The following is a 70729-nucleotide window of genomic DNA, read 5'->3' as shown; positions in this document are numbered from 1 at the left end:
GAAACATATTAAATAATTTCTATGGTGTTCTCGTATAAAAGTAACATTATTTTGTTACACGCTGTTTGCCCCCGCCCCCACCTTTTGCTACCCTTTTGCTCGCACCTGTTTCGCTTGTGGAAAAAACGGATATTACGCGGTGCAAGTCAAATCTTTATGCGTCCGTAGTTAAAATCCGTTAATAATTAATTTAAGCCTATAAGTGTGCCTGTGTATGTGTGTCTCATACATCCATTTTTGTGTGTCTCTCTGTGTTTAAATGCTGAGGCGCTGGTTTTCATTGCTTATGTTGTCGTATAGTGCAGCAGTAGCATATGCAGGTAATGAAATAAAGGACACAAAACAAAGGCTCGTCAACATCTGTTGTTGTTAAGCACCAGTACGTCTGTCAGTGCAACTTTAGAGGCTCCTTCGCCTTTTGGGGTTGAAACCAAAATCATAATGATAGTGTCATGTGCTGAAAGATTGTTGGGTTGGAAGACAAACCTAATAACGTTGAGTAAGTTGTGGCGGTTTTGTCCTTAGTTGAGAGGGGGGGGGGGGGGGGTAGAGTGTAATAAACCAGTACTCGATAAGTTGGACTTTACTAATTAATAAGAGTGGTAAATTCTACTTCTAATGCAATTAGTTGTTAAACAGATTCTTACTAATTTTTTACCCAAAGGAACATTTTTCAAGATTTGGTCATGTGCCTGTTTGAGTCATTCTTAGTAGTCAGTGTTATTTAATTCCCCCTGACTGCTGAGTTTACAACCAGTAGTTTTAGTGCAGAATCTGTTTTTTGTTCTCTCTCTCTCTCTCTCTCTCTCTCTCTCTCTCTCTCTCTCTCCACCCCTCCCCCACAACCCCCCTCAAAACACACCATCTGCAATGTCACACCCTATGTTTCTAGTTTAGCTGGTGGGTTTGATGCAAAATGTTACCTTTTTCTAAGAAATCTTCCCTTCAGTGATAAACTTTCAAGACGAATATTGTTGTAAATGCAGTACTGAAGTCTTTTTTTGTGGTGAGAAATTGTCTTCATGCAACTTTGCTCTTTTGTATTGCTGAACTAATTTGCATATTCTCATTATCTTTATGGGCATATGTTGAATGGAAGTTTAATTCCAGTTATGATTTCAGTAAATTTAGACTATAAATAATTGTATTTATATATTAATATGAGACTTTTTAGAATCTTTTATTCAAAGGTGAATCATCCACAGAGTTACCCGTCTGCAATATTGCGCCATTTTATTGTCCCATTATAAAAGAAAGCAAATAAAGTGCAACAAAGGGCTGTTTACTTTGTTTAGAGGTCCTCTGTCCATTCATACATTTATTAATATGCTTCCCTCAGTGAAAGTACTACTGTGGAAATACTATTGTCATCTTCTAGCTTGTGTTCCTCTCTTCTTTACTGCAGAAGTACCTCTTTTTCATTGTGGCCTTCATAGAAACCAGTTTATCTGTCATCAGGCAAGACAAGGGAGCAATTGTCTAGTCAAAAGAGAGGAGACCCATTGTTTTACAACAGGATAGGCGTGTGTGTGCTTAACAGTGGCACTCTTGACTTGCAGAAATGCGTCCATTGAGATGCATGAAGTCCCCCATGGTTCTCTGTTACCTCCAGTGCACTTTCTTGGATCTACCCTGCATTTCGGGACAAAAAGTCAGGTTGTTTCACTCTTGTTATTCGGCTTCGCCAAGACCTCCTTCGAACCCCTGCTGACTATATTGTTTGGCAGGTTTTTTGCCAAACTAATACGTGTACGATTGTGACATCTCCCATAGACTCTTCTCCATTTGTAATTAAATTCAACTGTATACTCCCCACCGAGAAGCCGTTATCTCACCCAGCTCCTTTACATGCACTTCTTTTGAAAAAGACATTGGGTTACCATATGAATTACTGCAGTGCATACTTCTGTTCTCTTCATGCATTTCAAAAGCACAACTGAGACTGAAGTATTAAATTGTATGTATTAGATGTGTGTTAAAGGGGTAGTTCACCCAAAAAGGAAAATCGTCATCATTTACTCACCCTCAAGTTTTTCCAAACCTTTATGAGTTTCTTTCTTCCGCTGGACACAAAAGAAGATATTTTAAGTAATGTTGGTAACCAGACAGTTGATGGCACTCATTGACTTTTTTTTTTCCTACTATGGAAGCCAATGAACACCCATCAACTGTTTGACAACCAACATTCTTTAAAATATCTTAATTTATGTTCAGCAGAAGAAAGAAACTCATACATGTTTGGTTTGGAACAACATGAGGGTGAGTAAACGATGACAATTTTCATTTTTGGGAGAACTATCCCTTTAACCCTATTGAGGTCGAGGCTCGAGGCAAATGTATTTGGTTTATTTGGTTTGCAAATACTCGTGTCTGTCTTTAACCTGAATGCTTCTAATATTTTTGACTTCAGGTAATTTTGTAAGATAACTTTTTTGTGCAGTGTTTTCACAGTAGAATCTGAGAGGAAGAATCTGTACTTTATATGTTCAATTGAGAGCTCTTAATCCTGCACTGTTTGCACTGGGATTCAGGAAATGAAACCACCATTACAATAAAGCCGCCTTCCCCGCCTTCTCCCCCCTCTGTCTCTCTCTTTATCTCGGGTAAGGTGAAGCCAGAAGCAGAATTCAAAATAAATTTTACTCCTGTCCTGCCCCTTCACTTCTGTTTCCTCATGCATCAGTTTCCTTCTTAAGAACCCCCTTTAGGCATAACCTGACAGAATATTTCAGTCGTTTTAAAATGTTTACTTTTATTTGCATACTGCAGAAGAGCTGTCATAATCTCATTGGTATCCACCACATGATCTGTCTTTTTGTGGTTGCATTTCTCACCAGTGCTGTCAGGGTTAAATAAATGCAATGATTGATATAGTTTGATTGATACTACTGTAGATAGCTTAAATGGAAAAATATGGCCAATAATCAGTTAATCCTGCAGTAGTTTTTAAAAACAATACTATGATTAAAAACTTTGCCCTTAATGAACCTAACATTGACTTAACAATGAGAATGCTTTGTATTTATTAAATATATGCTACTGACACGTGGATTATTTTAGTGTTGTATGAAATGTATAAATAATTTGCAGTGAAAAGAGAGGGAAAAACGAGACAATCACAAATATTGCTAATATTCTGAAGCTCAGGTAGCATTTTTTTTTGGGGGGGGGGGCTATGTTTGGTTAACTGATCTGAAACACAGCTAGCTGTGCTGGTTAATCTTTAAAGGTGTGGTCACATTTACCATTGTTTGGTCCATTTTCGAAGGCAAAATCCAATAATTTCCATGCAATCAGGAATTTTGCGTGCAGGGGAAAGGTTTTCCCTCTTAGATTTTGCAACTCGTTCAAGTTTGTCTCACCAATTAACCTTGTTGACCAATAGAAAGCTGCTTGCCTGTGTGATTCCTGTGTTAGCTGTGCTTAATATTGCTATGCTTTTGATATTGGACCTGTTTTCTTATTAAAATTCACTGAAATTTTGCTAATGTGACCACGCCTTAACTTGTATCAGTCGACTTATTGTGACTTATTGTGGTCAGATCAAGTTTGCTAGTTGCTACTATGTTAAAATCACAGAAATCTTAGCAGGAGCCCTGAGAAGATCCTACCTCAATAAAAAAGGGGGTAAACACAGGTTTTTAGAGCTGCTTTAAACGACATTGGTCTTTGTTTTGCAGCAGTAGAATGTTGGCTTAGTATATTAAACCATGATCAGCTAGCCTAGTGATGTCATAGATGCATGTTTTAATGGTTACTGGTTAGCCAAAGTGTGGGTCTTGTTTTAGCTTCCTTAGCTGAATGTTTTGATGGTTGGTGGTCTTCAATAATGAACCTTACCCCAGCTCATTTACCTCGCGTATAAAAATACTATGATTTTTTAATATACTTTAGGTTAGCTGTCTCCTGATGAATAGTCTAACACCAGAATTTGACATCCTGTATAAAAACCGACATATGTCAAGTATTTACAAGGTTTATGTTTACATTCACAAATGTGATGTTGAGTTCTTCTAGAAAACAGAGTAGGACAACTCTATTTAGCATGTTGTTGCATAGAAAGTTTCTGTTTGTCAAATTCAGTGATCGCCTGCCCTTAACATTTATGGCCCTTCTCATCTGTGCGATTGGCCTGTTTCTTATCAAGCTGGCAATTTGAATACTGATACAGTCAGAGAGTCATTACAGGGTGGGATGATGATGATTTTTAAAACATTGTTTTACATTCCCGCCTAAGCTGCTTTAATGATTCATGATTCCAGTAAATGATTCACTGGTCCATGTTATTCCAAATATTAAGACTGTTTGTCTTATCTTTAAATAAAATGTAACTAACTTGCTCTTCCACTGAAACGACTTTGCATTTCTGCTGATGTCACAGATTTTGTGGCCTGTTGAAAATATTCATCCGATTAAGATTCTGGTTCCTGAATCTCAGCACTTTCTGATTCCTGAATCTGAGCAGAATCCGGATCATCATTTATCAATTTATCATCATGGATCTAAACCGATTTGATCAATCATATTACGGAAGTAAAGCTGGTTGCAGAAAGCAATCACATTGAATTTAAAAACAAACATCTTTCAGTTCAGAAGTCGCCATTTAATGATGACCCACTATAATGTGGTGAGGATTAGTGCATACTGAGGCAGACGCTTCAATTGTTTCTTTGGAAATGTTTCCTTCAGCACTTTTGGCCTCTTTCCAATAATCCTTTGAAATTATAACTTTGAAGTTTTTTTTTCTTTCAGAAAAGAATAAACATTTCTTTAGTTTTCTTTCTTTAGTACTAGGAACTTTGATGTTGTCTGCTTTAGAGCGGGCATGTCTGCACAGGTAGTGAACAACAGCCGCACCTGTCCCAGATGTCTGTGCTCTCTGTCATGAGAGCTATAGCTGGTGGCCTTCCGAAATGGCACAGATTTCTAGTGTCCTCAACACAATTCATATGTAAGATTTTAGTGGCTTCAAAGAGTTTACATTCGCTCTAAAAAATTGTTGTATCCAATAGCAAGGCGTTGTAATGAGGTTGTGACCGCTCCCTTAAAGGGTTAGTTCACCCAAAAATGAAAATTATGTCATTAATGACTCACCCTCATGTTTAAGATATTTTAGATTTAGTCCGAGAGCTTTCTGTCCCTCCATTGAAAATGTATGTACGGTATATACTGTCCCTATCCAGAAAGGAAATAAAGACATCATCAAAGTAGTTCATGTGACCCTTGTGGGTTAGTTAGAATATTTTGAAGCATCGAAAATGCATTTTGGTCCAAAAATAACACAATTTCGATTTCGAAAAAAAAAAAAAATGATTTCACGTAGTGAAACTATGCAAAGGTTCTATGTTGCACGTAGGCTCACTATTGGCCGACGCTGGTCATGTGTTTGATGCGTGTGACGTACAACTTAGAACCTTTGTGCAGTTTCACTATGTGAAACCTCGCGGCCCATAGAGAAGGAAATGAATAGTTGAAAAAAAAGTTATTTTTGTTTGGGTTTTTTGCACACAAAATGTATTCTCGTTGCTTGATAAACTTAAGATTGAGCCACTGTAGTCACTCTGACTATTTTAACGATGTCTTTCATAACTTTTGGGCCAGCCAGTTTTAAACCCTTAAGAAGCCCATGGAGAAGTGGTCCAGCTCTCAGATTTAATCAAAAATATCTTAATTTGTGTTCTGAAGATGAACAAAAGTCTTACGGGGTTTGGAACAACATGAACATCATTACTAACAGAATTTACATTTTTGGGCGAACTATCCCTTTAAAGTGATTGGAACAGGAGGTACTTAAAGAGGTGGGAATAGATTGAAACGTCTTTTACAACGTGAGACTTTTACGATTTTTGTATTCCCTTTTTGCATATTGTGACTGGAAATTGTGTGGGAGTTTGTTGGTTATATCCACTTCCACTTGTGGTGTACACTTCCTGGACATGTGAGTCAGTCTACTTGTGGGTCAGAAGCTATACATTTACGTTGATAATGATTTGCATTCTAAAAAAGCTATTTTCTTTTTTAGCTGCTATAGGGATCATGTTTTCTATAATATATGTAGAGAGAAAAGGTCTCTTCTCTGGTAGTTTATCAATAAATACCAATTTTCAATCCAAGTTGGGGTTTAAAAATATTTTTTTTATAAAGTTCCTTCAAAGTCTTCAGTGTATACTGCATTTAAGCTGTTTTCTAGGTAGCTTTCTGCAGATGTAGACCCTTAAGCTATAGGAATGAAGTTGGAGACAGTTAAGGACCTTCGTGACCTTCTTTACAAACCTGGCCAGTCCCTGAACTACACAGGAATGTGAAAAACATTTGATTTGTTGTATCACAGCATCATAGTGGAGGAAAAAAAGAGAGAACAGTCTCATTAGTAGTGACATACTATCACGTCAGAAACTTTTAAACCTAACATAATTCCTGAGAGGTAATCTCTCAGACAGAAAAGGCCTTGAGCTAGTACTCCCTAAGTTCCGCTGTCTATTTTTTGTTGTTTCACTCCCTGCTGAGGGGGGTTCACAGTTGCACAGCACACACCCACCAGCCATGCTTTCTGAAATCAATGTTTGCTCTGCTTTTGTTTAAACGGGTATAAAGGTGGTCTATATATAGAGCCAGTGCTTGAAGTGGGGAACAAAAGTGCCGGTACTCCCGAGGGGGTTGGGTTGTTGGTGAGGTCGTTCTCCCTCTGTCCCCACCCCTAGTTGCAAGGGCATAGTTTTGGTTTGAACATTGGGGGGAATGAAGTGTGAACAGTTTAACAGTGTCCCATGTGTGGGCATGCTCCTTCGTTTTTGCAAAATGGTCTTTTGTGATATCATCCACACACATTCAAAGTTGGTTGATAACATTGCTGCAAAAAAGTAACAATCAGTTGCTTACAAAGTGCCATGTAACGTCAAACTTTTATAATCTTTACTTAAAATTTTCTTATACTGAAAATGTTCATTTCCTGTCATCTCTTGGTACATTTGAAAGCCAGGGTTTTCCTAATATCTGTCATTGTTAGCAGAATACTTTTTACATAACTGTTTAGTCAATAATTCAAGAAGGTCCAGACTTTAAAGCTCATGATTCTAACTTGTATTTGGCCTTGTAAAAAAGTAACATAGTTCTTGTAATTGTTTAACTATAGCATTTGTTACAATAATGATATCATTACAGGTAAGGCCATTGATGGCTCCTCATCAAGCAAGCTTCCCATGCTTAGGCCAATGTTAACTTTGTTATTTTTTTTAATCTGTATTGTTTATGAAAAATAGCAAGCAACCCATTTAGAAACTATAGCTACAACGAGCCACAGTTGTAATATACATCTTTAGTGAAAAATCTATTTCCCTTAAAGGAGTAGTTCACTTTAAAAAAAACTTTTGCTGATAATTTACTCACCCCCATGTCATCCAAGATGTCCATGTCTTTCTTTCTTCAGTTGAAAAGAAATTAAGGTTTTTGATAAACATTACAGGATTTTTCTCCATATAATGGACTTCAATTGACTCTAAAAGTTTCAAGGTCCAAATGAGAGTTTCAGTGCAGCTTCAAAGGACTTTAAACGACACCAGATGATGAATAAGGGTCTTATCATGCGAAACGATCAGTCGTTTAAAAAATAAATAAAAAAAGTTTAAGTTTTATAAGCACAAATGCTCGCCTTGCTCTGTTCTGTGATGCCCGTTCGTGACTCTCCTGCTCTAATTCATTCATCAAAATGAACAAATCTTTTTTCGAGTCATTTTGTTTGTTGAATGATCGAAATGACAGCATTGCCAGTAAGCAATAAAAAGTGAGGGTATAGGTCTGAATTTTGTAAGCCCTCTCACAATTTGAGAGCCAACCCTTTTAGAGCCCAGAGAAAGCTTATTTAACTCCCAATGCAAGTTCGCTGACCTCTGTGTTTTGGCACCAAATTTGATTGGTATCTCAGTGGCTGCAAGCAAATGCTGATGTTGTGAACACAAGGGGACCTCCAGGATCTTGTGGAATGCAAATGCCTGTACTAGCCTTGAGGCATCGGGAGCAGGGAGACTGGTTTAGGGAGAGATAAAGGTGCTCTCTCTGTCTATGCAAAAATAAGAGACAACCTCGCTGTCTTGTGAAATGCTTTTGAGATATGTTTAACAGAACACCTTTGATGTTAGGGGATGTTGTTAATCAAAGACCACACAAAAACGTCTGAGTCTAATTGCTCGAACATAAATTTGTGAAGATTTGAAGAAGTCAAGACTGGCTACCTCAATGTGCTCATTAGTTTTGCGTTTGAAAGTGTCTGTTAATTTTATTCTGCGTGCCATCATGTCTAAGTATCTTCATTCCTTGGTTCACAGATAACCTAGATGATCGTAGCAACTTTGTTTTGACCTTTAAGGATTAGTTCACCTCAAAATGAAAATGTCCTAATAATTTAGTACTCACCCCAATGGCATCCAAGACATCCATGTCTTTCTTTCCTAAGTGGAAGAGAAAATAAGTTTTTTGAGGAAAACATTTCTGTATTTTTCTTCGAATAATGGACTTCAATGTACACCAATGTTTTGAATTCCAAATCAATGTGGTTTTAAAGTGCACGATCGCAGCTGAGGAATAGGGATGGGGTCTTATCTAGCAAAACTTAATATATAATATAATATACACTAGCTTTAAAACATGCTGGGTTCTTTCAACCCATGTTTGGGTCAAATATAGACAAAAACACCCATTGGGTTTAAAAATGTAATTAAAAAATTTAAACCAATGGTCGGGTTTGTGCATTATTGACCCAAACGGGTTGAAACAACCCAGCAATTTTTCAAGAGTTTTGAGTTTAAGATAAGATAAGATTCTGCAGCGGCAGCAGAATGAAAAGTCTGTCATAATAACCTTGAACTAGTAAATTGCTTTTGGGGTTAATGGACCTCTACGGAAGCTGCATGACTGTATTTTGTTAATAGTTCGCTATTTAGTTTAATAGCCGCTCACAAATGGGGGGCAGTCGGTGAATCCTCTGGGTCACTATTGAATCTGCCATGATCTGCTGTCAGACACAGACATTCTTTAAGTTCCCCGGGGGCCCCTGCTATCAAATACATAATTTAGGACTTAATGGATGTGATTTCTGAGTGCACTTATCACTTATAAATCCAACCTGCATGATGAGTTTTGTTTTGAGAGCCATTTCAGGTCTGTCGTAGACTTAATTTATGGCATTTTCAAGGAAGCCTAATGGCTCTTGCATGTTGGAGTGAGTAAAGAAGAACATTCGGTGTAATAAGACAGACTCTGAAATCAATTCCTGGGTTGTCCATGTCTCCTGGATATTCATCACCATGGTGGCGGGGTTGTTCTTGGCAACAATGGACACATGATCACTTAACTGACTCATCCTCGGGTTAATGGTTTACGGACATCCTCTCGACCTGTGAGAGCCATTCACTCATAATATTCCCTTTTAGCCTTATATGCCATTCAATTTGACTGCTAAAATTATTTAATTGATTAATTGTTGACTTTATTGAAATATGTCAACAATTGTCATTGTCATAATTAAATGTGTTTATTTATTTATTTATTAAAACACCTAGATTTTGATGAATTCCAGATATTTGAATTTGAAATCTTTATTTCGAACATAAAAAGAAAGTACAAGATAAAACAATGTTTAAAAAACTTAGGCATAATCAAAACAAATAAGCCGCAAAAATGTATATATAATTCTTTGCTGTTGACATACTATTATATGTGCGAAAAGAAGTAGGAAGAAGTAAAACTTATATACTCCTTCCCCTTACATTCTATTCATTCTGTGGTCTCGGACTTTTAGGAAGCCAGACGGTACGTCAGGACTTTGTTTTTTTTCTAAGAACATCAAGAAAAGCAGCTGACAGTCCTATAGCCTCTCTGTATGCTTTCAACGAATGATCTGGTAGCACTCTACAGGCTCTAGGTCATGTTTTCCATCAAGAGTTTTTCAGCTGCTTTTTACAACAGGTGCAAGAAGAAGCTCCTGCAGTAGCACCTGTTCATGAAACAAAGAGCAGAGGGATGAGGGGGTTGGGAGGCCTGTGACATTTTGTTTACTTCACCTGGTGCTGGTTTTGTAGCTCTGAGGGCAATTACTTAATGCTCCAGTTTCACCCCCAAGTCATCATATGTCATGCTAAAAAACAGCCAGTTGTTTGATTGAAATGTAATTTAGGTGTAGATCCAGATTGTCCATTCCAGGTTTTACAAATTTATTGTTACAGTTAACCTTGAACCCGAAAGGTTCGTCATCAGGGAGGGGTTTATTTTTTAGCACTGGCCAGCTTTACTGTACATAGTAATTTTGTGAGGGGAATAGAGACTTCTGGGCGTTGCTTAGGACAGTGGTGAAATTTTAGGGGCCATTTAAAAAAAAATATTGTTAAGTTGAACTGGAAAGTCACCCTATCTATATTCTAAAAAATATACATTCATGTTATTGATCTTATTGTGATCAATTCATCAGTGCATGACTAATTTTCAAAGCTTTTTTGATTTTAAAGCATAGACTGTAAAAAATATGGACAAAGCATCTGTGACCTCACCCATAGACTTTCTTAAGAACTTGAGGCTGTTCATGGGGGGTATGGGCGGCGCCATATATTGGAAAATCTTGAGAAATACAAAATACAAATGTTCAGAAAGGATATAGAGGTGGTATGATGTGTTGTGTCAGATCATGGCTGAGACGTCAAATTCCACTCGGCGAGCCCGTTATCAGCTGTCAATCAAAGTTAACCACCCTTATTTGTCATACATTTTATCTCTAAATACAATCTAAAAAAAATATTCACCCACCTCACAGTTGTCAGGCACTCGGAATCGAAAAATACAATAAAAGTCCATGGGACCAACCTGTAAAAGCATAAATTTATGCTGTGAAAATGGACATTTTAACATGGGATCTATGGATATTTGCTCCCTTTTGGGACCACCCTCTAGCGGATTTTAGATGTATTGCAGTTTTTCGCACTTCCGGGTAGGCTTCATTTTTCAGATTAGAATGTTGCCGCTTGCTTTAAAGGCATTGATCTGCCTTCACTTTTGAGTGCAACGCCCAATTCTCAAAATCCAGTCAACAGCCATAGGACCAAGTCCCTGTTTTTTTGTTGCTTACTTGCTATCATGCATATTAGCTTCCAGCCTGTATGGTACAAAGTGGATTAGTAGCATTAGAATTTACATCCTTGCTCTTGCAGGTCTTGTAAAAAAAAACATGGCCCAGAACTGAATCTAGTTTTATGACATCTCCATATATGTGGATCACACTCCACTAAGCAGTAAGACAGAAATGTATCTTAGCATAACAATGACGCTAAACTGTGTGTCCACAGGCTGCAATCTACAATCTTTTCTCTACCAATGGGTTCATCTGATATTGTCAAGCTTTACATTTCATGATGCATTTCAGTGGAATTTTGTTTTGTGCCTTAATCTTACTTTTTATCAGGCCTGTTGTTGACAGTTATCCATCCCAGCTAGTGAGGTCCCATTCTCAGAAGTGCACTTGTGACACAACAAACCGGTTTTACTGGCTTTGGTGTTTGTGTAGAAATTGGATTCGGAGCCTTTTTTCAATTTGAATATTTAGTTTCAAGTGAATCTCATGTCAAATTGATGTGTACTGAAAACCCAAAGAGATTCTGATTGAAATAGCCAACAGAAACGTTAATTTTTTCATGAAAGAAATGTGTAGCATATTTTTCCCCTAAAAGCAAGTGTCTATTAAAAAAATCTAGGGATAGATCTAGAGAATAAATCAAGAGAAAATGTTTGAAACAAAGTTTTTTTTTTTTTTTTTTTTTTTTTTTTTTACCTGCCATTAAATTGTTAAACAAAACGGAAGTTATTTTATTTAGACTATGTGTCAGAGAACAAGACATCTCTCTTTCTGCAAAAAAACATTCTCTTTGCACAAAAATTCTTTGAATATTCAAAGCACACAGGCAAACTATAATATTTAAATAATATTAAAATATTGAGGGTTGGAATAAAATGGCAATGCAAAAACACTTTTGACCTAGAATCAAGCATATTACTTTTAAAACACAAACCTATAACAATTAGAATATCATTGTACTTTGTCTATTTGAATAGGTTTACTTTAGATTTTGAGTGTTTTCACAACACATTGTATTCACTGTCAAACTTTTTTTTTAATTGTGCATTTTAGTGAGTGGCTCGGAAACTGTCACTGGAAAACATGGAGACACTGTTGAAATCCCATGCAACAAAGGCCGTGTCATGGAAGGGCTTGTTAAATGGAAATATGTAAGTTTGAGATTTACTTCCCTTATTTTTTGGTCATAAATTTAAAGTGTAATTTCTCTGGAATTTAAAAAATAACTTTCCAAACTGGTATCCCACATATTTCTATTGCCACTTCCCTCTCTATTATTGTTAAGAAAAACTACTCTCAATTCCTTGCAAAATGGCTTATTCACAAGAAATCCCACCCTCAAACTAATGAGGGTGGCTAATTGGTTTTAAAAGCACTACAGAGCCACAGTATTTACACTTGAACATAAATGTCAATGTATGAATGATGTTATTGTAGTTTAACATGCTTTTTGCATGCACTAGGACAATGGCAATATTCTGGTGAAGCGATCGGGTCAGAATGCCTCCATTTCGGAAGATGCGAACTACAAGAACAGAGTCGATATCAAAGAAGATTTTGGCCTCATCATCAGAGAAGTGACCATGGCAGATCAGAAAACCTTCACCTGCATGGTGTCGGGGGAATATGACATTTTTGAGTACCCCGTTCAACTGGCCATTTACAGTAAGAATCGGACACAATGTAACATTTTCATATTGATAATGATAGAAGTTCTGATAACTAAGTGCTAAAATTATTGAATGCATTTATGAACCACACTGTCTAACAGTTTCCTCTCTTTTCAGAGCTTCCATCACAACCTCAGATTACAAACCAAACCACTGCGATGGCGGTTGGCAAACTAACTAAGGTATGTATATATATTAGAGACAACATAGGAGCACTGCGCACTGAATGAAATATTATTTGTAGGGCTGTCAAATGATTAATCACGATTAATCGCATCCAAAATAAAAGTTGTGTTTACATAATATATGTGGGTGCACTGTGTATAATTATTTTGTATATATATAAATACACACAAATGCATGTATATTATTTATATATAAAATGTTTATATTTATATATAATATAAATTATATATAAATCTATATACAGTATATACATGAAATATTTCTTAAATATATACAAGCATGTGTGTGTGTTTTTATATATAAAATAATTCTACACAGTGCACCCACATATATTATGTAAACACAAACTTTTATTTTGGATGCGATTAATCGTTTGACAGCCCTAATTATTTGCAGTGAATACAGCATGAATGGGATTTAAAGACTTGACAAATTCTTATATGTACTGGAAGTTTCACATAAACCCACATAAGTCCTCTTAATATGCGCATTAAAATTGTTTGGGGTGTTTATTTTTGTCTCATCAGTTAGCGCAGTGTCGTACTGAAAATGCCAATCCAGCTGCCAACATCACATGGTTCAAGAACAAAACTCCGCTTTTGTCTGATGGAACAGGTAGAGTGAAATATGGTGAAAGTTGCAGTTCACCCAAACATTTGCCATCATTTATTCACCCTCATTTCATTCCAAATCTGTGTGAGACAAATTAAATCAATGCTGTTTCAATAATGGGTAATGATGCTTTCCAACTTTGATAAAACAATCATAATAGTGGTTCTCCATTTGTTTGAAAGTCAAAAAGTTTGTAAAAGCATAAGGGTTGGTTTCAAATCATTAATGAGTAAATGGTTACAGATTTTTTCATTCTAAGATGCTATTTCTTTACATTTATGTCCCTTTATTAATTTTTTTCTCTTTTTTTTCAGCCATTAAAATCAGTACAACTGTAGATGTTGATAAATCGACGGGACTGTCTTCAACAAAATCTGACCTTGAGTATACAGCAATGAAGGAAGACATTGGTGCAAATTTCACCTGTCAGATTCAACACATCCGGTCTGCTAACATGGATTCCTCCCCTCTTACCTTCACTGTGAACTGTTAGTATCTTTCTTATACTGCTCTCTTATTCTTTCTTATAGTATTTGGCTAATATTATTCCTAGTTGTGCTTTTTTGGTAAGTTTATAACCATAATGCTTCTACTTTCCTCTGTGAATCATTTTTAAACAATCCAGTGAAAGCAAATGTATTCAAAACTGAAGTGGTTAATTGTCTAATGTTGATCATAATTGATCATAATTCTTTCCATTTGAAGTAGCCATGAAAAAGAGGCCTCATCAGAATCAAATGGCTTGTTGAATTTCGTCCAATAAGATATGTAATTTGGCCTTTCAGGAGCAGGGCGTTTAGATGTTGAATGGGGTTTTGTCTTGCCTCTGGCTATTATTGTGAAGGTACTAGTCCACTGCCAACTCTCAAATGCATTTCACACCATGAGAGCACACCCAAAGCCTCAACTCTTGAGCTGAAGGGCCTCTTCTGGATCATAAGGAGCTTCTCTGAAGTGCCCTTATCTGCATGGGCTCTGGCAGGGCTTTTCTGTGCTGTGCTGTCCTCCCTGCTTTACACAAACCCTCTCTCCACAGACCCTACCGAGAAGGTCACTCTTCAAGTGGTGCCCCAGGGTCCTTTTAAGGAAGGGGATAACGTGACCCTCAAATGCACTGCAGATGGAAACCCTCCACCTTCTAGCTACATCTTCTACATGAAGGTAAATCTTCTCAGATTAACTCAAGGTGTTTACTTTGTAGTCGTCAGTCAGGAAATGAAGGCTGCGTTTTGCTAAATCTGTCTTTGTTTATCTGTAGGGAGAGAAAAAGGCAGTGGAGAACTCCAACACATACACCTTGACCAATGTCACCCGGGAAAGCACTGGAGAATACAAATGTTCTCTGGTGGACAGTGAGGATATGGCAGCTTCATTACCCATCACAGTTGAATGTAAGGAAATATTTCAGGATTCTTTTTTCATAATTGAGATATTTTGGATTGTTTTTCAAAGTCAGAAATGTGACCATCTCTGTCCTGTTCCCTAAAGATCTTGATGTGGATCTTGTCCCCACTGGTCTAATTTTCAAGGGACTTGGCGAGCGTTTTGAGTTGACCATAGATGTTATGGCTTCAGGAACACCAAAAACATCTTGGAGAAAGGTAGAAAATTAATATCTCTACTAGGGCACGAATGATTACTCACCCCTATCTAGTCATTTATAAATGCTGAAAATTTTTTTTAGGGCAATATCAAGCTGGATAGCCTGCCCAAGTTTGATAAGTTGAAGTACTCCGACTCTGGGGTGTATGAGTGTGTTGTTTCCATGTCTGGCCTCAAGAAGACACGAACATTTGAATTAATAGTTCAAGGTAAGATAAATATTTAATATATAAAGTAGAGATGCACCGATTGGACAATTTTCCACATGATAGGAACTGACCGGTCTTGGCAGTCTCGCGTCTTTCCGATTCCGAGCCGGTCCGTTTTGTTGCTAGCGGCACAGGCAATAACGTCAGCTGCTCTTTCTCACTCTCTTCTCTCTGACAGCGAAGTGACACACACCCGCCTCCTCTCACTCACTCGTCTCATTTGCTCCAGTTAAATAGTGTTTGTATTGTTCATAATTTTACTAATTCCCGCAGGTTTCGCGCTCACACAAAAAGCATGAACCACTGATCTATGTAAGTGCAGCGCACAAGCAGCTTGTGAGTCACTTAAACGGTCGAATGCACATAAAATGATGTCCAAATGCCCGTCTTTGCGAGTATTAAACAGTCAGTTTTGGAACCTAATTAGTTGAGAAAGATAACACAAGTTGTGTAACAGTATATTGGATCCCATAAACTCTTAAAGTGACAGTGGTCTAATAAACCTGTTGCTGTTTGTGCCGTTGTTTGAAATGTGTTTGTTTTTATTTTATTACTTTTTAGTCTTTTACTTGTTTATTTTTAAATTAAAATAAAATTTTGCACTGAAGAAAGACTGTTTGTATATGCTTTCAATTATAGTTCATTAAAAGAAAATCGGTATTGGCAGGTCACACTTTAAAAAAAAAATCTGGATCGGAGAAGAAATTTGCAATCGGTGCATCTTTATTATGAAGTATGCATTCGCTTCAGCGCTTGACCACATTCCAAATGTGTTGCAACCATTTTTAAATCATAGAAATACTTTTTTTTTTGGATGACCATTTTTGATTGCTGATGACATAAGTGTTTTTGCAGGTTCTCCAGTGATCAAGAACCTAATCAAGAATCGTGGTGTTGGAAGCGTGAACAAGGTCCTGACTTGTGAGGCTGAAGCCTATCCAAAACCCACAGTACAGTGGAGTGTCAATGGCACAGATGTAAGTTTGAACTATCTGACACACTTCATTCTTGTTAGTAATATGAAGAGATATTCTCTGGTCAAGCTAGTTAAAGGTTTTCCAACCAATGCACAAAACATCACTGAATTCATTGAATACTTGCCATTGCTAATGACTTTCTGGAGTAGGATGATGATTATGATGATGCCATTAGAGAGCTAACTTGTGTTGTTATTAAACAAAAGTTAAATTGAGGATGGAGGAAAAATATTGGTAATTCTCACCAATAAAAACAATATTCCACAGAAAGCATGTTTTGTAAAAACAAATTCTAAATAAATTAGCTGTTTTCATGGAAAAACAAAAGGCCATTTGCCAGATGTTCATGCTTTCAATGCAGATCACTGGGGGACAAGGCAACATGGCATCATTCTTTAAAAGCAAGGAGCGAAATTATATTTTTGTTCACTGTGAATCGTGATGGAAGACAACTGCTATGGTTTCCATCTGTAATATTTTTTAATGCGTATATCAAATTCGCTGCATAACAGTTTTCTTAGTCTCAACCTATAACTAAAGTTACCAAAGGACTTGGCTTTTTAAATATCTTTTTTATTATTATTATTAAAACCTGAAACTAAGCCTTCTTTAAAGCTTTTGATATGACATTTCTGAGCTCTTTTAGAATTCATCTTCCAGGGTTTATTGCTGCTTTCAACAGTGAAAGAATCTTAAAAGAGTAAAACTGGACATCTCTTATTTTGAACAAGCTAGCAGCACATTTTTGAACTGATAAAGATGTTTTCACTGTGACTGCAGTAACAATGGGACAGAATGTATTTTGTTAAACAAAGCAGTTATAGTATCCATATCAGTAAGCACTAGGAGAAGGTCACTTATTCAAACAGACCAGATTAGTGTACAGAGGAAGCGATTAAAAGTGATGAGGCTTTTAAATACTTCCTGTATTATGTGGTTCTGTATTGGTACAAATTGAGCTGTCAGTGCAACTCATCATCAGATGTGCATTACCTCATTGCCTGTGTACCTTCTGCTTTGTCTTTGTCTAAGTACATGCCTCCTCAAAAGTGAAACTGTTAGTGCACAGGGCAATAGTGCTCTCTAGTGGTGACTGTAATCCTTTACAAAAGAGCTTGTACTTACCATATCATTGTTTTAAAATGTCAAATTATAATTGCTGTGAATGTGTAATGTTGATGTTATGTGCTGTGTTTGCAGGTTGCTGAGAGTGCTTATGTGGATGGCAAAGTCACATACAGCATCACTATCATTCCAAAGGTCAATCTCACTGTGTCCTGCACGGTCTCTAATGTCTTTGGCTCTGTAAATAAGAGCATTAATGTGTCACCACGTAAGTGTAACCTCTTTTTCCACTCTTATCTGACTTCCGAACCCTCATGAATCAAAGGATTTTTCCTGTAAAGTTTATTGAAGTTGTTTAATGGTTCATTTTTAACAAAATCATTAAGACAAAACTTTTAAAAGAAGAATATTTGTAAATCTGAAATGACACTTATTTATTTAATTCAAGTCACATCCCACCAAAATCAAGTTTGTGTTTTAAACATTATTCTGCATCTAATATAGTAATGGTAACACTTTACAAAAAGGTCCCTTTAGTTAATAACAAACAATGAGTCAGTAATTTATAATCTTTAACGCTGGTTAATCAAAATACAACTGTTCATGTCAGCTTAGGTCCATTAAATAATGTTATTAAGATTTAATAAATTAGCTTTAATATTAATAAATGCTTTAGAATTTTAAAGTGTCAATGTTAACAAATGGAATATTGTAAAGTATTACCATAATAATATTTGCTTTTATTTGTTGACTTTAGAATATCATTTACAGTAAAAAAACACACTTTTTTCAACTTGTTTTTAGTAAATGTTTTGTCTAAATGGTTTTGCTGGCATTAATATTCAAGTGTAGATAACAACATTACATAAAAACTCTTGCATCTTTTATTAGAGCTCAGTTTTCCTCGTCCTCATCTTCTGCTCTGTTTGTCGGGATGCTGGTCTGTGCTCTGCCTCTGACTAACACGGTTTCACTCAACTGAAACGTCTTTCGTCTAACTTGGACAAATGTGTTTAATTCTAAAACTAATCACAGCTGGATATCTGTATTTACATGCATTGCTGTTTCATTTAGGGTTGTTTAGGCAAAACCCCTATATAAATATACGTATATCATTTTCTTATTATTTTGGGGTATGTAGTTTTTTCAGTTCTCTATGCAGTGGGCTTTTCATTCCATAAGAATTTAATACGAATGCAATTTAATATGATTTTTATATCTGATTACAGTTATTGATGATGACCTGTCAGTTGAAAAACAAGGTAAGACATTGAACTGCAGACCAGGTCTGGCACTGTGTAATGGCTTTGCACTACAGAGGAAGAAAGCATATGCCAAAACTCAGTGCCTGTACTCAATTTAATTAACGCTTTCTGTTTTGTACAGTGTAGAAGAATACATGTCTATTTTTTTTTTAAGAAAACTAAAACAAAGGTGCTGAGATGCCCACCATCCTGACAAATATTGCATCAGTGTCTTTTTTTTTTAGTTTTGTTTAGTTAATGAGTGGTTTATATAAATACTCATCCAGTTGTCTGTCTTCCCCTTATCCTTTGTTGTCCATGTGTTATTCTGACTGTTATATCTGTTTAAGCAGATCAGAAAGATGACAGAGGTGACCAGACATCACTTGCTGTTGGCATTGTTTTTGGGCTGATTCTGGCTGTTTTTGCGATCGCACTAGCCTACTGGCTCTATACGAAGAAATACAGGTACTGCATCCACGTCTCAAATAGACAGTAAAGATATATTTGCACTATGCTTATGTCATCATAAAGTGGTAGATTATGTAATTTTTTTTAAATCTGAATTTAGGCAAGGATCCTGGAAAACTGGAGAAAAGGAAAATGGATCAGCGGAGGAGAGCAAAAAGCTGGAGGAAAATCAAAGCCAAAAAGCTGATGTGTAATGTTAAAGGAGCCATTCAGGGTGAGATGGGAACAGATTTCGGAAACAGCTGAATATATGAGAACAATATAATTTATTTAAGTTTTAAAAACATAAAAAATCTTACCGATCTAAAACTTTTGACCGGTTGTGTGTGTGTGTGTGTGTGTGTGTGTATATATATATATACACACACACACACACACATACACACAAAATATACATATACATTTTTTTAAAGAAGTCTTTTATGCCAAGGCTCAAAAAATGTGATAAAAAATACAGTAAAAACAGTTATATTGTAAAGATGTATTATAATTTCAAATAACCATTTTCTATTTTAATTTATTTTAAGTTTACAATTTTCAGAAGCCATTGCTCTAGTCTTTAGTCACATGACCCTTAAGAAATCAACCTAAAATGCTGATTTGCTGCTCAAGAAATATCAGTGTTAATATTTTTGGGGAAACTGATAATTTTTTCTATATTATTTGATAAAAGAACAGCATTTTTAAAATGCAAATCTTTTAGAGCATTAAAAATGTCTTCAATGTTACTTTGCGATTTAAAAAAAGTTTTTAAAAAAAGATTGTATATGTGGATCCTTAACGACCAACTAAACTCCTCTATATTATGTATCCTGTCTTTCCTCAGGATTAATGACAGATCCATGAGAGGAGTAGAAAAACTGGTGGAATCTGTGGAGAAAAAGAAGCTGTAACCGGTCCTGAGTAGCTTTGTCAGTTACAATTCCACCATCATCTGTAAGGTGTCTGTGCCTCCCCTGTGCCGGGGGATTTAATTAATAATGTGTGTTGTAAAATATGTGAATCTTTTGAGGTGAAGATCAAGCCTGTTCAGAAACCTGTGTCTGTAAAGTGTTTATTCATAATGTTGGGTTTAATATTTGACCCCCCCCCCCTCCCTCTGGAGAAAAAAGTTTTTTTTTGTATGTGCATCAGGTATTTAGTTGATGCAAATTTTCATTTGCAATTTCACATGGTAGAAACACTGTGGCCTTTAGTATCTGCAATGGACTTTTCCTGTAGAATTACACACAGTACTAATCTGTGGCATGATGTGAAGCATGATTTTCAGATTTATACTGAGCACTTGGCTCGTTTTCAGGTCTTAACAAGTCAATGAGCAAAATGATATCCCTATATTATACTTCTTTGCATCTAGAAGACCATTATTTACCAATATTTAGATCTTATAAGCATTTCAATAAAGACTGACTTTCAATTGAGTTAAAATGTCTACATCGGACAAATTACATTGTGATTTCAGAAGTAAGACGATGCAGGGACCAAAGCTTGTTAATGAAAACCATGCCTTTTGCTTATATTGTTTAGCATACCGTTTTCAGTAAGTGAAGACCATGTTAATTAGAGATCTTATTCAGATCTCAATAATGTATATTTACACTCCCTTTTATCTCTGATTATCACCAGTTTTGTGTGTTCTTTGTTTCATTGTTTTGATGCAGAATTGGATATGATCTGGTTTAAGCATTACTTGTAAATATGGTAAACTTTTTTTCTATGTTCTATTTATATTGTTATGGTTTAGCTAAATGCCAGTGTTTTGACATTACAGTAGCTAGTTTTAGTAAATTTGTTGAATGGTACGGTACAATTGATGGTATTTACTTGCAGGCTTCAAAAATGTGAAAATCTTTCCGTTTGCATAGTGGTGTTGCTGTATTCCCACACTTCAGTGCTTATTCTGTGCATTTAATCCATCAAACCAAAGAGGTTGAATGTGGTCATGCAAGTATTGTACATACTGAACATTGTTTTGTACTCCTAGTTCAAATAAAGTGTACATTTTTAGGAAAGTGTTAGTTCATTCTTTGCTGTTTTGTTGATCATCCTTCCACACTGTATGCTCACTGTTCAAAAGTTTGAAAAGTCACCATTTATTTGATCAAAAATACAGTTAAACTGTAATATTGTGAAATATTACATACATCTTGCATCACCGTCCTTTGTTCAAGTCGTTATTCAATTTCTGTTTGTCAAATATCTTTAAAACGTATCAATTTTATGACTCAGTTGTTGAATCTTTATGTTCATACAAATATTTACACTCTGCGTTAAAGTGCAATTTATTCCTGTGATGGCAATCATTTTAGACTTTAATTATTTACTTAATTTAATTATTTTAGTCTTTAGTGTCACATGATCCTTCAGAAACCATTCTAATAGAAACGTTTCTTATTATTATCAACGTTGAAACCAATTGTATATATTTAATATTTGCGCAGAAACTGGTATATTTTTCTCAGGATTCTTTAATAAGTTAAAACAGCATTTATTTAGGATTAATTTTTTTTTGTTTCAAGATCATAGTAATAATAACATTCCAGCCCCAAATTGTGTTCATAATTGTTATCTCTAAAGGTTAATTTAATATATTTCATGTAAAATATATTGGTCATTTAACTTAAGAGACACTAATAGCACATTAATTTGACAAACGTTTGACCATGTTTGACCAGTAATATCAGAATCACAATATTGGTAGTATTGGGTGATGACTGCTCAGTTGTAGCACATTACAACAACATTCCCATATACACTGCCTAATATAACTGGGTCGTCATATGCTGCAAACTGTGTCCAAAAAAAATTATTCTTTAGTAAAATGACAGACCAAAATTATCATTGATGGAGATGTTTTTGATTACTTTTAAAATTAGGCAGTATAAAACAGAATAAAACAATAAGAGACATTACAAAAAGAAAAATGAAATGGAAAACTATTTTGTGGTTGAAGAGGTAATTGTTGGGAACCGTAAAAGAACCGCTCCATGGACTTTATCTCATAAGGTAAATTGGAGAATGGTAAGTGGTTAGCACCTGTTTAGTCTCCCCCAACAGTTTTTATTTCTCAGTGCAGCTGTTGCTGTCCATGGTGCTGTAATCGGCAAAATATATTACAACTGCGATCAGATGTGCAGGTTTGATAAGAACAAACTCACCATTAACATTAAATCACAATCCATGCATCATTTTTGTTTTTTATCAGGACAAAAAAATGATAAGTCTGACAATTGATAAGCACAAAATGAATCACACAGAACAGAGAGGTACTGCTAAGTAAGATTGTGCATAGAGTTTTAATAATAAACTTTCAATATAATACAGTTTGACAAAACACAATGAGAATCAGGATAAATTTGCAATGTCCTCTGATGTTTTGGAATGTTACTGATCCTAAGCTTTGTATCAATTGTTATATGTAGTTTGTTTGAATTAATATATATACTGGTATTTTTATTTATTTTTTTATTACATATAGTATGTTTTACCTAAAATAAACAGGTGTTTAAAGCTGCATCATTATTGTGTAAAAATAACATTTTGCATAATATAAGTCCGAACAAACTCTATGTAAGCTGCTTGTCAACAAAGCGCAAAATAAAAAAGCAGCCCCATGTGGCATAAAATTGTTCGGCGTTTTGAAAAAATATTTTCTGTATGACAGTTTTACTTGATTGACACATTGCGTGCAGCAACCTTTACTGTCTGCTTCCCCTTACGAATCGTCGTCATCTGAACATCCGGGCACTCAGTTGCTTGATTGACAGTTGCCATAGCAACATCCCAGGCTGTCGCCATTTTGTCAGTTGCTTTTTTAATCTTTCAAATGTTTTCGCTTCCCGCCGGAATAATGCAGTCACGCGCTCGTAACATTGGCGATTTTGGAAAGGCTTCGCCAGCCGCGTCTGACTGAAAGCGACACCGGGACAAAGAATCGGAATGTCAGGAATATATTTAGTGGGCTAGTCGTCCGTGTCTCGGGTCCGCCGGGCCGGTCCGCTGCGCAGGTTTGGAACGCGCGCCATTTTGTGAAAACTGACAGAAAAGCTTACCGTTTTTTTTTTGTTCACATTTTTATGCCGCTGTTTGTATAATATCGGCACGTCGTTGTTTTTAGTGATTAAGTTTGCTTTTGAAAAACAATAACTTTGCGCCTCCACCTCTCTAGAAGCGAATTATCTTGAATGTGCGTTTCCAACGCTAACGTTAGCTGGTTAACATTAGCTGCGTTCGTTAAAGTCACTGAGAAAGAGCGCTAACTAGCCGCTAGCCTTCACTTCACCACTTATAAACCATGATTAACACACACACGAAGACTGACACAGGCAAAACTGAACTGGAAAGACGCTGTTTTATCTGCCAATTAAAATAAAAAAGCATTTAGCCCCGTCTGGCTCAGTACATTAGGGGTGTCTCATTGGAAGCAGCGTTGAGAAACTGGATCAGTCGCTTCATTTTACTGGATCTGGGACTTTAAATGAAGATCACACCATCAAAGGTGAGTCCTTGACATTTGTAACGTTAGAGGTCTAACGTTAAATGAAACATGGGGGGTGTGTAGGTTTGTTTACAAACCGCTTGTTTGGTAGAAGCTACAGGCTAACGGTAGTTTGATTTTGGCCTAACTTAGATGGCTAACTTAGCCGATTATTAACTTCCTTTACGTTAGCTAGCTATCTTTTTTAATACGCCAAATAGCTTATCCGGTCATCTCCCCCGATTTTACACTGCCCCTGGCCTCACTCGTGAGTATTTGTTGTGTTTTTAGGACGGTCTGCTAGTCGTTTAACGGGTAAAGTTAACCCCCGTGTTGCTCCGCTAGGTCAGACTGCAGGAACAAATGTGGTTTGCTCAGCCTAACGATTTTGTATACAACTAAAAGTCAACCAGCTGGTGATATACAAAAGTGTATCATCACATCAGTCTGATAGGAGTGTTTGACTGGTAACGCTGGTGGTGGTGATGATGATGATGATGAAGCCCCATGACTAGCGTGTTGTCAGTTAGCCATCAGGCTGGTTTCCTGTCGGGGGAGGGGGGGCTGACATTAGCCAGCGATGTGATGCCTAACCATAGTTATCCAGCAAACATTGCTCAGTCATGTAGTACGGGTTTAGACTTTTGCGTGACGATGGAGGCGTTAAACGAGTCCGATCGACCCCAATGAATGGCTAAGCCATCTAGACAGGTAAGGTCCGCTTTACCTGTCACTATCATTCAGTTAGTTTGCTAGGCAAGCTGAGTGTTCAAGGATTTACATCAAGTTATGTATGGTTAATGTGGAGGAATTGATGGCACGCTACTCGGATTTGCATTTGTCAATCTAGGTAAAGCTTTTAGAAGGGTGCTTTCTCCGTTGCAAGATGAATAATGATCTCTAACCAAACCAGGTAAATACAAGGCAAGCTATAAGATTTCCTTTTACTGTCACCTGAAGGTTCAGCGTTGGCACGGTTATATCTGTAGCCCTAATAAAAGTACAGTTGGATCAGATATGAATGTAATCTATAAATACAGAGATGTCCCTTAAATAAGGTCATGGTTTGTTGCATCTGTTTCCCTGAGGTAAACTTTTCTGAAAGTTCATAGGTGGATCCATGTCAGATGCCATCTTTTTTTGTCCATCACTTCCTCCCACAAATGTGATTGACAGTAGCCTCAGTTATAACAGATGCTTTTGTGCTTATTTTAGGGATGCACTGATTTTTTTTTTATAGCCAATATCAATTTTAACAAACTATTAGCCAATTTTAAATAACGATATTTGTTACTTGCTGTCTTATCTAGGGTTGGGTATCGTTTGAATTTGAACGATTCTGATTCCGATTCCTTGTTTCAATTCTGGTTCCTAAAGATTCTCGATTCCGATTCTTTTAAGAGGCAGGGTCAAAAAAGTTTAGCTAACCAATGGTCTTTCTGAAGGAAATACTCCTTCTGTCACAAATACTCCTTTTGTCACAAATTTTGCATTTTGCTGAGATTTCGTTATTTTTTTAGAAAAGTGAAGACACACTTTGGACCGCCGACAAAGCTACTCATGTTCGACTCGTGTGGTCATGCCAACACTTCCGGTAGACGCTTCTTCGTTGATGTTGTTCAGCAGTTTCTTCTTCCGGTCGGCGGACTGTGAATATCGAAACTAGGAATCAAAATTTTAACTTTTGAACGATTCCGGGAAAAACTAAAAGTTAGTCCCGATTCCAATCGATACTCGATTCTCGATACCCAACCCTAGTCTTATCTGAACTTTTGTCATTAAAATAGATTAGTGTTCTCAGCATGTTTTTAATTGGCAAAGTTCAAAAACATAATGTATTAAGGTATACAAGATAGTTGTATTGCTGCATCATCAAATAATTTCTAATAATAATTTGATTAGATCTATTTAACATTCAACAGGCCAACATAAATACTACACAATAAAGATACACGTGAAATAAACGGTGCTTTTCAGGTAGGTCTAACAGTAGTTTTCAGGCACAGAAATAATCAATGTAATGTAAGATTGTATATTTTTCACTGTATGATGAATTAAAATATACTGTGGTACACAAGCGTATTATTTCTCAAGTGTTAATGGTCATGTTAAACATAACATCTTATGTCTACAAGGATACTCGCCAAGACGTGCACTTTGACATAATTTTGTGTAAAAAAGAAAAATCAAATTAGTATTTGCATGCTGTCTTAGACGCGACTTTGTGGCTTTAAAATAAAAAACGTCTCTCGTAGTGAGTAGAATTTAATTCTCTTTCTCTTCTTGCTCTTGAATATTTAAATTCACAAGACGTGTACAGGATAAACTTTACTGAAGATGCAACTGGTGCCAGCGTTGTTCACGCTGACACCGATCAGTCCTTATTGTCAAGCCCTGAGCATTTTGTACAGATTTTATTTCATTTTGTTTTGGGAAGTATGCTATTTAATTTTACCCAGATGAAAATATTGGATTATGCAAATGACATGATACAACTAAGTGCCTTTACACAGTTAATAAATAAACAATTGGTTTGTTATATCAGCTGTTTTCATGCTATAGTTGATTTGCCAATGGTTTTAAATTGATAAAAAAAATTGGCTGATAAATTTCAGCAGCCAATAAATCGGTGCATCTCTGCTTATTTCAATCACACTATTAAGATTGTGTTGCGTGGATTTTGCTACATATGCAGACATAGGCCTACATGCATCAAAGGACCAGGATCCATACTGTCGCTCATTTGTTTTCTTATACTCAACATACATTCCCATATCCCCTTCACCCCATTTTATTTTAATTGTTTTTGAGTTGTATTGGTGCTAAAATCCTGCTAATCTGCTTGATTGTCATTTGAGAGCTGTTTTATTAGCTGTTAAGAAATTTATTTAGAGCATTTATGCCTATATTAATTACATCTTACTTTTTAACTTTAAATGGGAGAATTAGAAGAAAGTTTTTACTTTTTGAACACCTTCAGGTATTCTTGCTTAAATTAGGCAAAGTTTAGTAAGAAGTTTTGAAAATTTAGGCTTACTGGTAGAAGTAGGAATTTAATGTTGCCCAAGTTTTAAAAATAAAGTATACTACACACATATATGCCCAGTATTGATTTGAGTAGTATTTTCTTTAATAGACTATATTTTGCCCCTTTATTGCAATGTTTTTTGTTTTTTGTATCCAAGTTTATTTAAATGTGTTGGATAAGTTAGTTAACATTTATTGCAAGGAAAGAAAACATTATTAAATATTAAATAATGTGTGATAATGCATTCAGGTTTGCAGTTTGATTTTTCGTTTTGAAGCAGAAACTATTGTGCAATTATGCACCTCTTACTCTATTCATCCCTGTGGTATAAGCTGTACATTTCAGTATTCATATGTGTCTAATGGTTAAAGTTTGGTTAAACTATTGCATGGCTTGATTAAGTGACTTTAACTTTATTAGTTTGAAGTGGAATATCTAGTAAGCATAAACCAACTGCTTTTTCTCTTTGTTGCTTAGGTATAACTTGGGTCAAGTTTGTCTTTGTTTGCTACACTTTTTTATATGCTCCATGCCAAATATTAAGAGGAATCTTTTTTTTTTTTTTCAAATTTAGCACGTTTGCAATTTGAGAAGGAAGGTGTCAGTGGCTATCATGAAAGCCATTAGGCGTGCTATTAAACTAAGTATGGGCCAGTTATGTTGATGCAGAGCTGTATTATTGATCAGAAAATGTTTAATATATAGCCATAACTTTTTAGGTTATTTTTGCATGTGCATTGAGCATGCTTGGGATTGTTGAGAGATGGTAATTTAGTGATCACATTGCCCCACTGTACAATAGTCTAATGAATTTGCTGTATGATGTTTACTTGGGCATGTCATAGGATACAGTTACTTAAAAAGAATGAATTAAATGATTTTTGTATTAGATGTCAAAAGCTCATGCAAATGATTTTGTTTATTATTAATTTATTTATTACAAATCATATCACAAGTTTGTTGTTAAAAAGCAAATTAAACTTAATTAGTTCTATTTTATTTATTTGTTTTACTTGATTCCATTCTTAAAACTGTATAATCACAGATCAGTAAACAGAAAACACTTAGCCTAAGTAAACATAAATCATATTTCTTTTTTATAGTTTAATCAGATACCGAAATATTAATGTCAATGTCAATCTGAGTAGTGCACATGTAAAATTTCAGTGACATGCAGAATTGAAATGCACTGCTGGGTCATGTTGAATGTTTATATTTGCAAAGGCTTGTTTACATTTTGATGCTACCAACTTTACAATTTTTTATACAGGCCTATACATTCTTACAAAAATTGTTGCATTTATTCTTTGAATTATAAAAGCAGCTTATATATCACCGAGAAACACGATTATATATTCCAAAAGGTAATGGTTGTTTCTGTTTGTATTATGACATCCATCAGTTTTCAATTGTTGAATTGCATGCAGTCCTTGATGCCATAGCAAAACAGCTATAAAAAATAGAAGTATCTGCATTATTTTACTTTATTTTTTATACAATTATACAATCAATTTTAAATATTTATATTAGCAAATGTAAAATGTAAAATATGCTGTGAAATATGTATTATTATTTCATATGCTTTTGGCTTGAAAATCTGTTAAAATGGTTGTGTTTTAGGCTGTAGAAGTGTTTCCATCCTCTGATATTTTGTGGATCACATGAATTCTTTGCCCTGCCTTAGTTAGGTCAGCTGAATCATTCTCTGCTCCTACACCATGAGTGGGGTCTGAGCTGCTATTTTGCTGTCAGGCTCCAATGTGGTGGATGCTTCATCTAAGTGTGCCAAAGTTCAATTTTATTTCTTGTTTATTTCTTGTTTTCTTATTGGAAAATGGGAGCAGCTCTGCCCTGGCAACAAAAGTAGGCTATTTGCATACTCTTCTGTGATTGGCTTGAACATTGATGGGCTTGCCAAATCACACTGTATCTTCTTGGTGATAGGCTATGCTAATTAGGTGCTGTTGCTGGGATTCTGAATAGTGGTGGGATTCTGTGTGGCTGTGGTGCATTGTGTTGCTTGGCAAGAGATGCTGATATATGAGCAAGCTCCTTATAATTATCACAATTTACAGCTTAAAAGAGGACCGATTTCTGAACATTTTTTTTGCTCTTGACATGAAATTTGCACTTTAGCTTTTTCTATTTTTATTTTGAAATTGAATTATTTTCTTTACAGCTATATATTAATCAATTCTATGTCTTTTTGCTATTTTTTTATTGCTTTAATTGCTTGTGCCTTCATTTTTCTGACATTTACACTTAATAGGATGTATGTAGCTATATTCTGATAAATTATATCACATAAATGCACTATGCACACATTAATGTACTTAAATATATATTCGCTTTCTATCCTGGCTGTTTTATGTTACTAGTGCTATAAGCCTATGGTTATATAAAAATTTCAGGGATGGGTTTGCTCTCCTAAAACAAAAAAAAGGATACTCTTATTAACCTGAAAAAGGTTTGCAATTCAAAGGATCAGAGAGAGAGGAGAATTTTGTTCTAACCCACACTAATTTAGCTTAAATTTCCTCCAGGGGGAGAGACCTCAGCATGCAAACCCTCGTCTGTCCGGCTTGCACCCTCTCTTTCTTTCCATGCTGCTGGTCTTCAGATGGCTGCTCCCATGCCTCATTCGCACCAGCAGTACAGTGACTGTCACCAGCAGAGTACAGACCAGTCTGTCACTGTACTGCCATACAGTGATCAGACACAAGCACTCACTGCCAGCCAGGTACTGAATGCTCCACTCTTGTTATTAAGTTAAAGTTTTTCTTGCTTAAACAGGCAAATTTTATTAAACATGGATGGAATGTGCTCAATTATTGCACTTTGTAAAATTAATTATTACTGTTACATTTCACCTTGCTTATGGATTATTTGTCCATGTAGACATTACAAATGTAGTTGAATTTGTTGAGAATAATAAATATCACCTATTAAAACTTTGTTGCCGCTTTTTTTTTTTTTTTTTTTTTTGCAGAGGCACATGCCCCAGTGCTTTCGTGACCCCACTTTAGCTCCTTTGAGGAAGCTCTCCATAGACCTGATCAAAACCTACAAACACATCAATGAGGTAATATTTCTTCATTTTTATGTCATTTTGGTGTTTTACCAGATTACTCTCCTTGAATTAGTATAGTACCAAATAAACAGGGATGTGATTCTTCTGGATAAATCCTGGAATTCCATTTTTTTCAGCCTAAAATCATGACCCACGTAAATCATGCAGATCAGTAATAAAAAGGAAGAAAAGTAGTAGTCGAATAAAGTAGTTATTTTTGTTTTTGATTGGTATTGGAAACACTGTTGTTATCTTTACAGAAGTACAGAACAGTTATCGCCCTTACATTTTCCCCAAAGATAAGTTAAGGCGTCCTGTTTTGTATTACTAGAAATAAATTATAGCTGTTATTATAGCTGTTAAATATATTTCCATGTTTGTCATTCATCACAGTTCCTGGAAGTTCATGCAGTAAATGGCTGATTCAGGTGTTTAAAAAGTAAAAAGTGCTTTATGCTGGATCTTAAAAAAAGTCCTGCTTTTTTCACTTACACAATCACATCCCTGAATAAAGATGAAAAGTAGTAAGAAAGAAAAACACAATTAGAATATCATATTTTAGGGCTGCACAAATAATCTAATTTCTAATCACGATTACCTGATCGTTCAAAGCCATGATTACAAAAAATCCGTCCACTTACATTATTCTGCGTGCTTAAGAGGTGTTTAGAATATGTTACTTTGTGATAGGCAAATCATGACTACTTCAGATTCAGAGAACCTAGCACAATAGTAACTACCAGTGACATGCAAAACGCCAGCACCTGCCTAAGTATTTTTTCCACAAACTAACTCTATGAACATGGAAAACAGTGATAGATGGACCTCGTAACCTTGACGCTAAGGAGAAAATCCAATGCAACTTTGAGGGGACTAAGTGAAACATAATTATGTATTTCTGCTTAGCTAGCGACATTGGACATCAACCATACGGCAAAGGCTAATACTTCTTCATGTACTGTCGACTGTCTTTTTATAACAGTTCTATCTAATAAAGTATTAGACAGGACTGTTAAACGGATCGTAAACTAATGAAGACGACAACAATAACGTAAGTCACTTCAGAGTTCCTACTGGCGGTGCGAATGTGACCAGGAAAACGGCCCTAGGGGTCTACACTGTGCGAAAGCCCTTATTATTAAACCATGCATATTATTTTTACTTTAAAAATTAATTAAATAAGAAACCACATCAGTATATAGTTGATCTTTGAGGCTTAATGATATAGAAAAGCAATACGTTTTTCAGGAAGAGTGTTTTCAGCTTGTTTTTTATTTTTATAAATCGTGCAGCCCTTATATGTGAAGATATCTATGAAAAGTCTTTTAGGAAGTTCTCAAACTAAAAAATATGCTTACATATTTGAGACTGATGCTGTGAGACTTGCTTTCACTCCTTTGTATAGGTGTATTATGCAAAAAAGAAACGACGGCATCAACAGGGTCAAGGTGAGGACTCCAGCCACAAGAAAGAAAGAAAAGTCTTTAATGATGGTTATGATGATGAGAACTACGACTACGTCGTCAAGAATGGGGAAAAATGGATGGACCGCTATGAAATTGACTCTTTAATTGGAAAAGGGTCATTTGGACAGGTATGGTGTCTCTGAGTCTCTTCAGATTTATTTTGTAAAAAAATATGCTAAATTATTGTTTTGGCATGCAAAATCAGTATGTAATCAAATTTTAGTAGTTTAGTTTGGATATTTTAAAAGGGAACGAAACGTAAATGATAGGCTAATGAAAGTGATTGACACATTATTTTAGGTTGTTAAAGCTTATGACCGAGCTGAGCAAGAGTGGGTAGCAATTAAGATCATCAAGAACAAGAAGGCCTTTCTGAATCAAGCTCAAATTGAAGTGCGGCTTCTCGAGCTAATGAACAAACATGACACGGAGATGAAATACTATATAGGTAAGTTGTAACTGTTCAATTCTTTTATTTATTTGATTAAGTCTTTACACGGTGCATTACTTCAATTCAAATTTTAATGTTGTTTTTTTCTCTCTCTCTCTCTCTCTCAGTACACTTGAAACGACACTTCATGTTCCGGAATCATCTTTGCCTAGTATTTGAAATGTTGTCATACAACCTGTATGACTTGTTACGAAATACGAACTTCAGAGGTGTCTCTTTGAATCTGACACGAAAGTTTGCCCAGCAATTGTGTACAGCACTTCTGTTTCTTGCTACACCTGAGCTCAGCATCATCCACTGTGACCTAAAGCCAGAGAACATCCTTCTATGTAACCCCAAGAGAAGTGCCATCAAAATAGTGGACTTTGGGAGCTCCTGCCAACTGGGACAAAGGGTATTGCGAACCACCTTATTTATTGCTTGTGTGGAGAATGTTAAAAATGACTGTGTGGTGATTGTCACAGTATGCATAATTTAATTTTGTATTCCTCCTCCCACATCAGATATATCAGTACATCCAGAGTCGATTCTACCGCTCCCCTGAAGTGTTATTAGGAATGCCATATGACCTGGCCATTGATATGTGGTCTCTGGGATGTATTCTGGTGGAAATGCATACCGGAGAACCTCTCTTTAGCGGGGCAAATGAGGTAATGAGCTATATGAAATTGTATTGATTATTAATGATGATGATGATTGTTATTACTAATGTACTTCCGTAACATTCCATTCCCCGTATCCTTAAACACCATGAATCTAAAGATTTTGGAGTGACAACTACATTTAAATGTGGGACTGAATCCCCTAAATCTGTAATTATCAATCTTTTAGACTCAAAAGTCATTTAAAAAATATATATATATTTTTTACTCCATTTACTTCCACTTACTACTTGTTTTACGTGTTACAGAATATGGGAGTCACGCCATAATTGATGGTGGCTGATTCTACCTAATTAATATTGACTGTTACAGTAAAAAATATTCTGACATCTTATTTTTAAAATGAAACCCCAATAGGTGGACCAAATGAACAAAATTGTTGAAGTCCTTGGGATTCCACCCAATCATATTATGGACCTAGCACCAAAAGCCAGGAAGTTCTTTGAGAAGTTGTCAGATGGCACATGGAGTATTAAGAAGACCAAAGATGGAAAAAGGGTATGTGTTACTGATATTTTGAAGTAGAATCACTATTATGTGAAGTTTTATAAAGATTTTGTGCGAATACTTGTTTTTAATGTTGTTCTATATGTTCTGGAATGTGTCTCTGCTTTTCTGTGAGCAGTACAAACCTCCGGCATCTCGAAAGCTCCATGCCATCTTGGGAGTGGAATGTGGTGGACCAGGCGGTCGTCGGGCGGGAGAATCCGGCCACGCAGTAGCTGACTACTTGAAGTTCAAGGACCTCATTCTCAGAATGCTAGACTATGACCCCAAGACGCGAATTCAGCCCTACTATGCCCTTCAGCACAGTTTCTTCAAGAAGACAACAGATGAAGGAACAAATACAAGCAGTAGTGTGTCAACAAGTCCTGCACTTGAGCAGTCACAGTCATCAGGGACCACTTCTAGTACATCCTCAAGCTCAGGTTCTACTATGTTCTGTTTCGGATTCTGTCTTAACTCTTTATTGTATTGATTTGATAGTGGTGTTTCTGGGTAAAACTTAACACAGTTCCTTCTTTGCTTTTCCTCAGGAGGATCGTCTGGAACAAGCACCAGTGGCAGAGCAAGATCCGATCCAACTCACCACCATCGGCACAGCGGTGGGCATTTTGGCACAGCCATGCCAGTCATAGACTGTGACAACATTTGCCCTCAGGTGAGCCCCCTTGGCTTATCTTATCAAGTTGTTCAAGCAATTCAAAGTTTGGCCTTCGAGATTGATATTTTCTTTTTTTTTTCTTTTCTGATTTACCTTGTTTGTGCAGGCGAGACAGCCTTATCATCCACCAGTAGTATGGCCTGGAATCGTTGGACCAGAACCTGTCACTGTAGAGACTCATCCAGTCCAGGAAACCACTTTTCATGTGCCTCCCCAGCATCCCAAGGCATTGCACCCCCATCACCATCATCATCATCACCACCACCACGGACAAGTCATAGCAACGCGACCACGGCCGCGACTCTACAACTCGCCCACTAACAGCGCCTCCACCCAGGATTCCATGGAGGTGGTGCACGGTCATCTGTCCATGACATCCTTGTCTTCCTCTGCATCCTCTTCCTCCACATCTTCCTCTTCCACAGGAAACCACGGCAACCAGGCTTACCAGCTTCGCCACCTTCCTGCCAACACCCTGGACTTTAGCCAAAACGGAAGTTTGAGTATGAGTATGGGTTTGGGTGCCTTCTCAAATCCTCGCCAAGAGACTGGTATGGCTGGACATCCCACGTACCCTGTTGCCACAAACACAGGAACTGGTCACTTTATAGCAGAGGGACACCTGGGCATGAGACAAGGCATTGATAGGGAAGATTCTCCAATGACTGGAGTCTGTGTTCAGCAGAGCTCGATGGCCAGCTCGTGACTTTAGCTGAAATGGGTTTGTTTTTCTGTGTGAATTTTGTTTTTTATTTTTTTGTTTTTATTTCTTCCTTTTTTATGGTGGTGTTTTCTTTTTCTCCTGTTTTTCAAAAGGTGCATAGAGAATAAAAGCTGCTCACTTCTGAGGGGAGATATCACTGAACCGCTACAAATTGAAGAGTATTTAAAAAAAGTATATATGTATTTCCATCCTCTTGCGTTGTCGATTTCTAGACAAGTTAGTAAAACTGCAAATAACCGTAGTGAAACTGAGACATCCATCTGCCGATTCACTCACCTGCATACAGTACTTATTTACCATCTGTTACATTGGAAACTAGGAGATTTCATTTAACTTGTTCAATACAGTGAGCATTTCAGATCTGTGAGCTGTCGTACAGCTTTTTATATGTAAAGCAGTGCAAACCATTTGTTTAGTTCAAACAAGTGAAACATTGGACATTTATAATTTGGCTGGTCGTTCTTTTATTTACCCTTTAAGTGAAACTTCTCTAAAGAGCTGTGTGTTTAAACCTGTAGCGTGTCAAGGAAGCAGTACTTGCAGTGATATTTCGTGTTGTCGGTATCGTGTAACTCTTCGAGAGGGGGCACAAAGCTGCGGAGCTCCGGTGGCGAGCGCTTGCCTAGTGGCGGGGAGGAGCTGTTGTTAGGGCCCGAGACAGGCAGGTGCAGTACTCTTCAGGCCTGGAGTCCGCCTCGACTACGTGCAGCAACTGAGGAGGAGGAGGTGTGCTGAGGAGTGACGGGGGGTGGGGTGGGGGGACAGATCCGGATCCAGGTGGATCTGGGGCTGCTGTTGAGAACCCTTTGGCCTTATGACTTTTGGACCTTGACTGAAAAGGAGCTGGACTTTATCATTAAATGGAGATGATGGCTGTCCTCTATTTTTAACATTTAAAGAGTCCTTAATTGGTTAGGGAAGGTGAACGAGAATGGTTATTCAGAGGCCTTTATTTAGCAAAGATTTCTCATTTAAGGGACTCCAAATTGCAGGGTCTTGTTCAAATGTCCCTTACATGACTTCCTAAAATTGCTGAAGTGGGATTTCACATAGAAGGTATTCATTCCCATTAATTGTCTTTTTGTTACTTTTTCATTTTTTTAATTCCCGTCAAGCATGTGGTTCCCATTGAAAAACATCTGCATAAATTTGCCTCTTTGTGTTGAACACAGAAGACGTAATGAGATTTATGTGACTGCCTTTTTTCTCCTCTTGAATTATGCTGTGAATTTTACACAAAATTAGTTTTTCTTCTTTATTAGTCTTTCTTTCTTTCTTTTGATATACCAAAGCAGTTGTTTTTTATAGCACTAGGTGTCTGTAAGAAATAATGTAGCAGTTCACCACTTCAGCCCAAGGTTCATCAACGTCCATTTTAGTCTGTATACTCTCTCAAACTGGAACTTTTGCTGAACTACTTTGTTTTAATGTTAACAAAATGCTGAAATTATATGGATAAACCTCCCCGATTTGCATTCGTTTTTCCCGTCAAGGGGAGGGAAAGGACTCTGACGGTTACTCTGCAGGCTACAGAGTAGCTGAGAGATCACAAATTATTCTGAGGAGAGAAAAGTGTTTTGTTTTGTATTTACCTGGTCTATCAGTCAGTGATGCTGCCTTTTATACCTAATTTGATGAACATGCTAATTTCTACCTTTTTAAATCTAAGTGGCTACTTCAATTTATTTATTCAGGCAGTCTACTGTAGCTACTGTGACCTCTGAGTCTGAGTTGAATTTGTTATCAAGTGATTGGTTTGATGCTTGCCTCAGATGTACAATTCAAAGGGAAACTGTCACACAGACACTGGGCACATGCATGTTGTTCTGAAGAAGATAAATGTTTATAGTCACTTGAGTCATGTTAAGGATAGCTATGCTCACTCTGATTCTTAAATTAGAGGTTGTGAGCTCCCCAAGACCCCCACCTAGCTTCTCACTTGCTCTCATTTCTTCAAAGAAACCTTGTTTGCTACTTCTCTCAATCTAGCAGTTATTTACAGACAGTTGGACAATATCCTGCCAGAATATGTGCAGATTTTCCTTTCGCGAAGACATCACTTTCAGCCAGAGTCATGTTTGGTATATTTACAAATCTCACAACGGCTAATGGTAATCGGAAAGAAGGTTTACCTGAATGTTAGCTGGATTTAAAAGTGTTTTTTATATATATAAAAACATTTGAATGCAGTTTGATGACGTTGACAAAAACATTCCAAAAATCAAATCCTTAAAATTACAGAAACTTTTAAAGAGTGCACCTGTTTCAGCTGTTACTAAATGAGATCTGATTTAGCGCAGTTTTCATGAAATGCAGCCCCTTTTTAATAGTTGAAATAGAATTTATGTATATATTTCTATTTTTTTAAATAAAGGAAGTATAGAACTCACTACATTGCTCCTGCTGGTATGTCAATTACATTGCCATGTTTTTGCTTACCTGTTTAGTTTTTTTTTTTTTTTTAACCCTTCTTGTTTTACTCGGTCATTGGACCAAAATCGCTTTTAGTCAGACGCATTTGACAGGACAACATTAAAGGTAGGGCTTATAACTTGTAACGAAATAATCTTTTCACAGGGTATGACGCATGTTTGTCCACACTTTTATAATGCTCATGGTTTTGCTAGGTCTGTTTCTTCCCTTTCTCTTAAATGCATTACATGTCACTGTTTCACAAGATCATGGATTTTAATTAAACATTCTTCTGCCTTTTTGATTTTTTTTCTTTTCAGATTTTCTTTACCCTTTTCATGCAACATGCACTATATAATTGAACAGCATGGGGAAAAAGGATAAGTGTCCACAGATTGTAAGATCTAGTCAAGACTTTGCTGTGTATATGAAAATGCCCTTTGTATTATATTCAAACAGTCTTATGTATGATATATAAAAAATAACTTAATTGACGCGCTCCTGGCTTTTTTCTTTATCTTGCTTGTTGCTTCAACAACACTAACTAAACGAGTAACGTTAGTTCTGAAGAGAATGCGTTTTAAAATGGTTGCCGTAGGTGATCGAATAACAAATCAATACACAGTGCATATAAATAAGTTTGCTACAAGTTCGACAGACATATTCAAATCAGCTTTAAAAAGTAGTAACAAAAAGGTGAACTTCACATCCCATTGTTTATAGTGCGGTATTTCCTCTAATGGATGCGCGGCTCGTTGGTCTAGGGGTATGATTCTCGCTTCGGGTGCGAGAGGTCCCGGGTTCAAATCCCGGACGAGCCCAACATTTTCTAACATAAACTTACTTCGAAGTCACAGTGATCAGTATAAATATCCCGTGTTGAATTCCGGATACATTACGCAGGGTTTAATTGTGAAATAAATATCATATTTAATATGCAAGCAAAGAGCAGTCCTTAAATTCTGTAGTTCAACTCCATTGTAGAGATCTTGTTTTGTAATCTGTACAACGCGGTAAATTGTGATTTTATGATAACATGTTTTAGTGTCTCTACGCGTGACATGTAGGTGTTTAAATAGCCTATTTGTCGTTCATATTACCAGTGAAGATAATCTCGAATCGGTTCTTTTGGACAACTCGTTTCAAAGAATCGGTTCAGATTAAGCGATTCTTTACGCCATGACGTAGTTACGAAATCTCATGATCCATATTTAAAGAGCCATTCAGCCATCCATTCAGAGTATTCAGAAATTAGATATTCTAACGATATAGTTTTATAGACCACTCATTTATTTTAGTAGCCTATCTACCTCCAATTCAATATGAATTAATAGTAAATGATGTGTAATCACTGTAGTTATATTAACATTGTTCTCGATTGTCACATATTCGTAACTAATATCTATGTTTGGTGGGTGCTTGACGTTCAGCTCTCTCTGGACTGAGTTGGGGTTTGTAATCCCTAAACCTATTAGGTCCACACAGAGGTGGAGCTGGACGTCATTTGGCTCTGCAGCCAACACCATGGAATTTTATTGGGAATAAAAATGCCGGGTCTTTGCTGCCATCTACAGGATTCACAGCGCGGAGGGAGAGGATCCTGAGCTTCATAATATTGAATGATTTCGACTCTCTCTGGTGAACTTTGTGCATTTACATCAAAACGAAGGTTGATTTTCAAAAGGGAAAATTACTTACAGACTCTCAACAAGTGAGACTGGAGACTGAAAAACGATTATTTCAAATCCAATTATGTATATATATCACGCGAGAATCGTTTGGAACGATTCAGACCGGTTTTATGAACCGGTTCAAAAGATTCATTGAAACGATATCTGAATCAAAATTGATTTGTTCATTTCAGTATGGCTGATGCATTGTGGGATTGAAACGAATTGCATTATGGGCTGGCACGCCAACAATACTGGTTGTCCTTACTTGCGCGCGTTTTTCATTTCTGGAATGTTGCAAAGATTATATTAATGACGGCATAACTAATAGTCTCTAGAAGGCCGCATGAAGTTTTAAATAGACATACAATGCCAAATTTTTGTGCCGCTCCCAACTGTACCAGGAAAAGCACCCAGTCCGATTTAGCTTTCTTTAGGTTTCCAAGAGATCCGGAGAGGTATGACTTTTTTTTTTAAAGCTTCATAACACTATCACTACCGTGTTTTGTTTAAATGTAATTAATTTATTATGACGACTGATATGAAACTAATTCTTCCTGGGAAATGAAGTTTTCTCTGTGCAGTTAGTCTGTGTTGATGACACTGATCAGTGCGACTAACTTCTGCTATTTATTACCTATGCTATTATGTCTGTAATGTAATTTGCTGAAATATTTGAATAACTAGTCAACAGAAGTTAACTTAAGTCCCTAATGAAGACAATTCATGTGCTTCTGAATTGAATTTCTGCTCATTACTCTTTTGCTAAACTTTTTCATATTGTATGTATATAGAAGATAGATGAGATCCTCCTATACATGTTTAGTGGAACAAATATTTACGTAAGAATATATTAAATATGCTTATATTAGTAATACTGTAGTGTTTTCTTGCAGGTTTTTGCCTCTCCTAAGTAGCAAACTTAACCTGTCACAATTTCAAATGCAAAAACACATTGTTAATAAAAATCCAGTGTTTGAATTGGAGAGGGAAAAAAACTCATGCCGTAGTTTTCATCAACAACATCAACAAAACACTTCCTTATAAATGTCAAACTAAAATGCTTTGCAAGAAATGAATAATTGTTGATTTCATAAATCTGAACATGCTTTGTTGTTACATGTGCAGATGTAGGTTGTGGGTGGAGAACTGTCGGCGTGCAGATCTGGAGGAGAAGACGCCTGATCAGCTGAACAAGCACTACCGACTGTGTGCAAAACACTTTGAACCGGCCATGATATGCAAAACTGTAATGCAAAATAGCAATGAGTTATCTGACTATTTATTATATTATCTAAATGGTATTAATAGTATTCTCTTTTGAATGTGTTTTTCAGAGCCCTTATAGGACAGTACTAAGGGACACTGCCATTCCCACGATTTTTGATTTAACCAGCCACCTCGGCAATCCTCACAGCAGACATCGCAAACGCATCAAAGTTCTGGTAGAATACTTTTTTTTTTTTTCAGGTGTTCTCATAAATATATTACACTTAATATTTCACATTATGAGTCATAAGTCAGTAAATGTAAGATAGTAAATCAGCTCAATAGTTATTCTATGTTTCTTATGGTATATGTAATTGAATTGTTAACTTGGAATATAAAATGACACTTTTCATTCCTGTTTTCCTCAGACAGATGAAGAGGTTCGGAAAATCAAAGAAAGACGATGTAAGTAAGACATAAATGATTATTATTTGACTTTTTTAATTGTTATTTATATTCAGCGGTCAGATATTTTTCATATTTACTGTCATCAATGGTGACGATGCTGTCACTCTGCTAATTTGGGTTACTGAAACCTTCGCTACTTTCATGCGTCTAGTATCACTCTTGTTCATATAAACGCAACCGCATCTTGATCTCAGTTGAAGTGAAAGTGTTTGTGTGTAGTGAACCATTGTTGAAGTGTTTTTCTTCTTGCTAGGCCAATTACGTTGTAGGTTGTAAGATAATACACAAGACAAATTTCTACTTGTTTTGTTTGGATCAACGATGGGGTTCTGATTACCCAATTTATTTTGTAATATTGACAGTCTGACTGTATGTTAACCCTTAATTAAAGGAGTTGTTCACTTTAAAAAAAAACTTTTGCTGATAATTTACTCACCCTCGTGCCATCCAAGATGTCCACGTATTTCTTTCTTCAGTCGAAAAGAAATTAAGGTTTTTGATGAAAACATTCCAGGGTTTTCTCCATATAATGGACTTCATTGGGAACCAAATGGTTCAAGGTCCAAATGAGAGTTTCAGTGCAGCTTTAAACGACACCAGACGATGAATAAGGGTCTTATCTAAGACGCTTCGAGTCATGACTCGAAAAAAGATTTGTTCATTTTGATGAACGAGTTCGAACAGGAGAGTCACAAACTGAGCATCATAGAACAGAGCAAGGTGAGCATTTGTGCTTATAAAACTTAAACTTTTTTTATCTATTTTTGAAATTACTGATCGTTTCACTTGATAAGACCCTTATTCATCATCTGGTGTCGTTTAAAGCCCTTTGAAGCTGCACTGAAACTCTCATTTGGACCTTGAACCGTTTGGTTCCCATTGAAGTCCATTATATGGAGAAAATCCTGGAATGTTCATCAAAAACCTTCATTTCTTTTCGACTGAAGAAAGAAAGACATGGGCATCTTGGACGACATGGGGGCGAGTAAATCATCAGCAAAATTTTTGTTAAATTGAACTACTCCTTTAACTGATTAATGTTTGTGTTATCTCTTTAGTGGAGTCTTCAATTGAACAACTGCTCTCGAAAAAAGACTCTGATGCTCAAGATGACAGCGAGACCACTGACGACGTTCCTCAACTGACGCCCGAGCAAAAAGACCTGAGAGAGTTCTTAAGATCGTCGTTTGAAATCATGGTTTTGATGGGAAGGCAAAACTTTTCTTTCAGTTGCAATGCAAGAGATGATGAGATTCGCTCTGAGGAGGAGGAGGAGGAACGGCTCTTTACGACAGGTACCTTTCAATCACTAATCGAGAGCCGTATCAATGCGGGCGATGAGTTTCTTCGAAGGAGGTTCGAGGCGGCGGCTGTTAATGAGGACTATTGCCCGGCTGTTCAGCAGAAGCAGCTGCTGGAGGTCTGCGAGAGATGCGTCCGTGAAGAGATCCTTCAACAAGTCCGAGAATGTCGCTTCTTCTCGATCGTCACAGGGGAGTTAGTGGACTTCCCAGAGGGAGAACACCTGCCTCTATTCCTGCGCTTTGTAGACCAAGCCAATACTCTTCGAGAAGAATTCATAGAGTTCCTCTCATTTGAAGGAGAGGAGGTTGCTGTCGCCGAGAGATTGGAGACTCAGTTGACGAAGGGATGGGGCCTGAGTATGGAACACTGCAGAGGACAAGCGCATGCGGGATCTGGCATACTTGGGACCAAGATGAAGGTCATCGGTGCCCAGCTCAAGGAGCGATATCCCATGGCGGTGATCACGCCCACGTCCACCTGTGCACTCAATGTTCATCTTGCTAACGGCATGCCGCTGACCGGAGTGCAAGTCGTGATGTCAGTTCTGAAAAAGACTAATGCGTTTTTTAAAACGTCTCCGTTGCTGCAATCCGAACTCGATAACGCTATCTCCATTCTGTGTCGGGGAGACACGGACAAAGAAAACCTTCTCAAAGAGGGCTCGCGTTCATCCTGGACCGATCTTCACAACGTGTTCGAGATGGCCGTCGATTTGATGGAGCCGCTTCTGCTGTGCATGGACAGCATACACGACAATGAGGATCTGAAGTGGAACGACCAAATCACCAATGATGCTTATGCTATCTCCGAGGCCTTGGCGGACTTTGAGTTCATCGTGACTTTGGTTATTTTGAAGAACGCCCTGTCTTTCACTAGGGCTTTTGGTAAGAACTTACACGGAGAGACCATTGATGTGTTTTTCGCCGCCAACAGCCTAACAGCGGTACTGCATTCGTTGCACGAGGTATCGGACAATCTGGAAGTATACCACGAATTCTGGTTTGAAGAGGCTGTCAGTTTGGCGACTGCAATGGAGATCCCCGTCAAAGTCCCGAGGTTGTTTCTTCGGAAGCAACAGGCAGTGAAGACCACGGAAATCCAGGCGGAGTCATTTTTTAAAGAGTATCTTACGCTGCCGGTTATGGAGTACATCACGCAGGAGGTCAAGGACATCTTCTCTGAGAATCATCTCAAGGCGCTCAAGTGCTTGTCTCTTGTCCCCGCGGTCATGGGCCAAATGAGGTTCAATACTTCCGAGGAGACCCACGCGGACATGTACAGGGGCGATCTGCCCCATCCAGACACATTGCCGGCCGAACTGCATTGTTGGAGGATAAAATGGAAACACAGAGGCAAGGAAGTGAGCTTGCCATGCACCATTCACGAAACCCTTCAGCACTCCGATGTGAAGTTCTTCCCAAATGTTAATGCATTTTTGAAAATATTAGCCGCGTTGCCGGTGCTGAAGCTTGATGGGAGTCACGGTGAAACTGCCCAGAGACGCTTACAGGCTTACCTCACAGACACTGCGGTTAACCAAAGGTGTAAGAATCTAGCTGGGCTAAACATCAATTACCATATAAAGACAGACCTGGAAGAAATGGTTCAGTGTTATATTAAAAGTTACCCAGAAGAAGGTGAGAGTGATTAACCGGTAAAACATATAGACTCTCTAAGTATCAAGCTGGAAATGTGATTTTTGCATAACATTTTGTAAGTTCCCTTTGCTTTTCGTCATGATGCCAATTGTTTATTTCCCCCCCCTGGAGAAATAATAACTATTTTTACATTTGTGAGGGCCGTCAATAAGATTCACCATGTGAGTATCTACATCAATATGTGGTCTTGCTTTGTTGTGTTTGCTTGACTGACTAGTGTGAAGCTGGACTTTGATACAAGACTGACATACATTGGAAATCAACTATTAAAGACAAGTTTGTGTTTGTATAATCTGTTCTTAAGGATAAATAAAATAAAAACACTTTCGATGCTGTATTCTACAATTATGTAAATTCGTTGTACTGCCACAGTCATACTTTATTATATATATCAAGTATATATTTACTTGGCAACACTTTACAGTAAGGTACCATTAGTTAACGTTAGCAAAACATTTGTTTCAGTATCTATTCACCTTTGTTAGCGTTACTTAATAAAAATATGTTTGTTTATTTTTAGTTCGTCTTAGATCAAGTTTATTAAATAACGTATAAGTACATTTTTAAATTAAAATTAACTTATATTAATAAATGCATTGTTTTTCATTGTTAGTTTATGTTAACTAATGCCGTTAATCACAACAAAAATACGTGACTACATCTTTGCCATCTGTCATTAATAGCAAAGCCTGTTGACATCATGCCTATACTTAAATCATGTTTGTCTTTCATTATAAATATTACGTAAACTTTATAAAACCAATGTTATTTTCAATGCAAATTCTAAATGCATAACATAAATTGTAAAGTAATGTTTAAGCATAATATTGCACGAATAACATCTGTTGCTCTTTGTATTTGATTCAACTTTAGTCCTCAAGAGAGCAGCATTTGAATAAAATCATGCCAGTTGTAACTACTTATTAGATTCGTTGTTTAATAAAATTAGAATAAATAAGACTTATGTATGAGGGGTTGCAAAAAAAATGTCATACAATCACCAAGAAGCTGCTGCCGATTTAATACAAATCTCAAATAGAGGGCACTTCTAGCCTACAGGAAGATTCAAGTGGATTTGTATTCATACGCATGTAAATTTAAAACAAAGAACAGCAACAAGTACAATGTTGTATTCTCATACTGTCTTATCATCCAGCTGCGGATTAGAAGGAAAAGGCAAAAGGGCAGAAATTTGAGGAGACTGAACAGCAGGCCAACCACTGTGCATACTATATCACTTTGAAAGGTTTCTGAAATATTTTTTTTCCTCACTTGTCACTTTAAGTCTACTTCTGGAATATCTGATATATTTTAATTGAGGTAAGGTGTTATACTTTCCAATTTGGCCATTCAATCACTTTAGCTGGATGCAAAAGCTGCATTGAGCTCACCATGCGAGAGCGCCCCACCCCATGGGCTACACAATACACACATGGACAACACATACTGCTATCATTGCATGTACCACTAGATGGTATGTTATACACATGCACGAATGAAACAAAAGAAACTGGATGTAGCTTCATTAATGCTGGGTGGGTCCAATATTAACCCCAAATTACAAAAACACATGCACTCAGTTGTAAGTGCTGGTATTTTCACAGAATATTGCATTTAAATCAAATTGGAAAAAGCATGCCAACCATCATTAACTTCTAAATTTCCATAAACTAAGAGCATATCGTATTTGGATTGACCAATAAAACTGGAGCTTTTAAAAAGTTAAAGTGAAAGCATGTGTTTTATTCATAGTCATAATTGTAACTGCTGACAAACTAAGAGTCAAAATTTGCTTAATTGATCAGTTGTACCCAATAGAAAGCTTCAAACAATAGACTACAATAATACATTTGTATTTATATAACCATTAATTCATCATTAAAATTATTCGATCACGTGTTTAACTACCATACTGTGCTCATGACATAAGACAATCTTAAAAATGCATCAATAATGGACTATTTTAATATTGCATGAATCAAATCTGTTTTATTCTGTGATTTTACTCAAATAGCCTACTTAATAAATTTGCTGTTTTTTAGACTCCTAGTAACCAATGCAATATATACATACGGGTCTTCAGATCAACAAGTTCCAGAATCATGTAGCCTTCGCAATGGTGAAGCGGTGGGTGGAGGATGCGCGATGTGTGTCAGTCTTGAAATAGTTAAATGAGCGGCGTCTCCACCCGATGCTGTCCAGACGCTGATGTCTGCAGGTGATAGTTCACTCCGCACATCACGACCGGGGCGGTGTCTTTGTCTTTCAGCTGTCAATGAAGTCGCCTGGACACTGTCTTCGCTTCACTCTAAAGAAACATTTCATTTGTAACTGAAAGACAACAATCGCGTCGAAATTACTTAGCCGCAAGTGCGCAAGCGCGTGCGCCCGGCTACAGAGGATTTCAAGAGTCTGGACCTGGACGGATTTCTCGCATCACAAGGAGCGTTAATAGGAAGAATCATCGTTCTCCTGTTACAATCTTGATTGTGTACGTTGTAATTCTTCATTTCTGAGTTTTTTCTCTTCAGATTCAAGCCTTCGCCTCGTCGTTATCGATCATGGCATGGCCCTGTATAACCAGGGCTTGCTGCATCAACCGCTTCTGGAGTGAGTTGGACAAAGGTGACATTGCAGTGCCTTTGGTTTTCACGAAGTATTCAGACGTGGCCGAGGTGCAACATCTGCACCCTCAACCCAAACCAATAACATCACAGAAGCCGGTCACTACAGAAGCTCAACCTCCCCATAGCGCTCAGCAGGAGGCGTCGGCCAGAGCGACTCACGCCGCTCCTGATGCCGCAGCATCATCATCTCAAGATGGGTCAGGCGCTTCTGTGATGCGCGAGGATTTCAAAGCCTGGAGTGTGCGTCCGGAACGAAGCTGCAAACCCAGAAACGACTATCAGCCATCAAAGACCCCTTTCAACAACGTCACTCAGTACCAGAAAGATTATAAAGCGTGGCCCATTCCGAAAAAAGGAGACCATCCATGGATTCCCAAAGGCACTTCTGCGGCGTCCTGTAAGGCCGAGGAGGTCAAGTTCTCCAAAAAGGAGCAGGCCACTTCTGAGGTTGAAACCGGTGTGGAAAAATGTGAGATTGAGGAAAAGCAGCATGAAAAAGAGAGTAAAGAAAGGAGAAAGAAGTTAGACAAAAAAGAGCACGAGGGGAACAAATTGGAGCAAAATGTTACTGTGGAGGGGAAGAGGAGGTCAGCTGCAGATGCTCTCAACAGGCAGATCAAGCAGGAAGTCACATCTGGAAGCTCATATAGGTAAGTGTTTCATTTTTATGCAGTTAATAACTTTCTGATTGTTGTCAAATAATCCTGATCAAGAAAGCTCATGTCAGTATTCATATGTTTTCTTATTATTAGGCTATTATTTTTATCATTAATAGACTAATATTATAATAATATATTAGCCTAATCATACAAAAATGAGCTGTTTTGAGATTATTTGCAGATTCCCGCTTTACAATTTTTGGCTCACAGAACATTCTGGGAAGATTTATGGCTGTAAAAATTAAACCTATATATCCCATTAGAGAATGTTCTGTATGTTTTCTTCAGGCGAAACGTTAATGAAAAGGCTAATTTTTTATTTCCAAAAAGAGAGAACATATGTTATTGTTTGATTCCCCCCCAGAAGATTCTGTGTCTGCTGGGTTATTCATTGATTAACAGAAATGTAATTTCCAAAATTGTTCAACAATGCAACTGATTAAATAAAAAAATAAAAATTGTTACTTTTGAGTAAATATTAAACAAAACAAAAAAACTAGGTGTTCTGTGGATTTAAATTAAGATATTGATGATGTACCCAAAATCAACTCCCTTGTTGGGTCTGTAAATACAGTCTCGCCAATGTTACATTCGAGAGACTTAATCCTATATAGATTAATTTTTTGCACTAGTTTGTTATTGTACATAGAGTAGACACAAAGCTGTAACCAAATATTGAGATTTGAGAGAACCAAAAGTAGAACTGGTCATTAAAAAACCCTCACTGATCATCCACTGATCTGATTATTGGCTACTTTTCCTATTTTTACATAAAAACAAGCCGATCAGATCACTGTAATCATGTAGCCTCTGAAACAGAAGATTTTATCAATGAAGCTTATGTAAGAGCAAGATGTAAGGAGAGATATAGATCCAGTCTTTGAAAAAGATCATCAGTCACCAGTGTAAACCCTCTGAGGCTTTTCAGCCTGAAATATGTTGAGTCATTCTTGAGTTATCAGATCATTTTGTGCACACTCACTCTGTATACTTTCATAAAACAGATGTGAATCAATGTCCTGATTTCTTTACAACCCTTATAAAAAAGAATATATAATTCCCTTTATAGATATATTTATATGAATAATCAATATATGAAATGGTTCAACAATGTGTTTGATTTCAAGCACACGTGTAAAGTATTTATGAAAACTCAGACATATCAGAAATCTTTCGAATTCCAAAAAATAATAGAACATTAAACACTAACATATCTCCCCCTACATTAATATTGAGTAAAACACATTAAATAACACTTTTGCTAAAAAGTGTTACTCATTCACATTACTCTGTTGTTACTCATTCCTTGAATGTGTGGGTATACATTTATATGGAAACATGTATGTGCAATTTATGTACACAATAAAGGATACAACTTTATGAATATTACATGTAATGCTATTTTTGTCTTCATTTATAAATATTTGATATGCATTAGCCATACATATACAGCCATACATGGTCAATGCATTTATTGCAGTATATTAAAATGATGGACTAGTCTGTCATATATGGAAATATAATAAATCCCATTACATTTTGCAGTATATTCCCATATATTTTTGTTCCGTAATGGAAGGCATCAGTTTTGGTTGAGTAATTATGCTGAATGTTAACTTTACTCTCTTTAAATAGTCAAAAGCCTCTACCATTGATGTCAACTAAATAAAGTAAATGTATATTGCCACATGGTTGCTGATCTTTTGTAAGGTTATTGGTCTTCTAACAATGAACCATTAACCATATTTGATTACTCAGCTCTCATGTATTTGTATGAAAGCCTAGCGTTCATTTAAAAACAAATGACTTTGTTTGTTTCTCCAGGACAGAGTTCAAGGCTTACACAGATGTCAAACCAGTGAAACTCATCAAAGCGAAATCTCAGTACAAACCCCTAGTGGAGGAAAAGACCAACCTGGAGACCAGTTACAGCTCCACCTTTAAAGGAGAGCAGGGCAAACCTCAGGCCACAGACAACAAGCTGATGGAGCGCCGTCGGATACGAAGCCTGTACAGTGAACCAAGCAAAGAGTCCAGCAAGGTATGATGTTTTATCAGGTCGTCAGTTTATGTTGCCATGTTGCCTGGTTTTATTACCATATCAATGAAATCAACAACTCCAGGTATGAGCGTAATCATCAAAAATGTAATTACACTGTGAGGGATGAAATTGTAATATGGGGCTCCAACACATGTGTCTAATGCTGTCGATTCTTAAAGGGATAGTTCACCCATCATTTTACTCAGTCCATGAAGTATATTTATAAACTATTATAGTACTTATTTATATTTTGATTTGTTGTGTGCTTTTGCCATTTTTAGTTTTGTTGTTTTTCATATTTCTATATAACTTTAATAGATTTTTATTTAAAATTTAGCAATCTCTATGGAAGCTTGATTGAAAAAAGAAGGTAATTGTGACTTTTTATCTCGCAATTAGGTGCAATTACAAGTTTATATCACACAATAAACTTGCAATTGCAAAAAAGTCTGAATTGCAAGATATAAACAGAAAAAATCTAAATTCGCTGTATATAAATTCACAATTGTGAGTTTATATCTCGCGATACTGACTTTATAACTTGCAATTGCGATTTCATATCTCTCTCTTTTTTCTCTCACAATTGGGAGTTTAGATCTCAGAAATTCTGAGATTCTTAGTTAAAAAAGTCACAATTATCTTTTAATGTTTTTTTTATTCTGTGGCAGAAACAAGCTTCCACAAATCTCAGCACTTCAACATACACTTATTTTAAATTGTATTTTAATTTTAGTTAGTTGCTAAGGCAACATTTCTAAAAACTTTTACAATAATAATTTTTTTTGTTTCAGTTTTAGTTAACAATAACAACACTGATTCCACCGTTTATTTTCTTAGACATTTTGAAGAATAGTTCAATTGAAACTTTAAAAACTTTACTGCTTTAAGACTTTTGATGTCATATGATAATTTCATGTGACAAAACCAAACTGACATTTGATAATCTTCACATCCTGTGAGCTGTTAACTGGATGATGATGAATCATTCAAGTGGATCAAACGATTCTTTAAAAATATCAGACGATTCGTTCACAGATCAGTCACCGTGAGCTTTAGTAACTCGGAATCCTATCCTATTAGCAACCACTTGTGAAATAGAACGTCCTCCACAGAAGAAAGTCGTACAGGTTTGGAATGACTAGAGGATGAATAAACAATAATAGAATTATTCCTTTAAATATAAAAGCAAATATGTTGAAACAGGACAATTTTGTACTGTTTCTGTGCATGTAATGTGTTGATGTAGCCCCTGCCTCTCTCACTCTTGTAGGACTGTTCTGACAGTGACAGCAGCTCTGTTCTGTAGTCAGGTGTGTTCAGTGATTCTTTTGGACAGCATGGATCTAGAGTATTTCACCATACTGCACCATCACAGAGATCCTCAGTGGGACAGATTATGATTAAATACAATGAGGATTTGCTCAACACTATGCCTTTTCTTTTCTTTTTTTGCATGAAACTATCTTCACTATCAAGAGGGGCTATTTGGCTTCCATTGTAACTGAATGCAAATGATGTATGGAAGGTTACTAGCTTCCGAAACATATGCCAAAAGATACTAATAGGTTTCCCCTCCATTAGTATCAAAAGCAAGCTCTCACTGATCACTGCGATCATGCTATTGTGCAAGGTGTTTGAATGAAGTGCAACCTTGCAAAATAGCAGAAAGTCTCCATTATTGGAAAGTACAGGTAAACTGGGATAATTCACATATTATATGTTATATATAAACTTTTGTGAACTGCATCTCTTATTTTGAGTATGCAGAACAAATCACCTCTTGTTTTGAACAAATCATCTACATTTAAAGGAGTAGTTCACTTGTTAAAAAAACTTTTGCTAATAATTTACTCACCCCCTTGTCATCCAAGATGTCCATGTCATTCTTCAGTCGAAAAGAAATTAAGGTTTTTGATGAAAACATTCCAGGATTTTTCTCCATATAATGGACTTGTTCCAAACTGTTCAAGGTCCAAAAGACAGTTTCAGTGCAAACTGTTCAAAAGACTTTAAACGATTCCAGACGATGAATAAGGGTCTTATCAAGCGAAAAGATTGCTCATTTAAAATAAAAAAACAAAGTTTAAGTTTTATAAGCTCAAATGATCGCCTTGCTCTGTTCTGTGATCCGCATTCGTGACTCTCCTGTTCGAACTCGTTCATCAAAATGAACAAATCTTTTTTTCGTGTCATTTGGTTCATTCAACGAACGAAATGAACGAATTGACTTGGAAAAAGATTTGTTCAGAAAGATTTGTTGTCTTTTGGACCTTGAACCGTTTGGTGCCCAGTAAAGTGCATTATATGGAGAAAAATCCTGGAATGTTTTCATCAAAAACCTTAATTTCATTTCGACTGAAGAAAGAATGACATGAACATCTTGGATGACATGGGGGTGAGTAAATTATCAGCAAAAGTTTCTTTTTGAAAGTAAACTACTCCTTTAAAAGGGCCTGAAAATCACATTCTAACACATTTCTGTCATGAGATAACTAACTTGGATGCCGCTATACTAATTGAAACATGATTCATATTTTAAGAATTATTTTATTGATGTTTTAGATGTACTGCACTGGAGAGCCAATGATTATGTTTTTACTGTAAATTACACACGTTTCCTTTTTATTTATGTGGTTCCTAATGCTCAGAGGGTCCAAGCGTTTAGGTAAAAACTACACTACCATTAAAAACTTTGGATGTAGAAAGATTTTTTGAAGAAGTATCTTATTCTCACCAATATTTTGTAAAATTTTTAATGTTTGTAATGTCACTTTTGATCAATTGAATGTGTCCTTTTTTTTTAATCGTACTGTAAGTGACCCCAAACTTTTGAACTGTAGGGTATATGGTGAACGTAATATTTTTAAAAACTTCAAACGAACATTAGCAGTTAAATAGTTAAATATATAATATACATGTGCTGTCATGCAAATTTGAATAATGCACCAAAATGTCTCTTTTTTTTTTGTTCCTGTAGGTGGAAAGGCATAATTTATCGCTTTCCAAGCCAAAAAAGACAACAAGCCATAGCAAAACAGTGAAAAAAGCAAAGGAGAAGCCAATCGCTGGGAGTCAAGCTGCCAAGAAGAAAACTTCAGTGAGCAACCAGGAGCCAAAGCCAGAGGGAGGGGTCACCAAGAAAAGCAAAGAGATGATCAACAGACTAGCCGAGGCAAAAGATTAAGTGCACTTTTGTGTTTGGGGGGTTGAGGAGGCTATAATATGGAATAGAGGACTCTCATCCCCATGTTCATGACCTTACTCTAATGGCCTGACTCTGAAAGTGTCTTTACCTATTGTAGTAGATCAAGGCTTGTCTGCTTGATTTGTCTTGACTGTGTGGCCACTGCCCTGTCTATTATGAATCTATCTTTGCATTTGCCCCGCATCTGGCTCCCTTTCCATGTACATCAATAGCTTTCTCTGTGGCAAAGATGATTACCTGATCCTTGTTGCATGCTGCCTCTGAGCAAATGGCCATAAGCCTTATTATAAAAGATAAGGTTTTTGCTTTATCTTGCATTGAAAGATATTTACTGGTTGTTTCTTTCAAGCAATCTCATTTATGGACTTCATCTGAAGTATATGGACCACTCTAATTAGATGCACCAATAGCATTGGTTAAACATTAAGACATAATATTTTTCACTACACATTCAGATTATAGCAATATTATATGCCTCACTCACGGACACAAGAATGTCTAAAAATCTCGAACCGCATGTTTAAAGATTGTGTGACAGTGTTACACTGGAAATTAGCTGGTAGGAGCTTCACAAGTGCACCATGTTTAGCAAATGAACACGATTTAGATTCAAAATGAGTATTTCAGTACTTTCAACAACAGTGCCAGTCACCAGGGCATGGTCTCTCTTAAAGTGTGATTGTTACCTTTTAGTGTAGAGCATTATGCTATATTTACACACAGCTTGCTCTGCTCTCAATAAAGCAACATTCAGATGCTCATATGCTTCATGCAATGTAATATGGACAATTTGCTGACCTAGCCCTTAAAAAACTGCCTGCTTTCCTTGCATTTAATTTTGATGATTGAATTGGGAAGAATGCTGCTAACCATATGAGGTCCATGCGATTGACAGACAGAAGCATGCCCATCCTAGTCACCTGTTAAACATCATTCTGACCCGATCTGTTCTGTGAGCGTGGTCTGGAGGGGTGAGAGCCCTCTCTGTGTAAATCTACAGCCTCTTGGTTCTGAGCTTCTCTTGGGTTGTCCTACACGTGCTGTGCACACCATTCTGGTGCTATCCTCAAGCTATGCTTTCCATAACAGCTGTGCCTGTATATTGAGCAACATAGGGCCATCAGATGTCCAAGTGGTAATACTAAGTGTGATGTGTATGTTGTGAGCTTGCATTGAATGAAATTGATTAAAATCATTAAACAAATACATTTGTGATATGTTTTGTCTCTTTAAAATTTCAAGGTTGATCAATCTATTAATGGAAAAGCCTTTTCTAGAAATGAGCCAAGCATATTATAGAGGAAAATTGATTTCAAAGAGATAAATACAAATTCATGTGATGCTATGCATCAGACTTGAAACACAGTTGAGGATGGTGCTGCTGTTGGCCTTCAGTGTCAGAAAAGGAACATTGCTGAGCTGGACTATTCAATAAATAATTCAAGTCTCAGGCTCTGCATAGGGCTGGCAAATTCAGGTCTCTGCACGAATATTGTAAAAGTTAAAATAAAGACAATGGGGCAATGTAACTTGTAATATTACTACAAATGCAAGGATGAATTGGTCATCTCATTGTGTATAATATTCACATGAACAACACTCCATCTTTTAAAGTTAAAGAACATACGACATTTTTTTATTCTTAAATCCAGCTACTTTTGATCACATTTGAATGCAGATAAAACATTTAATTTTTTTCATTTAATTGTATGTTAAAAACGTTTCCTGTTGTTCTATCTCATGAACATTCAAATATATCATTGCTTCACTTCCACCCATGATGTCTATGCTTCCACCCATAGACAGTAAGAGAAAGCTTCCACCAGCAGTAAAACTAAAAGCTCAATCAAAAGAAAGATTCGTCAGGACTTTTATTTTGTCTGTTACACGGAAACACACGTCATGACCTTCTCCATCCTCTCAAACAAACAATTTACCCGCGTTCCTCTCCGTCCCCTCGTCTGCTCGTCGGACATGAAGTTTTATGTATTTTAATTTCTTAGACAATGAAACATTTTTACAGCACAGAGTCCATGTGCTCAATATATTTTAACACTGCGTAAATTCCCTTCTACATTGATGCCTGGATGTGTGCGCGCGCTTCTGAGCTACGACCAGTTAATGGAACTGAACTAGCACTTGATCTTCAAACCAGGCCGTGACTCATTAACTCCAGAGTAAGCCAATTTATTCATTCATAACCTCTTTGACAGTATCATGGTGTTGTAATATGATTTATATTCTTGTGTATGCTGCAGTAAACCACAAGCACCCAACCTTTGTTTACATTACGAGTTGTTGAACGTTTGTTTACTTGTCATGAGCTTAGCTCAAACAAGTCTTAGCGGTTGTAAAGGCACGTTAATGTTGTTGTCATTCCCAAATTTTATGCATTTGGCATTCAGAAGTCTTTTATTAATGTAGTTTTATGCTGTCTTCAAGGTAAAAATGGCGAAAAGAAGAAACGTCTCTAAAATCGTGGTGGCATGTGAGTGGGCATCATGCACTTTCAAGAGTCAAAGCATGGAGGAGTTGAGTGATCATATGTCTCTACATTTGAAGGAGCACCTTGGGGAAGGAGATGCCATGGAGGAATTGGGTAGGAGATCGTTATACATGCATAAAAGACAATTATTAGGCAGATCTTCAATGAAGTGTCTTTGACAGCATTTGATTTGTATGTAAATTGCATTTAATAAGATTGGATATTGTCTCGTTTGTAGAGGATTATCCGTGCCTATGGAGGGGCTGTGAGTTCCTGGCAATGGGAAGCCAGAGTGAGCTCATAGCTCATGCCCATTTCCACATCTTCCACAGCAAGCTAAAATGCATCGGGATTCAGCTTCTTGAATCCCACCCCGAACTGCCTAGTTGCACTCAAGATCTCCACAGCAGCAGCCTAGTCCCGGATGTCTCTGAGGGATTTGTCTGTCAGTGGCAGCACTGTGATGTAAGTATTAGTCTCACTTCTGTTTTACTGAAATATAGACATTATATGTAATGAGTTTATGTCATTATTTTTGTGTCGCCAGAGTTCATTTAATAATCCGGAATGGTTCTACCGTCATGTTGACATGCATGCACACTGCACTGAGCTTCAGCCGCTTCCTGATCGGCAGCAGGCCCTCTTCTGCAGCTGGTCAGGTAGGTGCTGTCTGCAAACCAGCAACATTTTCACCAGTGTTTGTAATCCATTTGTCTAAACATTTTTTGCTCTGTTTGTAGGCTGTGATGCGTTCTTTAAAATCAAGTACCGTCTGCGGGAACATCTGCGCAGTCATACGCAGGAGCGGCTGGTGGCTTGTCCTACCTGCGGCTGTATGTTTTCCAGTAATACCAAGTTCTTTGACCATATTCAGAGGCAAGCAGAACCGGAAGGTCTGTTCATTTCACATCATTCCTCTTCAATCATTGACAGTATAGAAACTCTGATATTTAAGATTGGCCATTAAAAGTCTTTAGTTCCTTTCCTATAATACTGGGGTGCTGGCTGAATTTTTTTCATATATACATTTCATTGCAGATTCTCTCACATGTGGACATTGTGACAAAGCATTTGCCAATGAGAGGCTGCTGAGAGACCATGTTCGTCAGCATGGTGAGTTTATGTAGAGTTTTTTTTTTTTTTCAATACCTCATTATCAATTACTGCTGACATTAGAAATTATTCGGATATGAAATTGTGCATTCTCATTTCCACTATTTTTACATTTAGATTACCATTGCTGTCGTCTAACAGTCTCTTAACACTAATAATTTCATAAATAACACTGTTAAATCTCAGGATGAATATCCCATTTTCATACTGCCCAAATGCCCATTATGTTGTAAAGCCTGAATTCATGTGTAGCATTTAAAATTATAAATTTTTTGTTGTAATGTTCTTTTTTTATTTATTTAGAAAAATAGAATGGAATTTTAATATCATCCGTAGCATAAAAAAAATCATTTTCAGCTTATGATTATTGGCCATAATATCGTTCATGCCTAAAAATGTTAGATGTTTTACGAAAGAACACATTTATTTATGTGTCACTTTATACAATACACATAGTTTTAAAGCAACTTCACAGTAATATGAAAATAACAGCATTAATGTTGCAAAATTATTTATTGTAGTTTTTATATTATTACACAAATCTCTATAGCAACTATAAAAAGACATTAGTGTCATTATTAAGCTTAGTTGAGTTTAGTGTTGAGTTAAAGTTGATTGAAGTTTAGTGTCGAATTCTGATACTAACTTGATTCAGATATAAAGCAGCTCTTTAGAAGACAATAGTGTTGCCATCCTCCAAGAAGTTTTGTTCTCATCCAAGAGTTTCAGTGTTTTTTAAAACCTATATAAGAACATTTTAGATCAACTTTTCTTTTTCTTTTTTGCTCAGTGAATCATATAAAATGTCCTCTTTGTGACATGACTTGCACATCCCTCTCCACCTTGAAGATCCATATCAAGTTTCGTCACTGTGATGAGAGACCCTTCCCATGTGACTTCTGCGAGAGCAGGTGAGAGTTTGCACACTGTCTACATACACTGAAGTGTGGGACTGAAGAGTATATTACTAATATTTAATGGTTTGTCTCCTTTTAGCTTCAAGAACCAGCATGATCTGCGGAGACACATGGAAACACACAATGAGGGGGCAGCGTACCACTGCACAGTAGAGGGCTGTGGATACTCTTCACGCATGGCCCACACCATGAACCAGCACTATAAACGAGTGCATGAGGTCAGCCAGCAGAGGGTGCTATAACCTCAGTCATGCTTCATATTTAAAGGGACAGTTCACCCAAAAATGAAAATTCATTCAAGTTGTTCCAAACCTGAAACAGTTGATGGGCCCCATTGACTTCCATAGTATTTTTCCCCCTAGTCAATAAGATCCATCAACTGTTTGGTTGCCAACATTCTTCAAAATATCTTCTTTTGTGTTCAGCAGAAGAAAGAAATTCATACAGGTTTGGAACAACTTGAGGGTGAGTAAATGATGACCGAATTTGAATTTTTGGGTGAGCTATTCTTTAGGAGGGATGCTCTTAGTTGACTGCATTTGAGTCAAAATTTTGATTACTACAGAAAATATTTCTGACATTGAAATTACAGCCACAAGACTTAGAAACTGAGAAATTGAGTCGGTAGCATATCACGGAAAATTTTCCAAGTTTTTGCACTTTTACAGTTCAAATAATATTTTTACTGATTAATTTAAGTGCTTTAACATAAGGTTTGTATTTCTGCTTTTTTGTCTTGCATTTATCAATGACGTCTTTTTATTTATTTATTTATTTTTAATTTTTATTTATTGTTAATTGCCATTTACATATGCAAATGTTGTCAATAGAGATCAACTTATATTTTCCCCTGAACATTCTATTAATCAAAGTGTAACTTAAAAATCAAAGTTTATTTAGTGAAGACATAAAGTAACATGTGTGATTACTGTCTTCAGCAGGACAACATGGTTCCGAGGTACAAGTGTCATCTTTGCGACAAGACCTTCTCTTGGTGTTACACTCTCACCCTCCACCTTCGAAAGAAGCATCAACTCAAATGGCCATCTGGACACTCGCGTTTTAGGTATGTTAAAAGCACTGCATAATATCTTTGTGTAATTAGTTCTAAGCTTACAATTAGTGATGTGACGTTTGGCACAGAGGCTTCGAAGCTTGTAAAAAAAAAAAAAAAAAAACATCTCACATTAAAGCACTGTACCGGAGCTTGATTTGTTTTGCCATAACCACGTGATCTGTGACGTCCGAAGCCTTGTTTTACACACAACCACGTGACTGCTTCGTATTCTGTTTCAAAAATAGCGTGACCCGCTTGCACGTTTTGCAAGATGTGAAAGACTGTTATTTATATAGACTTAATACTTTTATTTCCTTATATGAAACAATTGAAAAATGTCTGGAATGAAAAGGCAGCTTTTCCACCTTTTGATCACAAAATGACATTAGGGTGCACCATGTTGAAAAGCTTCGAGTAATGAGCCATTTTACGACACAGTTGATGGGAAAACCTTGATGCTTTGCAAAGCTTCATTTCACCATCACTACTTACAATAACCTTTTTAACAGGTACAAGAAGGATGAGGATGGGTATCTGCGGCTAAATATGGTGCGCTATGAGACGGTAGAGGTTACGGAAGAGTTGATCAAGAACATGGCTGAAAAGCGCACCCCTCGCAAGGTCTCCGCTTCAACCGGCCACTCCAAGGAGCCCATGATGCATCCCGACAGCGGCAACAGCACTTCCCAAAACTCGTCGCCACCCTCTTCTCCTTCCTCATCGTCTTCCACCTCAGAGCTCTTGGAGGGGGCTGATAGCAGTGCACTGAAAGGCGATGAAACATCTGTGTATTGTGTGTTGAACACTGTGACTGAGGTGATTGGGGAGCCAGAGGAAGTGTCCCAGCCTGGTGAGCCATCAGTGGCTGTTAGAGCTCTGGCTGCAGTGGCTAGAGGTCTAGGCATGGATGTGGTGTAGTCTCATACTTATCAAATGCAGTTTCATCAGAGATAAGAATACACAATCTGTTTGAGCTCCATTAGATCAATGTTTTTATAAACTAATATGCACAGGTCAGAGGATGATGTTTAGCATTATCGTTTGTTTAAAGTTTTACTAGTATTTTAAGGTTGTTTTCTTAAATGATCTCAGGTGTCTAATTCTATTTGTAAAAAAGAAAATTCTGGTCTGGAAACTCCATGTACTGTGCTGTTTTTTTTTGTTTTTTGTTTTTTTTTAAAAAATAGAAAAGATTTTACATAAAATGTATCCTCTTTTTTTAATCTGTTTTAAAAGATGTTTGCTTTTATTTTATTTTTAAAATAATTTTTCAGGAACAATAGAGTGAGTTTTTGAGCATAAATAGCTAACATTTAATTTATTTGTCTTGATACAATACTTGTTGAATATTTTGCATATTGTGCTGTATTATTGTTCCATTGTTGCCTCGCTATAGTTGTAAATAGTTGTGTATTTTTTAAAGCCCTTTAGTTTCAAATATATTGTCAAGTAAAACCACTTTCTCAGAAAAATTATTTTAATATTTTCTTTGACAAAAAAAAAAAAAATCATTTCATAACTTTCCACCACTGTACATTTCATGACTACACTTTTTCACATCAAGTGCTTGATATACACGAGTCTGACAGTTCCTGATGCAGTCCAGCTTACCGAGTATCAGTGTCTCTGTGTGGATGCAAAACAGTTCTATCCATAATAGGGGTCATTCGTCTAGGAGACCCTGATCTTGCCAGCAGCATTGGGAAAAGTGGGTGTGGTTGGGTGTGACAATAGGCAGCAGGTAGAGTCCTACTGAGCGAGTTGTAATGTGGGAGCCCTGCGCTGGGGTAAGCTGCCGTAAGGAGTCCTTGATGCGGCAACTGAGGGTCCAGTGGGGCATGGTGCATGGCCAGTAGGCGACCCCGCTCGCTCTCCTCTCTCAGGAGGGTCAGGCGGTGACGCTCCTCCAGCTGACTCCTTTGCTCCAGGGCCATGGACTGCAGAAACGGATCTCGTGGATAAGCAGGGTGCCCCATCATGGTGCGTTGCAGGTGGTCATTTCTCATTAAGAGGTCCTTGCCCAAAGAGACTCTACGAGGAAGGTCTAACCCCCGATAAACATTACGCATGGACTCCCAATGTTGAGGTGAGTAGGGAAGCTTTTCGGCTCCAGGTAATGGACTCATTCCAAGAAAAGGTGAGATCAGCCTAGCCCTGTCAAGACCAGGGTGGCCAGCTGGGATTCCTATTGGCAAATGATGAGTAAAAAGAGGTGAAAGGTTTAAAGCGAGGGCTCTGGGACCCTGCCATGTTTTTTCCAAGACCTTCTGCTGAGTTGAAGCCCCGTGGTCCTGGTCGTCTCTCTTCTCCTCCTTGACCCTCACCTTGCTGTTCTTGGAATAAGGGGGTTCATACTCAACTCTAATTTTCTTCTTTCTTCCATTTTTGCACTCAGGTCTAACTCCCATGGTCCTCTATCAGAATCCACAGTTTCAAGAAGATCAGAGAAACTCAAAATTTCGAACCCCCCCCCCCCAAAAAAAAAAAAACGACAGTGTTACCCCTGTCGTTTTTTTCGTTTTCGGGCGAAAAAATAAGTTTCTCCAATCTTCTCAAAACTCTGGATTATGACAGAGGGCTGTGCCTGTGAGACTTTGACCTGAGTGCAAAAATGGAGGCTGTAGACCCTTCCAGAGCTGAGATAACAAAATTCAAAATTTCGACCCGAAAAAAAAACGACAGTGTTACCCCTTTCGTTTTTTTCGTTTTCGGGTGAAAAATTAAGTTTCTCCAATCTTCTTAAAACTCTGGATTCTGATAGAGGGCCACGAGACTTTGACCTGAGTGCAAAAATGGAGGCTCTAGACCCTTCCAGAGCTGAGATATCAAAATTCAAAATTTCGACCCGAAAAAAAAACGACAGTGTTACCCCTTTCGTTTTTTTTCATTTTCGGGCGAAAAATTAAGTTTGTCCAATCTTCTCAAAACTCTGGATTATGATAGAGGGCTGTGAGACTTTGACCTGAGTGCAAAAATGGAGGCTTTAGACCCTTCCAGAGCTGAGATGTCAAAATTCAAAATTTCGACCCGAAAAAAAAAAACGACAGTGTTACCCCTTTCGTTTTTTTTCGTTTTTGGGCGAAAAATTAAGTTTCTCCAATCTTCTCAAAACTCTGGATTATGATAGAGGGCTGTGAGACTTTGACCTGAGTGCAAAAATGGAGGATCTAGACCCTTCCAGAGCTGAGATATCAAAATTCTAAATTTTGACCCGAAAAAAAAACGACAGTGTTACCCCTTTCGTTTTTTTTCATTTTCGGGCGAAAAATTAAGTTTCTCCAATCTTCTCAAAACTCTGGATTATGATAGAGGGCTGTGAGACTTTGACCTGAGTGCAAAAATGGAGGCTCTAGACCCTTCCAGAGCTGAGATATCAAAATTCAAAATTTCGACCAGAAAAAAAAACGACAGTGTTACCCCTTTCGTTTTTTTTCGTTTTTTGGCGAAAAATTAAGTTTCTCCAATCTTCTCAAAACTCTGGATTCTGATAGAGGGCCACGAGACTTTGACCTGAGTGCAAAAATGGAGGCTCTAGACCCTTCCAGAGCTGAGATATCAAAATTCTAAATTTCGACCCGAAAAAAAAACGACAGTGTTACCCCTTTCGTTTTTTTTCATTTTCGGGCGAAAAATTAAATTTGTCCAATCTTCTCAAAACTCTGGATTATGATAGAGGGCTGTGAGACTTTGACCTGAGTGCAAAAATGGAGGCTTTAGACCCTTCCAGAGCTGAGATATCAAAATTCAAAAGTTCGACCCGAAAAAAAAAACGACAGTGTTACCCCTTTCGTTTTTTTTCGTTTTTGGGCGAAAAATTTAGTTTCTCCAATCTTCTCAAAACTCTGGATTATGATAGAGGGCTTTGAGACTTTGAGTTGAGTGCAAAAATGGAGGATCTAGACCCTTCCAGAGCTGAGATATCAAAATTCAAAAGTTCGACCCGAAAAAAAAAACGACAGTGTTACCCCTTTCGTTTTTTTTCGTTTTTGGGCGAAAAATTAAGTTTCTCCAATCTTCTCAAAACTCTGGATTATGATAGAGGGCTTTGAGACTTTGAGCTGAGTGCAAAAATGGAGGATCTAGACCCTTCCAGAGCTGAGATATCAAAATTCAAAATTTTGACCCGAAAAAAAAAAAACGACAGTGTTACCCCTTTCGTTTTTTTTTCATTTTCGGGCGAAAAATTAAGTTTCTCCAATCTTCTCAAAACTCTGGATTATGATAGAGGGCTGTGAGACTTTGACCTGAGTGCAAAAATGGAGGATCTAGACCCTTCCAGGGCTGAGATATCAAAATTCAAAATTTTGACCCGAAAAAAAAACGACAGTGTTACCCCTTTCGTTTTTTTTCATTTTCGGGTGAAAAATTAAGTTTCTCCAATCTTCTCAAAACTCTGGATTATGATAGAGGGCTGTGAGACTTTGACCTGAGTGCAAAAATGGAGGATCTAGACCCTTCCAGAGCTGAGATATCAAAATTCAAAATTTTGACCCGAAAAAAAAACGACAGTGTTACCCCTTTCGTTTTTTTTTTCGTTTTCGGGCGAAAACTTAAGTTTCTCCAATCTTCTCAAAACTCTGGATTATGATAGAGGGCTGTGAGACTTTGACCTGAGTGCAAAAATGGAGGATCTAGACCCTTCCAGAGCTGAGATATCAAAATTCAAAATTTTGACCCGAAAAAAAAACGACAGTGTTACCCCTTTCGTTTTTTTTTCATTTTCGGGCGAAAAATTAAGTTTCTCCAATCTTCTCAAAACTCTGGATTATGATAGAGGGCTGTGAGACTTTGAGCTGAGTGCAAAAATGGAGGATCTAGACCCTTCCAGAGCTGAGATATCAAAATTCAAAATTTTGACCCAAAAAAAAAAACGACAGTGTTACCCCTTTCGTTTTTTTCGTTTTCGGGCGAAAAATTAAGTTTCTCCAATCTTCTCAAAACTCTGGATTATGATAGAGGGCTGTGAGACTTTGACCTGAGTGCAAAAATGGAGGATCTAGACCCTTCCAGAGCTGAGATATCAAAATTCAAAATTTCGACCCGAAAAAAAAACACAGTGTTACCCCTTTCGTTTTTTTTCTCGTTTTCGGGCGAAAAATTAAGTTTCTCCAATCTTCTCAAAACTCTGGATTATGATAGAGGGCTGTGAGACTTTGACCTGAGTGCGAAAATGGAGGATCTAGACCCTTCCAGAGCTGAGATATCAAAATTCAAGATTTTGACCCGAAAAAAAAAACGACAGTGTTACCCCTTTCGTTTTTTTTTTCGTTTTCGGGCGAAAAATTAAGGTTCTCCAATCTTCTCAAAACTCTGGATTCTGATAGAGGGCCACGAGACTTTGACCTGAGTGCAAAAATGGAGGCTCTAGACCCTTCCAGAGCTGAGATATTGAAACTCAAAATTTCGACCCGAAAAAAAAACGACAGTGTTACCCCTTTCGTTTTTTTCGTTTTCGAGTGAAAAATTCAGTTTCTCCAATCTTCTCAAAACTGTGGATTCTGATAGAGGGCCACGAGACTTTGACCTGAGTGCAAAAATGGAGGCTGTAGACCCTTCCAGAGCTGAGATAACAAAATTCAAAATTTCGACCCGAAAAAAAAACGACAGTGTTACCCCTTTCGTTTTTTTTCGTTTTCGGGTGAAAAATTAAGTTTCTCCAATCTTCTTAAAACTCTGGATTCTGATAGAGGGCCACGAGACTTTGACCTGAGTGCAAAAATGGAGGCTCTAGACCCTTCCAGAGCTGAGATATCAAAATTCAAAATTTCGACCAGAAAAAAAAACGACAGTGTTACCCCTTTCGTTTTTTTTCGTTTTTTGGCGAAAAATTAAGTTTCTCCAATCTTCTCAAAACTCTGGATTCTGATAGAGGGCCACGAGACTTTGACCTGAGTGCAAAAATGGAGGCTCTAGACCCTTCCAGAGCTGAGATATCAAAATTCAAAATTTCGACCCGAAAAAAAAACGACAGTGTTACCCCTTTCGTTTTTTTTCATTTTCGGGCGAAAAATTAAGTTTGTCCAATCTTCTCAAAACTCTGGATTATGATAGAGGGCTGTGAGACTTTGACCTGAGTGCAAAAATGGAGGCTTTAGACCCTTCCAGAGCTGAGATATCAAAATTCAAAATTTCGACCCAAAAAAAAAAACGACAGTGTTACCCCTTTCATTTTTTTTCATTTTCGGGCGAAAAATTAAGTTTGTCCAATCTTCTCAAAACTCTGGATTATGATAGAGGGCTTTGAGACTTTGAGCTGAGTGCAAAAATGGAGGATCTAGACCCTTCCAGAGCTGAGATATCAAAATTCAAAATTTTGACCCGAAAAAAAAAACGACAGTGTTACCCCTTTCGTTTTTTTTTCGTTTTCGGGCGAAAAATTAAGTTTCTCCAATCTTCTCAAAACTCTGGATTATGATAGAGGGCTATGAGACTTTGACCTGAGTGCAAAAATTGAGGATCTAGACCCTTCCAGAGCTGAGATATCAAAATTCTAAATTTTGACCCGAAAAAAAAACGACAGTGTTACCCCTTTCATTTTTTTTCATTTTCGGGCGAAAAATTAAGTTTCTCCAATCTTCTCAAAACTCTGGATTATGATAGAGGGCTGTGAGACTTTGACCTGAGTGCAAAAATGGAGGCTCTAGACCCTTCCAGAGCTGAGATATCAAAATTCAAAATTTCGACCAGAAAAAAAAACGACAGTGTTACCCCTTTCGTTTTTTTTCGTTTTTTGGCGAAAAATTAAGTTTCTCCAATCTTCTCAAAACTCTGGATTATGATAGAGGGCCACGAGACTTTGACCTGAGTGCAAAAATTGAGGATCTAGACCCTTCCAGAGCTGAGATATCAAAATTCAAAATTTCGACCCGAAAAAAAAACGACAGTGTTACCCCTTTCGTTTTTTTTCATTTTCGGGCGAAAAATTAAGTTTGTCCAATCTTCTCAAAACTCTGGATTATGATAGAGGGCTGTGAGACTTTGACCTGAGTGCAAAAATGGAGGCTTTAGACCCTTCCAGAGCTGAGATATCAAAATTCAAAAGTTCGACCCGAAAAAAAAAACGACAGTGTTACCCCTTTCGTTTTTTTTCGTTTTCGGGCGAAAAATTAAGTTTCTCCAATCTTCTCAAAACTCTGGATTATGATAGAGGGCTGTGAGACTTTGACCTGAGTGCAAAAATGGAGGATCTAGACCCTTCCAGAGCTGAGATATCAAAATTCAAAATTTTGACCCGAAAAAAAAACGACAGTGTTACCCCTTTCGTTTTTTTTTCATTTTCGGGCGAAAAATTAAGTTTCTCCAATCTTCTCAAAACTCTGGATTATGATAGAGGGCTGTGAGACTTTGAGCTGAGTGCAAAAATGGAGGATCTAGACCCTTCCAGAGCTGAGATATCAAAATTCAAAATTTTGACCCAAAAAAAAAAACGACAGTGTTACCCCTTTCGTTTTTTTCGTTTTCGGGCGAAAAATTAAGTTTCTCCAATCTTCTCAAAACTCTGGATTATGATAGAGGGCTGTGAGACTTTGACCTGAGTGCAAAAATGGAGGATCTAGACCCTTCCAGAGCTGAGATATCAAAATTCAAAATTTTGACCCGAAAAAAAAACGACAGTGTTACCCCTTTCGTTTTTTTTTCATTTTCGGGCGAAAAATTAAGTTTGTCCAATCTTCTCAAAACTCTGGATTATGATAGAGGGCTGTGAGACTTTGACCTGAGTGCAAAAATGGAGGCTTTAGACCCTTCCAGAGCTGAGATATCAAAATTCTAAATTTTGACCCGAAAAAAAAACGACAGTGTTACCCCTTTCGTTTTTTTTCATTTTCGGGCGAAAAATTAAGTTTCTCCAATCTTCTCAAAACTCTGGATTATGATAGAGGGCTGTGAGACTTTGACCTGAGTGCAAAAATGGAGGCTCTAGACCCTTCCAGAGCTGAGATATCAAAATTCAAAATTTCGACCAGAAAAAAAAACGACAGTGTTACCCCTTTCGTTTTTTTTCGTTTTTTGGCGAAAAATTAAGTTTCTCCAATCTTCTCAAAACTCTGGATTCTGATAGAGGGCCACGAGACTTTGACCTGAGTGCAAAAATGGAGGCTCTAGACCCTTCCAGAGCTGAGATATCAAAATTCAAAATTTCGACCCGAAAAAAAAACGACAGTGTTACCCCTTTCGTTTTTTTTCATTTTCGGGCGAAAAATTAAGTTTGTCCAATCTTCTCAAAACTCTGGATTATGATAGAGGGCTGTGAGACTTTGACCTGAGTGCAAAAATGGAGGCTTTAGACCCTTCCAGAGCTGAGATATCAAAATTCAAAAGTTCGACCCGAAAAAAAAAAACGACAGTGTTACCCCTTTCGTTTTTTTTCGTTTTTGGGCGAAAAATTAAGTTTCTCCAATCTTCTCAAAACTCTGGATTATGATAGAGGGCTTTGAGACTTTGAGTTGAGTGCAAAAATGGAGGATCTAGACCCTTCCAGAGCTGAGATATCAAAATTCAAAAGTTCGACCCGAAAAAAAAAACGACAGTGTTACCCCTTTCGTTTTTTTTCGTTTTTGGGCGAAAAATTAAGTTTCTCCAATCTTCTCAAAACTCTGGATTATGATAGAGGGCTTTGAGACTTTGAGCTGAGTGCAAAAATGGAGGATCTAGACCCTTCCAGAGCTGAGATATCAAAATTCAAAATTTTGACCCGAAAAAAAAAACGACAGTGTTACCCCTTTCGTTTTTTTTTTCATTTTCGGGCGAAAAATTAAGTTTCTCCAATCTTCTCAAAACTCTGGATTATGATAGAGGGCTGTGAGACTTTGACCTGAGTGCAAAAATGGAGGATCTAGACCCTTCCAGAGCTGAGATATCAAAATTCAAAATTTTGACCCGAAAAAAAAACGACAGTGTTACCCCTTTCGTTTTTTTTTCATTTTCGGGTGAAAAATTAAGTTTCTCCAATCTTCTCAAAACTCTGGATTATGATAGAGGGCTGTGAGACTTTGACCTGAGTGCAAAAATGGAGGATCTAGACCCTTCCAGAGCTGAGATATCAAAATTCAAAATTTTGCCCCAAAAAAAAAACGACAGTGTTACCCCTTTCGTTTTTTTTTCGTTTTCGGGCGAAAAATTAAGTTTCTCCAATCTTCTCAAAACTCTGGATTATGATAGAGGGCTGTGAGACTTTGACCTGAGTGCAAAAATGGAGGATCTAGACCCTTCCAGAGCTGAGATATCAAAATTCAAAATTTTGACCCGAAAAAAAAAACGACAGTGTTACCCCTTTCGTTTTTTTTTCATTTTCGGGCGAAAAATTAAGTTTCTCCAATCTTCTCAAAACTCTGGATTATGATAGAGGGCTGTGAGACTTTGAGCTGAGTGCAAAAATGGAGGATCTAGACCCTTCCAGAGCTGAGATATCAAAATTCAAAATTTTGACCCCAAAAAAACCGACAGTGTTACCCCTTTCGTTTTTTTCGTTTTCGGGCGAAAAATTAAGTTTCTCCAATCTTCTCAAAACTCTGGATTATGATAGAGGGCTGTGAGACTTTGACCTGAGTGCAAAAATGGAGGATCTAGACCCTTCCAGAGCTGAGATATCAAAATTCAAAATTTTGACCCGAAAAAAAAAACGACAGTGTTACCCCTTTCGTTTTTTTTTCATTTTCGGGCGAAAAATTAAGTTTCTCCAATCTTCTCAAAACTCTGGATTATGATAGAGGGCTGTGAGACTTTGACCTGAGTGCAAAAATGGAGGCTCTAGACCCTTCCAGAGCTGAGATATCAAAATTCAAAATTTCGACCAGAAAAAAAAACGACAGTGTTACCCCTTTCGTTTTTTTTCGTTTTTTGGCGAAAAATTAAGTTTCTCCAATCTTCTCAAAACTCTGGATTCTGATAGAGGGCCACGAGACTTTGACCTGAGTGCAAAAATGGAGGCTCTAGACCCTTCCAGAGCTGAGATATCACAATTCAAAATTTCGACCCGAAAAAAAAACGACAGTGTTACCCCTTTCGTTTTTTTTCGTTTTCGGGCGAAAAATTAAGTTTCTCCAATCTTCTCAAAACTCTGGATTATGATAGAGGGCTATGAGACTTTGACCTGAGTGCAAAAATTGAGGATATAGACCCTTCCAGAGCTGAGATATCAAAATTCAAAATTTTGACCCGAAAAAAAAAACGACAGTGTTACCCCTTTCGTTTTTTTTCATTTTCGGGCAAAAAATTAAGTTTCTCCAATCTTCTCAAAACTCTGGATTATGATAGAGGGCTGTGAGACTTTGACCTGAGTGCAAAAATGGAGGCTCTAGACCCTTCCAGAGCTGAGATATCAAAATTCAAAATTTCGACCAGAAAAAAAAACGACAGTGTTACCCCTTTCGTTTTTTTTCGTTTTTGGGCGAAAAATTAAGTTTCTCCAATCTTCTCAAAACTCTGGATTATGATAGAGGGCTTTGAGACTTTGAGCTGAGTGCAAAAATGGAGGATCTAGACCCTTCCAGAGCTGAGATATCAAAATTCAAAATTTTGACCCGAAAAAAAAAACGACAGTGTTACCCCTTTCGTTTTTTTTTCATTTTCGGGCGAAAAATTAAGTTTCTCCAATCTTCTCAAAACTCTGGATTCTGATAGAGGGCCACGAGACTTTGAGCTGAGTGCAAAAATGGAGGATCTAGACCCTTCCAGAGCTGAGATATCAAAATTCAAAATTTTGACCCGAAAAAAAAAACGACAGTGTTACCCCTTTCGTTTTTTTTTCATTTTCGGGCGAAAAATTAAGTTTCTCCAATCTTCTCAAAACTCTGGATTATGATAGAGGGCTGTGAGACTTTGACCTGAGTGCAAAAATGGAGGATCTAGACCCTTCCAGAGCTGAGATATCAAAATTCAAAATTTTGACCCGAAAAAAAAACGACAGTGTTACTTACCCCTTTCGTTTTTTTTTCATTTTCGGGCGAAAAATTAAGTTTCTCCAATCTTCTCAAAACTCTGGATTATGATAGAGGGCTGTGAGACTTTGACCTGAGTGCAAAAATGGAGGATCTAGACCCTTCCAGAGCTGAGATATCAAAATTCAAAATTTTGACCCAAAAAAAAAACGACAGTGTTACCCCTTTCGTTTTTTTCGTTTTCGGGCGAAAAATTAAGTTTCTCCAATCTTCTCAAAACTCTGGATTCTGATAGAGGGCCACGAGACTTTGACCTGAGTGCAAAAATGGAGGCTCTAGACCCTTCCAGAGCTGAGATATCAAAATTCAAAATTTCGACCCGAAAAAAAAATGACAGTGTTACCCCTTTCGTTTTTTTTCATTTTCGGGCGAAAAATTAAGTTTGTCAAATCTTCTCAAAACTCTGGATTATGATAGAGGGCTGTGAGACTTTGACCTGAGTGCAAAAATGGAGGCTTTAGACCCTTCCAGAGCTGAGATATCAAAATTCAAAAGTTCGACCCGAAAAAAAAAACGACAGTGTTACCCCTTTCGTTTTTTTTCGTTTTTGGGCGAAAAATTAAGTTTCTCCAATCTTCTCAAAACTCTGGATTCTGATAGAGGGCCACGAGACTTTGAGCTGAGTGCAAAAATGGAGGATCTAGACCCTTCCAGAGCTGAGATATCAAAATTCAAAATTTTGACCCGAAAAAAAAAACGACAGTGTTACCCCTTTCGTTTTTTTTTCATTTTCGGGCGAAAAATTAAGTTTCTCCAATCTTCTCAAAACTCTGGATTATGATAGAGGGCTGTGAGACTTTGACCTGAGTGCAAAAATGGAGGATCTAGACCCTTCCAGAGCTGAGATATCAAAATTCAAAATTTTGACCCGAAAAAAAAACGACAGTGTTACTTACCCCTTTCGTTTTTTTTTCATTTTCGGGCGAAAAATTAAGTTTCTCCAATCTTCTCAAAACTCTGGATTATGATAGAGGGCTGTGAGACTTTGACCTGAGTGCAAAAATGGAGGATCTAGACCCTTCCAGAGCTGAGATATCAAAATTCAAAATTTTGACCCAAAAAAAAAACGACAGTGTTACCCCTTTCGTTTTTTTCGTTTTCGGGCGAAAAATTAAGTTTCTCCAATCTTCTCAAAACTCTGGATTCTGATAGAGGGCCACGAGACTTTGACCTGAGTGCAAAAATGGAGGCTCTAGACCCTTCCAGAGCTGAGATATCAAAATTCAAAATTTCGACCCGAAAAAAAAATGACAGTGTTACCCCTTTCGTTTTTTTTCATTTTCGGGCGAAAAATTAAGTTTGTCAAATCTTCTCAAAACTCTGGATTATGATAGAGGGCTGTGAGACGTTGACCTGAGTGCAAAAATGGAGGCTTTAGACCCTTCCAGAGCTGAGATATCAAAATTCAAAAGTTCGACCCGAAAAAAAAAACGACAGTGTTACCCCTTTCGTTTTTTTTCGTTTTTGGGCGAAAAATTAAGTTTCTCCAATCTTCTCAAAACTCTGGATTATGATAGAGGGCTTTGAGACTTTGAGTTGAGTGCAAAAATGGAGGATCTAGACCCTTCCAGAGCTGAGATATCAAAATTCAAAAGTTCGACCCGAAAAAAAAAACGACAGTGTTACCCCTTTCGTTTTTTTTTGGTTTTTGGGCGAAAAATTAAGTTTCTCCAATCTTCTCAAAACTCTGGATTATGATAGAGGGCTTTGAGACTTTGAGCTGAGTGCAAAAATGGAGGATCTAGACCCTTCCAGAGCTGAGATATCAAAATTCAAAATTTTGACCCGAAAAAAAAAACGACAGTGTTACCCCTTTCGTTTTTTTTTTTCATTTTCGGGCGAAAAATTAAGTTTCTCCAATCTTCTCAAAACTCTGGATTATGATAGAGGGCTGTGAGACTTTGACCTGAGTGCAAAAATGGAGGATCTAGACCCTTCCAGAGCTGAGATATCAAAATTCAAAATTTTGACCCGAAAAAAAAACGACAGTGTTACCCCTTTCGTTTTTTTTTCATTTTCGGGTGAAAAATTAAGTTTCTCCAATCTTCTCAAAACTCTGGATTATGATAGAGGGCTGTGAGACTTTGACCTGAGTGCAAAAATGGAGGATCTAGACCCTTCCAGAGCTGAGATATCAAAATTCAAAATTTTGCCCCAAAAAAAAAACGACAGTGTTACCCCTTTCGTTTTTTTTTCGTTTTCGGGCGAAAAATTAAGTTTCTCCAATCTTCTCAAAACTCTGGATTATGATAGAGGGCTGTGAGACTTTGACCTGAGTGCAAAAATGGAGGATCTAGACCCTTCCAGAGCTGAGATATCAAAATTCAAAATTTTGACCCGAAAAAAAAAAACGACAGTGTTACCCCTTTCGTTTTTTTTTCATTTTCGGGCGAAAAATTAAGTTTCTCCAATCTTCTCAAAACTCTGGATTATGATAGAGGGCTGTGAGACTTTGAGCTGAGTGCAAAAATGGAGGATCTAGACCCTTCCAGAGCTGAGATATCAAAATTCAAAATTTTGACCCCAAAAAAACCGACAGTGTTACCCCTTTCGTTTTTTTCGTTTTCGGGCGAAAAATTAAGTTTCTCCAATCTTCTCAAAACTCTGGATTATGATAGAGGGCTGTGAGACTTTGACCTGAGTGCAAAAATGGAGGATCTAGACCCTTCCAGAGCTGAGATATCAAAATTCAAAATTTTGACCCGAAAAAAAAAACGACAGTGTTACCCCTTTCGTTTTTTTTTCATTTTCGGGCGAAAAATTAAGTTTCTCCA

General features: G+C 37.2%; 5 protein-coding genes and 1 non-coding gene across 9 annotated transcripts in view; all 6 read left to right on the top strand.

The window, feature by feature from the left end:
• The window catches only part of alcamb (activated leukocyte cell adhesion molecule b), a 21629-nt gene extending 468 nt beyond the window's left edge, over positions 1–21161 (top strand). Inside the window, exons 2-16 of one of the 2 annotated variants that reach the window (XM_039687177.2) lie at positions 12167–12264; positions 12577–12778; positions 12901–12965; positions 13497–13584; positions 13896–14069; positions 14618–14742; positions 14840–14972; positions 15070–15182; positions 15266–15392; positions 16248–16369; positions 17570–17702; positions 18664–18696; positions 19032–19146; positions 19250–19363; positions 19976–21161. In XM_039687177.2, the coding sequence (XP_039543111.2) occupies positions 12167–12264; positions 12577–12778; positions 12901–12965; positions 13497–13584; positions 13896–14069; positions 14618–14742; positions 14840–14972; positions 15070–15182; positions 15266–15392; positions 16248–16369; positions 17570–17702; positions 18664–18696; positions 19032–19146; positions 19250–19343 (1622 nt within the window). In that variant the 3' untranslated portion in view covers positions 19344–19363; positions 19976–21161. The remainder of the gene's footprint in view (positions 1–12166; positions 12265–12576; positions 12779–12900; positions 12966–13496; positions 13585–13895; positions 14070–14617; positions 14743–14839; positions 14973–15069; positions 15183–15265; positions 15393–16247; positions 16370–17569; positions 17703–18663; positions 18697–19031; positions 19147–19249; positions 19364–19975) is intronic. The other variant, XM_039687178.2, reaches the window with a different exon arrangement.
• Positions 21162–22925: 1764 nt separating this feature from the next.
• dyrk1ab (dual-specificity tyrosine-(Y)-phosphorylation regulated kinase 1A, b) lies at positions 22926–34314 on the top strand. Of its 2 annotated transcripts, none has more exons than XM_039686134.2 (11): positions 22926–23647; positions 29198–29394; positions 29644–29736; positions 31130–31318; positions 31491–31638; positions 31749–32035; positions 32145–32291; positions 32661–32801; positions 32929–33232; positions 33341–33465; positions 33575–34314. In XM_039686134.2, the coding sequence occupies exons 2-11, from the start codon at positions 29275–29277 to the stop codon at positions 34172–34174; spliced, it is 2154 nt and encodes a 717-aa protein (XP_039542068.2). In that variant the 5' UTR covers positions 22926–23647; positions 29198–29274; the 3' UTR covers positions 34175–34314. The 2 variants fall into 2 exon arrangements, with proteins under 2 accessions (XP_039542068.2, XP_088977414.1); XM_089121288.1 differs by lacking the exon at positions 22926–23647 and adding an exon at positions 24202–24337.
• Positions 34315–37353: 3039 nt separating this feature from the next.
• On the top strand, positions 37354–37425 carry trnap-cgg (transfer RNA proline (anticodon CGG)). The gene has a single exon. It is a non-coding gene; the product is annotated as a tRNA-Pro (tRNA).
• Positions 37426–38496: 1071 nt separating this feature from the next.
• On the top strand, positions 38497–43249 carry thap12b (THAP domain containing 12b). The gene is made up of 5 exons (XM_039687675.2): positions 38497–38732; positions 39403–39523; positions 39612–39719; positions 39912–39948; positions 41010–43249. The coding sequence occupies exons 1-5, from the start codon at positions 38644–38646 to the stop codon at positions 42905–42907; spliced, it is 2253 nt and encodes a 750-aa protein (XP_039543609.2). The 5' UTR covers positions 38497–38643; the 3' UTR covers positions 42908–43249.
• Positions 43250–45104: 1855 nt separating this feature from the next.
• Positions 45105–51579, top strand: map6b (microtubule-associated protein 6b). Its single transcript, XM_039687839.2, has 3 exons — positions 45105–46191; positions 48025–48241; positions 51219–51579. Exons 1-3 carry the CDS (start codon positions 45476–45478, stop codon positions 51423–51425), a joined length of 1140 nt encoding a protein of 379 aa, XP_039543773.2. The 5' UTR covers positions 45105–45475; the 3' UTR covers positions 51426–51579.
• A 1759-nt stretch (positions 51580–53338) lies between these two features.
• Positions 53339–58186, top strand: LOC120488977 (histone H4 transcription factor). Of its 2 annotated transcripts, none has more exons than XM_039685602.2 (10): positions 53339–53623; positions 53889–54045; positions 54170–54396; positions 54479–54590; positions 54672–54824; positions 54970–55044; positions 55835–55955; positions 56041–56179; positions 56903–57027; positions 57528–58186. In XM_039685602.2, the coding sequence occupies exons 2-10, from the start codon at positions 53895–53897 to the stop codon at positions 57934–57936; spliced, it is 1512 nt and encodes a 503-aa protein (XP_039541536.2). In that variant the 5' UTR covers positions 53339–53623; positions 53889–53894; the 3' UTR covers positions 57937–58186. The 2 variants fall into 2 exon arrangements, with proteins under 2 accessions (XP_039541536.2, XP_039541534.2); XM_039685600.2 differs by having other exon boundaries at positions 53340–53623; positions 56900–57027.
• Positions 58187–70729: the final 12543 nt, after the last annotated feature.

The sequence above is a fragment of the Pimephales promelas genome, chromosome 16 (assembly GCF_988280905.1).
Source record: "Pimephales promelas chromosome 16, fPimPro1.hap1.1, whole genome shotgun sequence".
NCBI classification, from domain to species: domain Eukaryota; kingdom Metazoa; phylum Chordata; class Actinopteri; order Cypriniformes; family Leuciscidae; genus Pimephales; species Pimephales promelas.
This window is presented reverse-complemented; position numbering and strand designations above follow the sequence as displayed.

Bases quoted from the DNA above. Each gene is read 5' to 3' on its own strand.
- dyrk1ab (XM_039686134.2), top strand. From the start codon at position 29,275: ATGGCTGCTCCCATGCCTCATTCGCACCAGCAGTACAGTGACTGTCAC. The intron at 29,737-31,129 runs GTAATATTTCTT...TCCTTTGTATAG, and splicing joins CCTACAAACACATCAATGAG to GTGTATTATGCAAAAAAGAA. The intron at 32,036-32,144 runs GTATTGCGAACC...CTCCCACATCAG, and splicing joins CCTGCCAACTGGGACAAAGG to ATATATCAGTACATCCAGAG.
- LOC120488977 (XM_039685600.2), top strand. From the start codon at position 53,895: ATGGCGAAAAGAAGAAACGTCTCTAAAATCGTGGTGGCATGTGAGTGG. The intron at 55,045-55,834 runs GTGAGTTTATGT...TTTTTTGCTCAG, and splicing joins AGACCATGTTCGTCAGCATG to TGAATCATATAAAATGTCCT. The intron at 56,180-56,899 runs GTCAGCCAGCAG...TACTGTCTTCAG, and splicing joins ACTATAAACGAGTGCATGAG to CAGGACAACATGGTTCCGAG.
- map6b (XM_039687839.2), top strand. From the start codon at position 45,476: ATGGCATGGCCCTGTATAACCAGGGCTTGCTGCATCAACCGCTTCTGG. The intron at 46,192-48,024 runs GTAAGTGTTTCA...TTGTTTCTCCAG, and splicing joins ACATCTGGAAGCTCATATAG to GACAGAGTTCAAGGCTTACA. The intron at 48,242-51,218 runs GTATGATGTTTT...TTGTTCCTGTAG, and splicing joins CAAGCAAAGAGTCCAGCAAG to GTGGAAAGGCATAATTTATC.
- thap12b (XM_039687675.2), top strand. From the start codon at position 38,644: ATGCCAAATTTTTGTGCCGCTCCCAACTGTACCAGGAAAAGCACCCAG. The intron at 39,524-39,611 runs GTAATGCAAAAT...TGTGTTTTTCAG, and splicing joins CGGCCATGATATGCAAAACT to AGCCCTTATAGGACAGTACT. The intron at 39,720-39,911 runs GTAGAATACTTT...TGTTTTCCTCAG, and splicing joins GCAAACGCATCAAAGTTCTG to ACAGATGAAGAGGTTCGGAA.